Source organism: Camellia sinensis, chromosome 1, assembly GCF_055761805.1.
Source record: "Camellia sinensis isolate YWXY chromosome 1, ASM5576180v1, whole genome shotgun sequence".
NCBI lineage: Eukaryota > Viridiplantae > Streptophyta > Magnoliopsida > Ericales > Theaceae > Camellia > Camellia sinensis.
Genome location: NC_138961.1, coordinates 204,815,503 through 204,885,594, shown reverse-complemented (window position 1 = coordinate 204,885,594; position 70,092 = coordinate 204,815,503). Strand labels below are relative to the sequence as shown.

At 36.0% G+C, this 70,092-nt stretch overlaps 3 protein-coding genes and 2 long non-coding RNA genes across 6 annotated transcripts in view; all 5 read left to right on the top strand.

Annotated features, from left to right (window-relative positions):
* Positions 1–25,125: 25,125 nt before the first annotated feature.
* On the top strand, positions 25,126–33,931 carry LOC114315160 (uncharacterized). Of its 2 annotated transcripts, none has more exons than XR_003647685.2 (4): positions 25,126–25,407; positions 27,352–27,414; positions 30,688–30,759; positions 33,555–33,931. It is a non-coding gene; the product is annotated as an uncharacterized LOC114315160 (long non-coding RNA). The 2 variants fall into 2 exon arrangements; XR_003647686.2 differs by having other exon boundaries at positions 33,178–33,931.
* Positions 33,932–36,055: 2,124 nt separating this feature from the next.
* LOC145801849 (uncharacterized) lies at positions 36,056–40,425 on the top strand. Its single transcript, XR_014343513.1, has 2 exons — positions 36,056–36,320; positions 40,128–40,425. It is a non-coding gene; the product is annotated as an uncharacterized LOC145801849 (long non-coding RNA).
* Positions 40,426–45,139: 4,714 nt separating this feature from the next.
* LOC114315158 (loganic acid O-methyltransferase) lies at positions 45,140–49,427 on the top strand. The gene is made up of 3 exons (XM_028261729.2): positions 45,140–45,551; positions 46,358–47,056; positions 48,767–49,427. Exons 1-3 carry the CDS (start codon positions 45,444–45,446, stop codon positions 49,160–49,162), a joined length of 1,203 nt encoding a protein of 400 aa, XP_028117530.1. The 5' UTR covers positions 45,140–45,443; the 3' UTR covers positions 49,163–49,427.
* A 929-nt stretch (positions 49,428–50,356) lies between these two features.
* On the top strand, positions 50,357–54,331 carry LOC114315157 (Thiamine pyrophosphate dependent pyruvate decarboxylase family protein). Its single transcript, XM_028261727.2, has 2 exons — positions 50,357–52,001; positions 53,593–54,331. Exons 1-2 carry the CDS (start codon positions 50,577–50,579, stop codon positions 53,905–53,907), a joined length of 1,740 nt encoding a protein of 579 aa, XP_028117528.1. The 5' UTR covers positions 50,357–50,576; the 3' UTR covers positions 53,908–54,331.
* A 6,816-nt stretch (positions 54,332–61,147) lies between these two features.
* LOC114315156 (succinate dehydrogenase [ubiquinone] flavoprotein subunit 1, mitochondrial) overlaps positions 61,148–70,092 on the top strand; it is an 11,673-nt gene continuing 2,728 nt past the window's right edge. Inside the window, exons 1-11 of the mRNA XM_028261726.2 lie at positions 61,148–61,426; positions 61,623–61,790; positions 62,999–63,086; positions 63,384–63,530; positions 63,620–63,760; positions 64,426–64,511; positions 64,599–64,691; positions 64,771–64,834; positions 68,746–68,889; positions 69,216–69,403; positions 70,039–70,092. The exon at positions 70,039–70,092 is cut by the window's right edge and continues 121 nt beyond it. Coding sequence (XP_028117527.1) covers positions 61,334–61,426; positions 61,623–61,790; positions 62,999–63,086; positions 63,384–63,530; positions 63,620–63,760; positions 64,426–64,511; positions 64,599–64,691; positions 64,771–64,834; positions 68,746–68,889; positions 69,216–69,403; positions 70,039–70,092 — 1,266 coding nt within the window. The 5' untranslated portion in view covers positions 61,148–61,333. The remainder of the gene's footprint in view (positions 61,427–61,622; positions 61,791–62,998; positions 63,087–63,383; positions 63,531–63,619; positions 63,761–64,425; positions 64,512–64,598; positions 64,692–64,770; positions 64,835–68,745; positions 68,890–69,215; positions 69,404–70,038) is intronic.

Sequence of the window (70,092 nt, the reverse complement as noted above, 5' to 3'; positions counted from 1 at the left end):
TTTTTTAAATTATAATTCATATTTTTTAAAATCTTCAATAACTAGTAATCTCAAAAAATATATATTATTTATTTATAATAGAACATGACATTATACATGCATATTTTTAAGATATTGCTTTTCCTTTTCACATAAATATATGTTTTATTATTTATATTCTATATTGTTACCTGTCAACATTTTTTTTTTTTTTTGGAACTTTATCTACTGGCGGATCCAGGCCGGCCCTGACCTAAGGCCAGTAAGGCCTGTGTCTTAGGCTCCTAAATTTTGGCTCAAAAATAGGGCCCCCAAATTTAGTAAAATGTTATAGATCTAATGTTTTTTTGTTTTTATTAGGGGAACTTACTGATAAGTCCCATGTACTAAGTTCAAAACTCAGCTAATCCCAAAACAAAATACTTGCACCAATTAGTCCAATACATTTTTAATTGTTACCAAAAAATCCTTTTTTTTTTTTTAATTTACAGACACTGTTCACATCTTACTACCGTCGGACTTCCGTCAAACGGTCGCCGGAGACTCGTCGGAATGTTCAACATTGCCGGAGACTCGTCGGAATGTTTAAAACATGTTATGAAACTGTAAAATTTTACAGTTCTAAAAAATGTCATAAAACTGCAAATTTTTACAGTTTTAAACCATGATTCATTCCAGCACCAAAAAAAAAATTTGAAACTGCAAAATTATACAGTTTTCACCGCCTGTAACTAAAACTCGAAAATTACTTGTTCAGAATTCGAAAATTTTCTGATTACAAATTTGTGTGATATCTGTACAAATCTGAGTCATTACAGATCTGTTTCAATGATATTATAGATCTATTTCATCATCAACAACAACAACCATAGATCAACAACTATCCCAAAAAAAATCTGTAAATAGAGAGAGAAAGAGAGAGAAATTGACAAAGATATATACACAAATCTGTTCAATCTAAGTACAGATCTGAGGATGAGCGTCTTCTTGTTCTTGTTCTTCATCGTCTTCTTGTTCTTGTTCTTCATCGCCTTCTTGTTTGACTTTAGGACTGAGATTAGGGTTAGAGGAGGAGGCGTAAAGAGGGAAGCAAAAAGCAGAGAGAGAGGAAAGGACTTTTGGGTGTACTCAAAAAGTTATGGGATTAAATGGTGTCCACATGTTCCACATGGGACCTATGGGTAATTTCCCCTTTTTTTTTTAAGGATCTATTTAAAGGGCTCCAAAATATTTTGTTGGCTCCATATATGGTTTATCCTATATTTATTTATAAGTGTAGTTTGGCCCATATTTATTAAAATAAAAATATAATTTTAATGATTTTTTCTTAATTTTTTTGCCCTAATTTTGTTTCATTAAATTGTTTTGTTTATAATTTTAATAATTATTTGTGCAAGTAAATTTTTTTGTGACTACAGACAAATAAAAAAGTTGTAACTTATCGTTTTATCTGTGAACCCTTTTTTTTCAATGTAAGAGGGGCCCTAATTTTCAAAATTTGCCTTAGGCCCCCTAAATCTCAGGGCGGGCCCTGGGCGGATCGGATTCATGTAGATGCGAGATAGTAGATCCATCATCCAAATCGTATTTACGAATTTTAAAATATTTCATCCGCATTCATCTATCAAAAAATACGCATCCGCCCAAAATCAATTAGGTTGGGTCAGTTTAATCAGGTTGGACAGATTGGACGAATCTATGATCATCCTTACCAATTAGAATACCTTGCTACCTTGCTCTGGCATGAGCTAGCCACTAATGTGCCAAATTATTTTTTGGCCGTTTGTTTCCACTTATTTATCACACGAATACTACAAATTCACCCTTATCAATTTAGAAATTACTTATAAATTAATTTCCACCACATTTTACATGGACCTCACATAGATCCCATACTACAAAAATTATTTTCCATCATATAATCCCAAAATTTTCTCAATAGATAAGAGTGGTTCTCCAGATTTTTACTTATCGCGCAGCTATGGTGTTTGGGGGAGAAACATTTTTCTAATGGTGGCTGGGGGTGCTCACAGATCATTTTTCTGTTAGATAATGTCTCAATGGGACCACATAATTAAATGTGGTGTTATCATTTATAAGAAGCCTACAATTTAAGTGATTCAATTTAGTTAATAGGCTTAAGGGTATATGTGTTATGGACCTAATGTGCAGATACTAGTTGTATAATTTCTATTTCTATGAGGGGCAGAAATAGAAATTAAAACATATTGGTTAAAATTGGTTTTCATTACTTTTAGTTTTAAAACCAATAATGGTTAATTTATTGGTTTTCATTACCTTTCAGTTTTAAAACCAATAATGGTTAATTTATTGGTTTTCATTACCTTTCAGTTATGAAAACCAATTATAACCTTTAAAAGGTTATGGTCCCTATTCCTTCCCAAAGTGAAAAAAAATAAGAATACTGCTTTGTTTTTCTAAATCCTCTCAAGGAGAAACATAAGGCACCAAATGGAAAGGATTAGAAGGCTCTAACAAAGTCAATATTAAGGTTTTATTGACAATCAAACGCTTCCGTTTAACCGTTCATCAATGGATTCAGGTATGTCATTTTGTCTTGATTTCTTGATAATACACATGGTAAATGATCCAAAGTGTAAGGTTTATGTTCTGAAATTTTATGTTTACAAGTGGTATCAGAGCGGTTATATCATGTGTATTATCAGAATAGATATGCTTTTCTTCATCCTATTTAGTTTCCTGGAATCAGATTCTGTTTTTTGTATTTCTGTTTTTTCCTCTGCTGCAAATTCTGTTTTGTTTTCTAGAAATGGAACATAATTCGGATGGGCGGTTCATTTTTCAAATGGATGAACATCATGTATTTATATATATATAGATATATCTTGCGATTTGATCGGTTTCATTTTGAACATCATAAAAAAAAAAAAATTAAAAAAAAAAAAAAAAAAACTATTTGTTTTTGGAACCGTCAATTATATATATATATATATATAATTGGAATTGCTGCAGATTATATAACATATACGGGGTCACAAATTTAGAAATCTTTAAATTTAATGTAATTTCATACAACGTCTACAGAAATTTAATTTTCTAACACTCTCAATATAAGTCAATTCAAACAAGATGTCACAAAAGTGATCTCTCTTATCTAGATTGTTTTATATGGAATGTTTTGAAGTTCATGTCTGTGTATCTCATGCGGGTATTTATCGGTCCAAAGACATGATTAAGACTTGGCAGAATTACACACACATTTTGTGGTGATAAACATGTGCCAATTGTCAAGGAAACCTAATGTGAATAATAAATCCATCAAAAGATAGATTTGTTATTTGACATAACTTATTGTCAATGTTTGATCATTACAACAAGAATACCACTTACAGTTAATATCACTACTCAAAGGCTTGGTATTAATGTTGTGCTAGGTATCTTGAGATGTTGTCATTAAATTAATTTATTTAGAGATTATCTATTTGGTAACTTAATGTGAAGATGAGGTAATTGTTCCTGAGGAACAAACTCTACAACCTCAACCTCAAGAATCTGTGCCATTAAGGCGATCCACCAGAGAAAGGAGATTTGCATTTTCAGATGATTATATTGTATATCTCCAGGAACATGAGGTAGAAAATGGAATGTCGAAAGATGATCCAATCAACTTTCGTCAAGCCATGGAAAGTTCCAACTCTCATAAGTGGATAGATGCCATGAATGAAGAATATAAGTCTATGCAAGACAATAAAGTTTGGGAACTTGTTTCATTATCAGTTGGTGCGAAGCCCGTAGGTTGTAAATGGATATTTAAAACCAAAAGGGATTCAAATGGTAATGTGGAGAGGTAGTGCAGAGTGGACAGATTTCCATAGAGCACATTGGGACAAACTCCATGATAGCGGATCCACTTACGAAGGGACTACCACCCAAGGTCTTTCATGAGCACACTGCTCAGATGGGTGTTGTTCTATTTGAGAACATTCTGGTTTAGTGGGAGTTTGTATTTATATTACTGCTTTATGTCAGCCTTGAGTTTTATCTATGTAATTAGATTAATTTCTGCAGAAATGAAATATTCAGTTTATTACGCTCTGTTACGTATTGTGAAGTATTGATCTCAATAAAGTTAAGTAGGACCAGTTGGAAATAGGCATGTATGGATCACATCACATGTAATTTCCATGCTACGCATCCATGATTGATCTATGTCATTTAGCTATATTAGTATACGTGACCATTGGTGGGTCGAGTTACGATTGATGTAACGAAGACCGCTTTGATCCTATATTAATATAGTTAATGGACAAGATTGTTTGGATACCCTTCTGAGCTCACTAAAGTTAAGCACATTTTTCAGGATACATAGGTGGTCCAGTGGGAGATTGTTAGATAATGTCTCAATGGGACCACATAATTAAATGTGGTGTTATCATTTATAGGAAGCCTACAATTTAAGTGATTCAATTTAGTTAATAGGCTTAAGGATATATGTGTTATGGACCTAATGTGTAGATACTAGTTGTATAATTTCTATTTCTATGAGGGGCAGAAATAGAAATTAAAACATATTGGTTAAAGTTGGTTTTCATTACCTTTTAGTTTTAAAACCAATAATGGTTAATTAATTGGTTTTCATTACCTTTCAGTTTTAAAACCAATAATGGTTAATTTATTGGTTTTCATTACCTTTCAGTTTTAAAACCAATAATGGTTAATTTATTGGTTTTCATTACCTTTTAGTTATGAAAACCAATTACAACCTTTAAAATGTTATGGTCCCTATTCCTTCCCAAGGTGAAAAAAAATAAGAATACTGTTTTGTTTTTCTAAATCCTCTCAAGGAGAAACATAAGGCACCAAAGGGAAAGGATTAGAAGGCTCTAACAAAGTCAATATTAAGGTTTTATTGACAATCAGACGCTTCCGTTTAACCGTTCATCAATGGATTCAGGTATGTCATTTTGTCTTGATTTCTTGATAATACACATGGTAAATGATCCAAAGTGTAAGGTTTATGTTCTGAAATTTTATGTTTACATTTTCGACAGTTCGATTTACGATTTGGACCTGCCCCCATGTTTGCGATTTTGGGAAATTGAACCCGCAATCACCCGCAGTGCAGGTTGCGATTTGTACGGATAAGGTTCACAGATGTGCGAAAGGTTGTGGGCGGTTTGTGAATTGAGTTTTTCCTTTAAAAATTTATTTATTTTGCTTATTTTTTCCCATTTCTTAAATATTTTTTATTGCGGGAGATTCAACACTATCCTCTATTAAAACTGAATTACAAAAAATTAGAATGAAAATTAAATAAAAACTAACATAGAAAAAAAAAATCACATAAGTAGATTTGTAAAAAGTTGAAACAATTCCAATTGAATAATAAGTATTTCAAACAAGGCAATTTGTGATATTATTATAATGTTATAATGTTAGAGTCTACAGGTTTGATAATCAGATTAAAGTGATTGAGAGAAGAGAATATTAGGGTTATACAATTACAAAAATTATAAGAAAATCTGATAGTCCAAATTAAAAAAAAAATGTATACAAATGCGAACAGGTGACTGCAAGTGCAAGTAAAACTCATAATCCGCTCACAACCCTCAAAACAGGAAAATTTTAAACCGCATATGATTTTTTTTAATTTTTGTTTTCCATTATAAAGACCAGAAACAATTTAATTTACCTTCTAAGGATATTAAAATTTGGCCGAATAATTTTGAGATTTTTTTAACTAAAGGAATGACTTATCTTTATACTACTATACTTTATATTTCTTCATGTTACATTTTGTAAGTTACACTCTAAGCTTATAATGATGATTCGAATCATTCATTTAGTTTTATCGAATATTGATGAATAAATACGTAAATCACATTTTTTTCTCTATAAAATGGATGGTTTACTTTAAACTCATAGATATCGTTCATTTTAAAAAATAAAATATAATTTTTTCATATATCTGGTAATATCTGATGAAACTGATTTTTTGTACAACTCATTTTTATTGCTAGGTCTACAAGATGAATAACGTTGATCATCATTGTGTGTCTATGGTGGATCCCACAAAATGAAATATGAAAAAATTGATAAATCTATATAAAAAGTCAATTTTGTTTTTGAAAATATCTAAGAGATACAATTAGTTAGTGCGGTTAGGATTAACTCATTTATGTAATTGACGGTTAAATTTACTTAGATCAAAATAAATTTTCCGCTCAAAGCAACTTCCTACTTCTTAGCACCTTTCTCCCATCATTCACTCCTTATATCTCTTCCTCTCAGAACATGGCTTATTGGGCCGATTTTGAGATTCATTTTAATTATTCAAATTGTTCACTTTTTAGAGCATATTGAATAAAATATACCTACAAAAAATTAAGTTGATCAGATATCAGTAACCCTTTCATCAAAATACATTTGTATTTAGTTTTATATTTCAAATTACGCTTATCATTCATTTTGTTAGATACAAATATAATTTGATAAAAAAGTTACCAATATCATATCAACTTAATTTTTTGTAGTTATGATCTGCTTAATATACTCTAAAAAGTTAACAATTTGGATTATCAAAATGGGCCTTAGAATGTGCTCAATAAGTCGTGCAATAATGGTTTACTGTGCGCATAATGTCTCTCTCCCTCTCTCTCCTATTTTGCATTTATTAAATTCATGAATTATTTTTCATTGCAAGATGAAACATATTAATTAATTAATTATTTAATTGTTAAATTGATTTACGTTTATTTTTTTAAATCCTCGAATGTTAATTTTTTTTTTCTTTTTTCTATTTCTGGTGCGTTACTAACCAAGTGTGTAAATCATACATTTTCAAAAATCATTATGTTTTATTATAGAAAAATGTTTGAGGGCCACAAAATCAATGGCTCAAATGGCTCAAAACTGCCAAAATGACGTCGTTTTGCGTCGTTTTACGCCCAAAACGACGTCGTTTTGGCAGTTTTAAGCCATTTGAGCCACTGATTTTGTGGCCCTCTGCCATTGCTATTATTATATGTATAATAGTTTGAGTGTTATTACTTTGTGAGCCTGTCAATGTACTTTGGTATTATGTATAGCCTATGGACACAGTACGCATGGATGTGCTATAAATGGTAGGAGTATCAAATAAGTTGATGGCTTGGATCTTTGGCATCACTTAGCGGCTTTATTAGGTTCTCAACTTTGTTTTTATAGCTTTATCGAAGAAGTTGAATATGGTGCACGTTTGTACGAGCACGAAATAATTCTTCTCGTATGATTCTGTTGATCAAGTTTGCACTCCTCCAAACAACGTTGTTTTGCCACCTGAAAATACAAACGTGAGCTAACCAGCGGGTGTGTGCCAGAAACCCCTCCGATGCCTAAGTCAACAACTAGACAATAGACAATAAGCTCTGTGTATTCTAGAGTAAGAATTGGGATACTTGTCCATAGGTCTGGTCATGAGCTTTTATAGACTTTACTTTGGCACAATCCTTACCTCGGGTCTGTGCTCAACTAAGTAATGGAATAGAAGCATCGACCGAGCTATACCTAGCTCGGCCATCTGTCTTACCAAACACCTCAGCCAACCCTTGGGCCTAGTATTTAGGTAGCTCGGTCAACGCCCTTGCCCAGTTTGGTACTCAGATAAAAAGGGATCGAGCTACCCGTCGTCCATACTCCGGCCCTTATCTCGGCCCATTACGCGGCCCAGCTCCCAAAGAAGACTCTTCCTAGCTTGGTCCAATTTGTTTACAAATTACCCTCTCAATTGCCTCTTAATTCCATCTGCGTAGCATGATTGGGTTTATTTTTCCTCCAGCCGAGCTAAGAACGCCCCCACTCTGCCGAGCTAAAAAGTTTGTTCGGCCCCCAATAAGCCTTGTCAGTTGCTCAACATGTCCTTCCACTAATCTGGTACGATGTCATTCCCAGGATACATGGCGTGCCCCCAAAATCCTCGTTCTCCTGTTACCACCATCATGCCGAAAATTTGAATAGCCTTGCTTTTTTGCCTTCAATGTAGATATCCTTCGAGTTTGCAATCGTATGGCGAGTCGTTCTTTCTGTGTCTCGCCGAGTAGACTAACTCGGTTTATACTAACCCTGCCAACCTGTTTTGGCCGAGATAACCATCTCGGTCTAGAAAAAAAATTGTTGGTCAAGCCTGCCAACCTACTTTCGCCGAGGTAACCATCATCTCGGCCAAAGAGTTCAAAAATTTGTTGATCAAACCTGCCAACCTGTTTGGCCGAGGTAACCATCATCTCGATCAAAGAGTTCAAAAGTTTGTTGGTCAAACCTGTCAACCTACTTTGGCCGAGGTAACCATCATCCCGGCCAAAGAGTTCCAAAGATTTTGTTGGTCATACCTGCCAACCTGCTTTAGCCGAGGTAACCATCATCCCGGCCAAAGAGTTCAAAAAATTTTGTTGGTCATACCTGCCAACCTGCTTTGGCCGAGGTAACCATCATCCCGGCCAAAGAGTTCAAAAATTTGTTGGTCAAACCTGCCAATTCCTGCAGCCTAGATCCTCATCTCGGCTTAAGAGAGCTAAATGTTGGTTATTCTTGCCAACCTTCTTCAGCGCGGATCCTTATCTCGACTTGAAGAAGAGCTAAATGCTTAGGCATTCATGCCAAACCTTTTGATTGCCCCCCGTAGGGCAAAGACTTGTTGGTCAAACCTGCCAACTTCCTGCAGCCTAGATCCTTATCTCGGCTTAGGCGAAGTGTTGGTTTTTCCAACCAACCTCTTCAGCCTAGATCCTAATCCTAACTGAAGAGAGCTTAAAGTTGGTTATTTCAGCCAACTCTGAGCGAAGTGTTTGGTTTTTCCAGCCAAACGTCCTGTAGCCTGGATCCTTATCCTCAGCTTAGGAGAAGTGTTGATTTTTCCAGCCAATCTCTTCAGCCCAGATCCTAATCCTAGCTGAAGAGAGCTCAAAGTTAGTTATTCCAGCCAACTCTGAGCGAAGTGTTTGGTTTTTCCAGCCAAACGTCCTACAGCCTGGATCCTTATCCTCGGCTTAGGAGAAGTGTTGGTTTTTTCAGCCAACCTCTTCAGCCTAGATCCTAATCCTAGCTGAAGAGAGCTCAAAGTTGGTTATTCCGACCAACTCTGAGCGAAGTGTTTGGTTTTTCCAGCCAAATGTCTTGCAACCTAGATCCTTATCCTCGGCTTAGGAAAAGTGTTGATTTTTCTAGCCAACCTCTTCAACCCAGATCCTAATCCTAGCTGAAGAGAGCTCAAAGTTGGTTATTCCGGCTAACTCTGATTTTATTTAGAAAAAGTTGGTCAATCCTGCCAACCCACTTTGCTCCCAGTTGGCAAAGATTTTTTACTTGGTTAGTCCTTCTTGTCAACCGTGCTAACGTTTGTCGAAGGTGTTCTGTTCGACATCGTTGTTTCTGCCGAACTCCGCCTTGGTGTTCGTTCTGAATCTGGTCACAAATGCCTCCGCTAGTTGCGCCCACGAAGCTATGCTACCTTCTGGAAACCTCTTAAACCACGTTAAACCCAGGTCACCAAGGCTGAGGGTAATGGTGCGTTCTCTATTGTCGAAACGAACGGTGAGCTCTGCAACCTTGCTAACGCTTTGTCTGCTGGTTCATAGGCAAGGCGTGGCTCTAGAATTCCAATCTCGACACTCCCATGTGTTCTAGGAACCAATCGTTGTAGTGCGGAGACTCTGCGGGGGTCGCGAGCCTGAGTGTCTTTTCTCCTTCGAGCCATTTCAGTCTTCATTCTCTTAGGCCTGGAGTAGCGTGTCATGGAAGTCTTTGATTGTGTATTGCTCGACTTGAGGCTTCTACTTTCAGTTTGTGATAGTGTGACTTGTCTGTCACGATTTTCTGAGTGGCAAGAGTGTGTATTGCCTTTTATCTGGTGCTTCATCGTCTCTATGTCAGCCGCCATTTTTCTTATTACTTCGTCTTGCTCCCTTACGCGGTCTTCGAGAACCTGAGTATCCATCTTCCGCCTCTGTCTATCAGGGCTTTAAGAGCGATGTGGCTTGAGCCCTGTCTTTCTCTTGCTTCTCTCCGCGGATTCCTTCGCTGGGGATCTAATTCCGCCATAGGTGGGATAGAAGGTAAACCTTCGCGCCTCTCACTATCTTCCGGTGTTTGCCTATTAATAGCAGATTGCGGTAAGTCTTCATTGTGCGTCATTGCTTCCAACTAGAGAGGAGAACTTGATCAAGAGGTTTTGTTCTTTGTGGACTTCCCACAGATGGCGCCAATTGTACGAGCACGAAATAATTCTTCTCGTATGATCCTGTTGATCAAGTTTGCATTCCTCCAAACAACGTTGCTTTGCCACCTAAAAACACAAACTTGAGCTAACCGGCAGGTGTGTGTCGGAAACCCCTCCGATGCCTAAGTCAGCAACTAGACAATAGAAAATAAGCTCTGTGTATTCTAGAGTAAGAATTGGGATACCTGTCCATAGGTCTGGTCATGAGCTTTTATAGACTTTACTTTGGCACAATCCTTACCTCGGCTCTGTGCTCAACTAAGTAATGGAATAGAAGTATCGACCGAGCTATACCTAGCTCAGTCATCTGTCTTACCAAACACCTCAGCCAACCCTTGGGCCTAGTATTTAGGTAGCTCGGTCAACGCCCTTGCCCAGTTTGGTACTCAAATAAAAAGGGACGGAGCTACCCGTCGTCCATACTCCGGCCCTTATCTCGGCCCATTACGCGGCCCAGCTCCCAAAGAAGACTCTTCCTAGCTTGGCCTAATTTGTTTACAAATTACCTTCTCAACGTTATTAGTTAGATGTACTATTAATTAAGTTGGCATAATAATATTTAATTTAAGAGTATTATTTTCTATTTGAATACTATTGCATAGTATCTTAAATTTTATATTTTGATATTATTATTTTTAATTTGTCAAATTGCTAAAAAGTTGAAAAGAGTTGTATTTTTTACATTTTATTGTTGTTAAAAGGTTAATATTATTAATTTGTATAAGTTGTAACTATAAATATTAAAGGGCTATTATATATCACCCAAACATTATACTGGAACTATTCACTCCCACCCAAACATTATACTGGAACTATTCACTCCCTGTGTAATTTTTTATGTAGCTTAGTTAGTTCCACTATTTATTAAATGGAAAGTGATTGAGACCCCCTTTAATCACCATCCCTACCACCCCTACACACACGTGACGGGTGGTGATTGGAGAAGAAGGAAAAAAAGTAAAAGAAAAAAGAAAAACTGACCAATCAAAGAGAGAGTGGGTCAAAGGAGGTGCCTCTTTGAGGGGGTCCAACTCATTTTTCTTATTAAATAATACAAATCCTCCACATACAAATGACTTTAATTGCATCAATATACTTACCAAGTAAAATAAAGTGATGAAAAAAACAGTGATAAATAATATTTTTATAAATTTTATATTAAAATAGTTCTTAAATTAAATTATTTAATTTGTATTGAGAGTACTTTTAAGAACGGGTGATTCGCTAGCAATAGCAATAATAGAAAGGGGAGCTATTTTTTATTTTTATTTTATTTTTGTTAATGCAGCGTTGGACGTTTTTCCTACTCCGAGGTTAATAATGTATTAGGTCTCGTTTGGAAATATATTTTTTTAATAGTTTTTTGATTTTTTGACTAAAATATGATGTAAAAAAAATCATATGTTTAGAATGATTTTTTGATTTTTTATAAAAAGATATACAAAAATTAAAGACAAAAAGAAAATTTTTAACTTTTTAATATAAATTATTAATTTTTAATTTTTTTAATAATTTTAAATTTTTAAATTAAAAAATAATGTTATTGAACGCCCTAAGTTAGCAAGGGCAGGTACAGGGAACAAGACAAAGATCCTCCCTAAATGTTCTTGAAAAAAGTTAGGGATCATGAAAAATTTTTCATAAAAATAATCATGAAAAATTTATGATTCTTAAATTACCTTGATTAGTGTATGATACTTTATTTTAAATATAATTTAAGGACCACAAAACTTTCATGATTATTTTTATAAAAAAATTTTCATGATACACAACATTACTATATGTTCTTTGTCCTCTGGGCCAGTTCGATTTTAAAATAATTAAAGCCAGCCCCACGACCATTTACTTTTGCTCGATGGGTCAGGCCTTTGGCACTGCCCAATGCCCATTCGCTTAATGTTGCCCATTTAGAATTTTCTTTAAAAATATTAATGTATAACGTAAATTATGAATTTTTTAATACACCAATATCACTTACCATTATAAATTTGCATCATTGACCCAATTAGTGAACTTATTTGTTATGACTATGGCCTGTTTGGTATATGTACGGGAAAGAAATAAACCTTCTCGTATAATCCTGTTGATTAAGTCTGCGCTCCTCTGTACGTCGTCGCTTTATCACCTGAAAACACAAACGTGAACTAGCCGGCGAGTGTGCGCCGGAAACCTCTCCGATGCCTAAGTCAGTAAGCTTGACAAGTAGACAAAAGCTCTGTGTATTCAGAAAGTAAAGTTGTGTGTTACCTCTCCAAAGATGATGTTTGTGAGCTTTTATAGGTTTCGTGTAGCACAATCCTAGTAGGACTTCTACTCCTTTATGCAGAGTCCCGCTAGGATTCATACTCCTGAAAGATAATGCTTATCCTTCAACACCCCCCTCACTGCTTAAACCAAGTGAGATGGTTTTATCACGGCCGAACTCCAATACGACCGAAGTAAACATGACTATGCACAATCGCAGAATAAGCCGAACTAGCTCTTCCTTTTACTGTTCTTACATCGGCTTCTCATGCACAAAACATGGCGTGGTTAGACCGAACTAACAAGCCATGACCGGTGTAACTCCAAGACCAGTCTAACTTCGCAGTAACGTTAGACCGATCTAACTCCGATCTTCTGTCGGACCGGACTAGATTCATGGCTTTAGGACCGGACTAACTTCCAAATATCCATACGACCGGAGTGACTTACATGGCCCTTTTACTCAGCCCTTCGTATTGCGGTCCAAAACGGCCCATTTACCCAGCCCTTCGTATTGCGGTCCAAAACGGCCCATTTACCCAGCTCAGCCCAATTTTCCATACAAATTACACTCACAATTGCCCCTTAATTCCACCTGCCTAGCATGATTGGGATTATCTGCCAACCAGCTGAGCTATAAACTCTCAGCCTTTACAATCGAGCTAAAGATTTTTAGCCTTTCCAACCGACTTAAAAAGCCTTCAGCCTTTCCAATCGAGCTACTTTCACACCGAGCTCTGACTGTCCGGTAGTAACGTCTCTTCAATCACAGACTGAAACGCTTCCCATTCTAATGGCACGTGGCATGCTCTGATTGGCTGAGGACGGCTGTCACGCCGTCTTCGTACTTCGTGAAATTTGAACAGTCCCGCCCTTTTTTCCCTTTACCTAAATCGAGCCCCTTCATTTTGACGTACTTTGCAATTTCTCTCTCTGTGCCTCCATTGTTCTCCATCTTCTGCAACTGTGAAGCTCCTGTTTGCTGCCATTTGTTACTTCCATTTCCTTCTTTTCACCTGGTGAGTTTTTCAAACCTGTTTTGCTTTTGTGGTCTTAATATTTGCTTTCTTTCATTCTTGGCATACTGTTTATGTTTTTGCAAAACGTATTTTCTTGCTCCGCCTTGCATTTTTTGGGAAAAACTTTAAAAGAACCCCATGAACTTCGTGAAGCTGTGTGTAGAACACTTAGTTTGATCCATAATCATGATGCAACCGAACTAGGACACTGTTTATGCTAGGTGAAAATCTAGTAAGTTCACAACCGGATTAACTCTTCATGTTTACACCAGTAGTTTTAATAAGAAACCACTTCTTGTATCACCTCAGCCGAGGTAACCAACCGAACTAAGTTTGCACTTAGCATAAGATACCTGAATTCCAACCGATCTAGGCCATTGGGGCTAAACCAGCTTTCTTAGTTTTTCTGACCGAACTCAAAAAGCTGCCCCTAGACGATCAACCGGTCTAACAGAACCATTTTCACAACCGAGATATCGAGACGCTTGCAAAGGATGAGTTAATAAAAACCCTGCTCAAACCGAGCTACCAACTACCCTGCAGAAACCGAGATAGAGCCTGTAGTATCCCACACAGTCGAAGTAGGACTTCTTTATCTTTACTTTGATTTTGTAGCACGGTCAGCGATCTGTGCTTAACACCTTTGTTTTCCACTTTGCAGACTTAGGTTGCCCAGGCACTCCTCTGCGCGCTCAACCGAGCTACTGAGCACCGTTTTCAGACCAAACTAATTTATAATTTAAAAATAAATGGGGAAGTATAGGTTTTTGGTAGAAACCCCTGGAGGCCTGGCCAAATTCCGTAAGGACTACAACATCCCTGACGACGTACAACTTGTCTTAGCCAAAAAAGATGTCACACCATGGGGGAACGAGGGCTTCGTACCTTTTACCCTCTTTTCAATAATAGAAACCGGACTAAGATTCCCAGTCCAGCCATTAATTTGTGAATTCCTTAGACAAACACGACTATGCCCAACCCAGCTTTCCACCAATTCATACCGTATAATAATGGGAATAGCCGAATTAAACCACCAAGCCGGTCTTAACCTCGGTCTAGCCGAAATATTCCATCAATATTCCTTGGGATCAAAAGAAGATAGGTGGGTCTACTATTTAAGAATACGCCGTCACCGAGAGAAGATAATAAAATATACACCGGACAAAGATTTAAACGATGACGATTTTTTCTGAGTGTCTGGGAACTTTGAGGATCACCAAGCCCAGATTCCTGGCCGACGTATAAACTGGAAAAAAGGAATCCCCGGTATAACTTACTTCGGCTATATGCATGCTTTTGTTTTACTTCAGTTTCTGGCTTCATAACCGATCTAACAGTTATATTCTTTTTGCAGACTCAGCTCATCTTGCATCCTTGTACAGTTACCCCAACCTGAACACACTCTGTGCCGCACTACGAGTTGAAGAAAGGAGTTGGGCTAAGCTGTTAAATTTTGAGCCGACCTACAGATACAGCGGTCGCCGAAAAGCTAGAGTGACCGATTTCCTTCTTGAAAACGCACCAGAACCGGATCCAACCTTGCCAGAAATTAAACTAATCCCACTAACCGCTGAAGAAGAGATGGCCAAAAAGAGTAGAGTCAGGGCCCTCTTAACCGAGACAAACAGGGCCGAGGTACCACCACCAAGCCAAATGCAACATACCGTTGTGGCTCTTCCCTCTCAACAGCCTTCAACATCTCGTGCGCATAAGCGTGCCCGGACTAGCCAAACCGAGCAACGCCTAGTCGACGAAGACGAGTCCATCCTTCCACCGAGCCCTCAACCCAGCCTTCAACCGGAGCAATCTAACCGAGCTGACTCCTCCAAATGGGCTCCAATTCTCACCTTTCAAAACCGAGATATCCAGGAAACTGACTCAGTTGTTGCTGAGAAGGATCACTTGATGGCTTTCAATCTAGCCAAGAGTGTTTGCCTTCCAAAAGATATGGAGCACCACAACAAGCAACTAAACACCGAGCTGAAGGCCATCCGGTCATCAACAAAATCAATGATCCTGGTAGGTGGCTCTCTATTTTCTTTGTCTAACTTTTTCCCAACTGTTAGTCCGGCTAAAGAGGGTTATTATTTTGCAGGCCATTCAGAAGAACAACATTGCACATAGGAAAGTGCTGGAGCTCCGGAAAACAACGAGACAGGCAATGGCTGAAGCCGAAGCCAAGACTGCCGAACTAACACGTTCTCAGCAAAGGATGGCCGAGCTGGAGGCCTAGGTAACTCGTCTAACCGGACTAGTTGCCTCGGCTGACAGTGATAAACGGCGAGCTGTTACCGAAGTGAAGGACAAATATTTGTGGGAGATGGCACAGCTTGAGGGCGCTAAAGACGCCAAAATAACAGTTCTGAAGAAGGAGGCTGAGGACGCCGAGGTGAAGGGTTTCAAGGATGGTGAGGCTGCGTACATCCAACAGTGTGAAGCTACGAAGGACTTGTTCTTCAAATGCGGCTGGAGGGGTGTTGTGGAGCAGCTCGGTTGTGGGCCTGACACCGATGTCTACAATGCTCCGCAGTATTTCATTCCAGCCTCACTAGCGGAGTATGCTGCCGACCTCTAGAAACAATTTCTTGAAGCGTCTGAGGATGAAGAAGAAGATGAGCAAACTGAGACTCCGGTTGTCAACGCGGTTGTCAACGATCAATTAGCTCGGTTGGAGCCAGTAGTTGAAGACTTGACGACCGAAAATGTGCTTCCAACAGAGACCATGCTTCCAACTGAGACTGTTCACCCCTCTGAAACCAGAGTCGGTGTTGATATTGAAGCCGATCTCGATCTTTTTGACTAATTTTGTATTTTTCTTTTTCTTGGACTTGTAACCGAGCTGCGGTCCCTCTTGTGCACGTCTTTAATGAAAATCCTCTTTTGTGCTCAACTCTTATTCCGGTTTTGATTTGTATGCTTGCACTTGTAATAACTTTGCTATAGCTTCTATTGCTCCAATCGTTACCTCGGTTTACTTTTCAGTTCGTGCTTGCTTTCTAACTTTAATTTAACCGAGTTGTCTGACCTTACTAGCCAACCACTCTTTTGCCGATATAATTACTTCGACTAAAGAGTACTAAGAGTTGGTTTAATCCAGCCAACCATTCTTTAGCCGATGTCCTTTCTTCGGCTAAAGAGTACTAGGAGTTGGTTTAATCCAGCCAACCATTCTTTAGCCGATGTCCTTTCTTCGGCTAAAGAGTACTAGGAGTTGGTTTAATCCAGCCAACTATTCTTTAGTCGATGTCCTTACTTCGGCTAAAGAGTACTAAGGGTTGGTTTAATCCAGCCAACCACTCTTTAGCTGATGTCCTTACTTTGGCTAAAGAGTACTAAGAGTTAGTCTAATCCAGCCAACCACTCTTTAGCCGATGTCCTTTCTTCGGCTAAAGAGTACTGAGAGTTGGTTTAATCCAGCCAATCTCTAAGTTAGTTTTTCCAGCCAACTTAGAATAAAATGTTTGGTTATTCCGACCAAAACATCCTGCAGCCTGGATCCTTATCCTGGGCTTAGGAGGGGTGTTGGTTTAATCCAGCCAACCTCTAAGTTAGTTTTTCCAGCCAACTTAGAATAGAGTGTTTGGTTATTCCGACCAAACGTCCTGCAGCCTGGATCCTTATCCTGGGCTTAGGAAGAGTGTTGGTTTAATCCAGCCAACCTCTAAGTTGGTTTTTCCAGTCAACTTAGAATAGAGTGTTTGGTTATTCCGACCAAATGTCCTGCAGCCTGGATCCTTATCCTGGGCTTAGGAAGGGTGTTGGTTTAATCCAGCCAACCTCTAAGTTGGTTTTTCTAGTCAACTTAGAATAGAGTGTTTGGTTATTTTGACCAAACGTCCTGCAGCCTGGATCCTTATCCTGGGCTTAGGAAGGGTGTTGGTTTAATCCAGCCAACCTCTAAGTTGGTTTTTCCAGTCAACTTAGAATAGAGTGTTTGGTTATTCCGACCAAACGTCCTGCAGCCTGGATCCTTATCCTGGGCTTAGGAGGGGCATTGGTTTAATGCAGCCAACCTCTAAGTTAGTTTTTCCAGCCAACTTAGAATAGAATGTTTGCAATGTACCTGACTTCACTAAAGCTAACTTTTACAGAGAACAACTTATGCTGAAAAGGATCGATTATTTTTATTGAGGATAGAAAAAATTACACATGTTTGAAAAGAAAAAAGCTAAAAGTAAAATAACTTGAGATTGGCAGTGTTCCATGGCCTAGGGATTGTTTTGCCGTCCTTGTCTTCTAGGTGGTATGCCCCTTTGCCTGCTAACCCAACCACTTTGTAAGGACCTTCCCAGTTTGGCCCTAATTTGCCATCTCCCGGTATCAAGGTGTTTCCCATCACTTTGCGCAGTACTCAATCTCCGATCTTGAATTGCCTTGGATGCACCGTTTTGTTGTATTTCCTGGATAACTCTTGTTGGTATGAGGCAATGTGAACCGGTGCTCTTTCTCTTCTTTCTTCTGCAAGGTCGAGTTCTAATGTTATAGCTTCGTCGTTTAAGTCTGGATCAAAATTTTCGCTTCGAATTGTGGGGAGGCCAACTTCTAGTGGGATTACTGCTTCCATGCCGTAGGCTAAGGAGAATGGTGTTTCTCCTGTTGACCGCCGAGGTGTGGTGCGGTAAGCCCATAAAACATGAGGAAGCTCTTCCGCCCATTTGCCTTTAGCTTTCTCCAACCTTTTCTTCAGCCCATCCAAGACTACCTTGTTTGAAGCTTCTGCCTGTCCATTTGCTTGGGGATATGCCGGTGTAGAATTATAGAACTCTATCTTGTATTCTTCACAAAAGCCTTTGAAGATTCTGCCGTCGAACTGAGTGCCATTGTCTGAGATTAGGGCTTTTGGTATGCCAAACCGAGTGATGATGTTTTGCCAGACGAACTTCTTCACATCTTTTTCCTTGATTGATGCCAATGTCTCTGCTTCCACCCACTTTGTGAAGTAGTCTGTTGCTGTGAGAAAGAACTTCTTGTTTCCGGGTGCTGTTGGAAGTGGTCCTACGATGTCCAAGCCCCACATTGCAAAGGGCCATGGGCTAGTCAATGGTAGGAGTTCTCTAGCTGGTTGATGTATTTGGTGTGCGAATTTTTGGCATTTCTCGCACTTCTTTACATATTTCTTTGAGTCTGCCTGCATATATGGCCACCAGTATCCTTGTAAAATGGCCTTGTAAGCCAGCGATCTTCCACCTTGATGGCTTCCGCACACCCCTTCGTGTATTTCGAACAAGAATGCTTCCACTTTGCTGGGATGAACACACTTTAGGTAAGGTCCTGAGAATGACTTTTTGTATAATGCCAAAGATAGGGAAAGCCAGAATCGCTACGACTTCGCTCTTATTCTGTTGGCTTCTTTTTTCTCTTCTGGTAAGATGCCGTCTTTTAAGAACAGGATGATGAGATCCATCCAAGAGGGGCCTAGTTCTGCGCAACATACCTCTTCTGCTTCGGGGTCTTCAATGCTTGGTCTAGGTAGGTAGTCGATTAGTAGTGGATGGGGGATGGAGGTATCTGCCATTGAGGCGAAGCCTGCTAGTTCGCCTGCTCTGCTGTTTTCCTCCCTGCCAATCTGTTCTATCCTTACTACTTCAAATTTCTTGATCTTTGTTCTGACCAATTCTTGGTACTTGGCCATCCTATTATCCTTTGCTTCATAGTCGCCAGAAATTTGGTTTACCACCAGTTGTGAGTCGCTGTAGACCATTAGTTCGGTGGCCTTTATGTAGGATGCTGTTTTGAGTCCTGCAAGGAGTGCTTCGTATTCCGCTTCGTTGTTTGATGCTGGGAAGCCAAGGTTGATTGCTTGCTCCACAACCAGGCCGTCTGGTGAGATGAGGACTATGCCAAGTCCTGCACCATGCCGGTTGGATGCTCCATCCACAAAGAGCTTCCACATCTCTCCAACGAACAACTTCCAGCAAGTGGATGGGTCAGATGATGTCGTGGGGTCAAGAACGTTGCTGGTGTTTTCTTCAAGGTCCATGCTTGCTGTTTGCCCCTCGCTGTCTGATTGTACCAAGTCTTTATTTGTTGGTGAGTCTTGGTTTGGTGTAGTTTGGTTTGCTTCTTCCTTGCAGTCTTTAGTCTGGTCTGCCTTGGAGTCTGACTGAGTACCTTCTGCTAGGGGTTGCGCTATTCCGGCGTCAACTTTCATCCCTAGTTCGGTTGTGTTAGTTAGGTCGACTGGGCAGATATGATGACTTCCAGGAGTAAACTCTGCGACGAAGTCTGCCAAAGATTGGGCCTTTACTGCGGTCCTGGGTTGGAACTTGATGTCGAATTGTCCCAACTCTACTGCCCACTTCAAAATTCGCCTAGAAAAGTTCGCCCTCTCAAACAAAGCTTTTAGTGGGAAAGCTGTGAGGACGACTATGGTGTGGGCGTGAAAGTACTGTGCCAATTTCCTGGAGGCCATCATCAAGGCCAATGCTAACTTTTCCAGTGGCAAATACCTTGTTTCGGCTCCTAGCAATGTTTTGCTGACATAATAGATGGGCATATGTTGAATTCCTTCCGCACGGACCAACACTGCGCTAATTGCGTGCTAAGAGACTGCCAGGTACAGGAAGAGTTCTTCTCTAGGTACTGGGGTGACCAGCAATGGTGGAGAAGACATGTATTCTTTCAGGCTTTCCAGAGCGTGGTCGCATTCTTCGTCCCATTCGAACTTGGCTTTTAGTGCATGGAAGAATGGTCGTAGTCTGTCTGATGACCGGCTTATGAACCGATTGAGCGCAGCTGCCATGCCAGTGAGATGCTACACTTCTTTCACGGAGTTTGGTCTCTCTAAATCCTGGATTGCTTTGATCTGGGAGGGGTCTGCTTCTATTCCCCGGTTGGTCACAAGGAAGCCCAGGAATTTACCAGATCCTACTCCGAATACACACATGGATGCGTTAAGGCGCAACTTGTGCTTCTTCAGGATTTCAAACATTTCTCCTAAGTCTTTGAGATGGTCATTCTCATCCTTGCTCTTGACCACCATATCGTCGATGTAAGCCTCCATTGTTCTGCCTAACAATGGTTCAAACATCTTGGTGACCATCCGTTGGAATGTTGCCCCTGCGTTCTTTAGGCCAAAGGACATGACCTTGTAACAGTATAGTCCTCTTGGAGTTGTAAAGGATGTGACCTCCTGGTCTGGTTCATGCATGGCGATTTAGTGGTAACCTTTGTATGCATCCAGAAAGCTAAGTCGGTTGTGTCCCGCCATTAGGTCTACCAGTTGATCTATTCGTGGTAGAGGAAAGCTGTCTTTTGGGCACGCTTTGTTGACTGTTTTATAGTTGACGCAGACACGCCATTTGCCATTCTTTTTTGGCACTACAACTGTGTTGGAGATCCATCTTGGGTAGTGTACTTCTCTAATTGCTCCTGCCTCCAGCAGGTTACCTACTTCTTCCGCCACTATCTCGGCATGGTGGAGTGCCGATCTGCGTGTGCGTTGGATGATTGGTTTGGCAGATGGATGGACATTAAGTTGGTGACTTATGAAGTTTGGATCAATGCTTGGCATGTCGTAGGGCATCCAGGCGAACACTTCGATGTTAGAGGCCAAGAATTCTAAGACCTCTAATCTCTCAGTGCTGGACAACGACGAACCAAGCAAAAAAAACTTATCCGAGTTCTTTTCATCTATTCTTACCTCTACCAAGTCCTCAATTGCTTTCTGATCAGCCGCTTTGCCGACATCTGCGAATAGCTCATTGCTCTCAGGCTTTTCCACCGAATGAACGTATCCTTTGGCAGCGCGGCTGCCGTTCACCGTGACGAAGCATTGCTTGGACATGATCTGATCTCCATAGACTTCTTCAATTACCCCGGTATCGTTGGGGAACCGCATTACTTGGTGGTAGGATGACGCCACTGATCACATGGCATGCAGCCATGTTCTGCCCAAGATGATGTTGTAAGTGGAGAGGACCTTCAATACCCAAAACTCCACTTGTTTCGTCACGCTTCCTGCTCTGACTGGAAGAATTATTTTACCGACGGACCATTCTGGCATGGAGTTGAATCCAATTATGGGAGATACGGCATGCGCCAAGTCTTTGTCTTGCAGCTTCAATTGTTTAAATGTTTCGTAGTACATGATTTCACATGAACTGCCCTGGTCAATCAGAATCCGCTTGACGTCAAAATCCTTGACTCGGAGAGTGACGACCAGGGCATCATTGTGAGGGTAGTATATTCGTTCCAAGTCTTTATCCGAAAAAGACATGACGTTTGTTGCCTCTGTTTTTCCCTTCTTGATGGCAGGTTGGGCACTTAGCACCTCTCTAAAGTGCTTAGCCTTTTTGATTGATCCCCTGAGCTCGCATACACGCTCAGGTTCAAAAACTCCATGTATCACATTGATAATGCCTTGAGGCAGGGCGTCGATTGGCATCCCATTGGGGTTATTATAGTCCTGGGGAGCTGGCTGCGTCCCTCCTTCAATGTATTTATCCAAGTGACCTGCTGCCACCAACTCCTCCAGGTGTTGTCTCAATGGTGTGCAATTCTCAGTGCGGTGCCCCTTTTCTTTATGGAAGGTGCACTGCGATCTTTCGTCGTAGTCTTTCTGTGCTTCTCCCAGCTTGGCTGGCCACTTGACGAAAGGTTCATCTCTTATTTCACTTAGAATCCGATATATCGGTTTCTTGAACACCGTGGTTATGGCAGTGTGGATTCTCAACCATCTTTTATCCGGGTCTTCTCCGTTATCTCGTCTGCCACGTCCATTTCTGTTCGGTCGATCTACCGTATTAACCTTCGCTGAGGTCTTCTTTTCTGGTACTGCGGTCGCCCCAGATTTTGCTTTGGCACGTGCGCCATCCTCTTCTACCCTGATGTGCTGATGCACTCTTTCCATCAAGGCTTCCATGGTGAGGGGTGGCGTCATGGTAATCGAGTCCCTTAGTCTGTTCCCGACTGGAAGGCCTCTTTTATACTGTGCAATGGCGAGATTAGTGGGGCAGTCCCCAATCTGATTGAATGTCTCCCAGTAGCGACTATTGTAGGATCTTAGGGTCTCTTTATCGCCCATGTCGATGGAGAGTAGCTGGTCGATCTCCACCGGGGTTTTAGTGTTTGTTTGGAACCTTGTTACGAATGCTTCTGCCAATTGCGCCCAAGAGGCTATGCTGCCCTCTGGAAGTTTCTCGAACCAAGTCAAGCCTAGGTCGCCAAGGCTAGATGGGAAGAGTATGCATATTAAGGCCTCGTTTCGCCTGTATACAGCCATGACCTGGCGAAAGTGGCTCAAGTGTGAGTAGGGGTCCGTCTTTCCTTCATATGTAGTGAATTTGGGCTGAAGGAAGCCTGATGGTAGGGGCGCGTTTTCAATCGCCGGAACAAACGACGAAGTCTGCAGCCTTGCTAATGCTCTGTCTGTTGGTTCGTAGGCAAGGCGCGGTATTGGCATTCCAACCTCGACGCTTCCATGCGTCCGAGGAGCCAACCGCTGTAAGGCAAAAATTCTGTGTGGATCCCGTGCCTTGGCATCCTCCTTGCATCGTGCCTTTTCTTCGAGCACGGTTTGTAAGTCGGATGATCTGGGTAACTCCGTCTGTCTAGATCTGGTTTGATGCGAATGTGAGGGCCAATACGTGCTTCCTTCAGTGTATGATCTTTCAGATCTTGTCCTCTTAGACCTGGAGTGACGAGTTCTGGAAGACCTGGATTGAGTATCGCCTGTCCTGAGGTTTCTGCTCTCTCCTTGCGAGGGTGTGGTATTCCTACTACGATTTTCTGAGTGGCGAGAGGGCGTCCTGTTTTTGCGCCCTTCTCCTGTCGCCACTTCTTTTCTCTTTATCTGGTGCTTCAAGGCCTCCATGTCCGCCGCCATCTTCCTTATTAATTCATCTTGCTCCTTTACGCGGTCTTCCAGTGCTGTTAGTCCGCCTCCTCCCCCTTGTATCCCTCCTGGGATTATGTCGTTGGGGCTCCAAATCTGCCATGGGAGGGATAGAAGGTAGTCCTTCACGCCTTGCACCCCCATCTGGTGTTTGCCCGTCGATGGTGGACTGCGGTAAATCTTCATTGTGCGCCATTGTTTCTAAAAAGGAGAAGCTTAGTCAAGAGGTTTTGTTCTTGTCTCAATTCCCACAGACGGCGCCAATTGTACAGGAAAGAAATAAACCTTCTCGTATAATCCTGTTGATTAAGTCTGCGCTCCTCTGTACATCGTCTCTTTATCACCTGAAAACACAAACGTGAGCTAGCCGGCGGGTGTGCGCCGGAAACCTCTCCGATGCCTAAGTCAGTAAGCTTGACAAGTAGACAAAAGCTCTGTGTATTCAGAAAGTAAAGTTGTGTGTTACCTCTCCAAAGGTGATGTTTGTGAGCTTTTATAGGTTTCGTGTAGCACAATCCTAGTAGGACTTCTACTCCTCTATGCAGAGTCCCGCTAGGATTCATACTCCTGAAAGATAATGCTTATCCTTCAACACCCCCCTCACTGCTTAAACCAAGTGAGATGGTTTTATCACGGCCGAACTCCAATACGACCGAAGTAAACATGACTATGCACAACCGCAGAATAAGCCGAACTAGCTCTTCCTTTTACTGCTCTTACGTCGGCTTCTCATGCACAACACATGGCGTGGTTAGACCGAACTAACAAGCCATGACCGGTGTAACTCCAAGACCGGTCTAACTTCGCAGTAACGTTAGACCGATCTAACTCCGATCTTCTGTCGGACCGGACTAGATTCACGGCTTTAGGACCAGACTAACTTCCAAATATCCATACGACCGGAGTGACTTACATGGCCCTTTTACTCAGCCCTTCGTATTGCGGTCCAAAACGGCCCATTTACCCAGCCCTTCGTATTGCGGTCCAAAATGGCCCATTTACCCAGCTCGGCCCAATTTTCCATACAAATTACCCTCACAGTATAGTTTTTAATAAATTAAAAGTTAGAAAATAAAAATGGATATTAAAACTTTGATGTAATTTTTTGTAAATTAAAAATTAATAATCAAAAAAGTCAAAAGCCAAATACACGCCTCCCTTAACTTTAAGATAATTATTATTTTTTAACTTATTTATGTTATTTTTATCTATTTTATAATAATGGACTTTTTTGAATTTATATAAAGTATTTTTAGCTTACCCTGATTAATCCCAGAACTAGCTATGAAGTTTAGCGACTGGACAAATTTTTCCAATAATCTTTTGAGGTGACTCAAACTTAACACCTTACATTTTATAGAAAAGGCTTTACCGCAAAAGAATTATGATATCTGTTTTTTTATTTTATTTTATTTTATTTTAATTATGATATCTATTGTAAGAGCACAAAGTTGATCTATCCATTAAAGCGCGAAGGCTTGATCAATGATGCAATTTGTGAGAAGTGGACTTGATCCAATGATGCTTGTTGGTCTTATGTTTTTAATTTTTTTTTCCCCAATATATTGGAAATTAATTAAAAGTACGAGAAATTACATCAAATTAGAAATTTATATCTATATAATATATATAAAGCACGGATGCAACGTGAACAGTAATTTCAGCCATATATGAACAGTGTTTTGTAATAGTTGAAAAGTCGATTTTGCCCTTGTGCTTTATAGCTTTGCTTCTTTGGATGCCAGGGTATTGATGGAAAAATATCTTCAAATTACTTACAGCTGTTTATCAAATCAAAGAATCCATGTAGCCACTCTCTCTCTATAATATGTCCAGATAACCCTCCCTTCTCTTCTCAAAGCTGATCTCCCTCTACAGACCCCGATATTCCAGCACCTCCTCCTTACTCTGACCGATCTCCTCCCTCCTCTCTCCTCTCACCGATCTCCTCCCTCCTTTCTCCTCTGGCGACCACGGATGACGTCTCCTTTGTGGTGCCGATTTGTTTGATTTTGTGGGTATTCATAGTGTTCACCAGCGAATCAAACGAAAATTGAGCCCAAGGATGGAAGAATACGACACAAGCTTCTATTAAGGTAAAGACATAGATGAAGAATGTTAGGTATTTCGATTTTAGGTTCATTTTGATCCAGTTAGGGTTTGTAAAGTGTTTTAATTTTCTTTGGTTCTGTTAATTAGTTGGGGTTTGCATGATGTTTACTGTGTGTATATTTTGTGGCTTCTTGTTTTTCATTAGGGTTTCAATTTTATTATTGTTTTAATTTTCTTTGGTTCTGTGTTCTTTTTCTTTCTCATTAGTTAATTTAATTTAATTTTTTTCATTTTTATTCTGCAATTTGGCTTACAATTTGAGCTAAAAAATTAATTTTGTTGATCATATTCTGTGCTGAGGCCTTTGGGATTCTATGCTTAATATTAGGATTTTTTTTGTCTGGTTCATTTTGAGATAGTGCACTATTTTTTGCCTCATTTTGTTTTTTTCCCTTGAAAATGTAGACATTGATCGAGTTACGAAATTTAAGCTATTTGGTCTCAAAACTAATTAGATTTTATTGATTGGTAGATCATATGACATGTAAACAAACGATGGTGGTTCACTCTATCACTGGCTCTGTTTCTTTTCATCCACTTATGTTAACTGAACAATTTATTTGATTTGATGACTTTATGGGTTTCTATTTAGAGAGAGAGACGAGTATTACTTAAGAATTTACAAATAAAAAATGAAAAAATGTATATATATAGTGTAGATAATGTGTTATTATGTAATCATTGTAATAAATTATATGAATATATATATATATATATATATATATTTATTCATTTGAGATTCACTTGTGTATATTGCAGGAAATAATTTTGTGTGAGCTAATTTCTTTCTTGCTTTTGCATTTTGATTTGATGCAATTCAATTATTTTGGAAAATTTGTGAATTGGCCTAATTACTTAAAAGCATTTTGGTTGGATTTTTTTTTTTTGTTTTTTTTATTATCAAAATTTAATTTTTCTTATCTCTGGGTTAGCTTTTTATTTTTGTGTTTGATCATGACTTATGGGTGTTTGTAATCTGGAAGATTAGGTGTTATGTAATATTAGTTAAGAACTTATTTTATTGATTTTAGTTACTCATGAATATCAATTTTTCAATGGGTGTTTGTGTGTCTTTCTTTTCTACTTTTTAAATCTTACCGCCTAAATCAAACTTCATAAAGTTTCATTTATACCTAAACTATAGTATGTTGGTTGATGCTTAGTCAGAGTATAATGTTCCATTCTCCTCCCGTTTTCTTTTGATTAACAACATTAGCCAAGAATGTATTTAAAGTAGCATCATCTACCCAAGATACTTTAGTTTGCTTACCAATCTAACACATGATCAAATAAACTGTGTAAATCATTAGCGCCAATTGCTTTTTGGTTGCAAAGCTTACAACGCCCTTTTGACATTACATTCTTTTCATTTTATTTTTTATTTTTTTATTATGGTCTACCTTTGTATTGCTTTTTTATTCCTTTGATTAAATTGAAAAATATATCATCTGTGTCAAAAGTTCAATAAACCTCAACTATTTCTTAAGATCACTTTTAAACGTTGATTTGAATGGTTAAAGGTCCAATCTTTTTTCTTCATTGCTTTTTTTTTTTTTTTTTTTGGGGGGGGGGGTTGGGTCAATGCCTTAGGCCACTATGGAGGGTTAAATAGAAATGTGAGGAAAACTACACAGCCATTGGAGTCTTCGCCAATGGTTTGTTTCATATTTAGTGGTTTCATATTTCTTTGTGATGTGAGTTTGCAATAAATTTTGTAATTTCCTCTCTTACCTTAGTAGATTTTGTTACTTGCTTCATAATTTTTTTTTTCCATTTGTGTAGCATTTAATAAACAAATTGTAGGTGTATAACAACAATCATCTAGACATGGATATGCATTTCTTCTTTCTCTGGTTATGTGTGCACAAATATGGGATTTAAGAGAGTTGTTGTAGGCTAAGATTACACTTTCTTCGTCTCTATTGCAGGGAAATAATGGATTTTGTTACAACAATATAGTCTGTCAAATACATAGGATTAACAAGATCAAGGTAAGTACCTTCCAACATTTAGCTATCATAATTTCTGAAACCACAAATTAAAGGTAATTGTTACTTGATAATTTGCGCACATAATGTTTTAGATAATTGTTATAATGATCTCAAGCATTATATGTTCATTATTTCAACTTAGACAAAACAAAAACTACATTGAATAAATTATACAACAAAAAGTGTTCCCTTTATGAAGTAGGCTACTTTTTAGTTAGAAAACAATTTGTTAATTTCAACAAACAAATGTTTGCATTTCGCATGATCAACACTAAAACATTTGATATAATTTCACAATTGCACTTTTGTTTTCATTTTTCTTATCTATCCAGTGTACAACCAAACTTTGAGTTAAGAGAACTATGTGGGTTGTCTAGAGTTCCCCCTTTCTTCCCTACATCTACGCCGCTGCTTCCTCTCATCTTTTCCCCCTTTTTTCTTTTCTTTTCCCCTTTTTTGTGTTGCCCATTAATCAATATTTTTTAATATTTGTGTTTGCTACAATACATTTTTAATGAAGAAATTGTCCTTGAATGAATAAAGGAGAATTTTTCTGAATGCTTGTCCAGGTCATGCATTGTTAACACCACAACAAATTCCTTGCATTTTGAATTTTCTAATGCCATAAAAGTTTTTTATTATACTTCAAAATTGAGCAAAACCCACATAAAGACAAAAGCATGTTAATCATAAAGACAAAAGCATGATTGAACCCATTAATCTCCAATCATAGAATGTTACAGAAGGCTTTATTATACTTGACAATTCTTAAAAATGATAAGAGTATTGCAAAATTCATTACGAAACCAAATAGGAATCCACAATCACAATACCCAAACGAGCTGAATACCACATGTCAAATTTTTAATTTAACCGCAAAAATAGCTTAGCAAAAACCCATTAATCACCAACTATGTAATGCCATAAAAGTTTTTTATTGTACTTCAAAATTGGGCAAAACCCACACAGCAATGCAAAATTCATTAGAAAGCCAATCGTGCAATTCAGGTGAAGGTTCAATGTAGATCGAACTTTTGATTCACTTGTGAGATCCAGGTAGTTCAGGGGGAAGAGGTGTGGGGCATAAAAGTGCAGAAAAGCTGCAGAAATTCCTAAATCACAAAATTTAGCTATTGATTATTTCTCCACACAAAGGAGGAAGACCCATTGGTGACTACCGCCACCGTTGACATCTGCCCAAGGCAGCTAAGCAGGAAACGAGCTCTTGCACTTCTCCCTTCTGCTAGAGTTCTCACACTCCCCTCTCCCATCGTTCAGGTTCGCTTTTCAGAAGTTGGGGTTTTCATACATACAATATTTGATATTTGTTTTTAATTTTTTTTCTTCCCTGTTCATCGATTTTCTCTTCTTGTGAAAATAGTTTTTTTCGAATAGTTTTTGTGAGTTGCAAAAAAAAATTGCAATGACCAAACCCTAATTTTACCCCTTTTTTTGGGCCGCAAATCATAATCCCAACAGAATAATATGATGTTTTATACCTAAATCGACTAAAGATGATGCAAGGGAAATAGAAAAAAATAAAAATACGTGTACTGTTTTTTTGGGATCCTACCTAATAAATTAGGATTTCTTCATCTTTATATCTTTAGGTAAAGTATATCATTTTGTTCTATTATTATTATTATTATTATTATTATTATTATTATTTGTTTATAGGGGAAAATGGTGTTTAATTTTCTTCATTTTTGTTGGTTTTTTTTTCATTTATTTTTTATGTTTTGATTTTTTTTCTTGTTTTTTCTTTTGATTTTTTTCGTTTTTTTTGTTCTTTATTTTTTTTTCGTTTTTGTTTCTTGCTTTTGTTTATGTTTGGTTTTTATTTTTTCTCCCAAGCAGTAAATTTACAAAGGTTAAGTCCAAGTTTGATTTGACATTGGTGTTCGGCTTTCTTTAGGGTTAATATTGTATTTATTCTGAAATTCAATCTTATATGGGTAAAGGGTAAGGGCTGGAGATGCTCTTTGTTGTTTTTTTTTAGTGTAAGGTTGTTGTGAGCAAAAATCTATATTCATGTTATGTTATTATGTTAATTGTTGTTTCTCTGGTTCGACCTTTTTATATGTTGTTAAATTTATTCATATTAGTTTGTAGATATTTATAATACGCATGATGTGAAGGTAATGTTTAGAGTTGTATAGTGATATGTATAAATCTTCATACGTATCTATGATTTTAATTTTTGTGTTATTATCGTGCTTGATATATTTCTTTCATTGGTTGTTGATTCCCCCCTCTCCCGGCTCAAATTTGTTATTATCTTATTCGTTCAAATATTTTTTTTTTGGTTCTATTTTTTGTGTGTTATGTAACATCCGGCAGATCTTGAGGGATCTTACACAAGGGTGATTTGAGGTTTGTTATGTATTTTCGGTAGATTATATTTGTTTCTTGGTATTTCTTTCTCATTAGTTTTTTTTTTTTTTTTTCATTTTTATTCTACAATTTGGCTTACAATTTGTGCTAAAAAAAATTAATTTTGTTGATCATATTCTGTGCTGAGGTCTTTAGGATTCTATGCTTAATATTAGGAGTTTTTTTGTCTTGTTTATTTTGAGGTAGTGCACTATTTTTTGCCTTGTTTTTTTTTTTCCTTCAAAATGTGGACATTGATCGAGCTACAAAATTTAAGTTATTCTATATAAAATTAATTAGATTTTATTGATTGGTAGATCATATGACATGTAAAGGAACGGTGGTTGTTCACTCTGTCTTTGGCTCTGTTTCTTTTCATCCACTTATGTTAACTGAACAATTTATTTGATTTGATGACTTTATGGGTTTCTATTTAGAACTCAAATTTTAGTTTCTCAATATTTGATGTTGATTTTGCATAATTTTTCCATCACGGTCCCAAATGATTCACATCCCAACACATCAACAACCTCCTCCACTTCTCCCTCTATCAAGTCTTTTATCGCTCATTTTTTTACTACATCACTGAGGGAAAACTCCTCACCATTGCCATCGTTTAGCTCAAATTGTTTTCTAACACCTTAATGTCTTTCACTATATATGTGTTTTATCTATTTATGTAGTGTTTCAACCCATTAGTGACTGTGTTTGTGTCAATAGAGAGAGAGAAAGAGAGAGAGACAATGATTACTTAAGAATTTACAAATAAAAAATGAAAAAATGTATATATTTATAGTGTAGATAATGCGTTATTATGTAATCATTGTAATAAATTATGAGAATATATATATATATATATATATATATATTCATTTTGAAATTCACTTGCATATATTGCAGGAAAAAATTTTCTGTCTAGAAGATGCACCATCAAAATCACCTCAGAGGAAGCTGCTTGCATCAATATTTTGTGTGAGCTAATTTCTTTCTTCCTTTTGCATTTTGATTTGATGCAATTCAATTATTTTGGAAAATTTGTGAATTCGCCTAATTACTTAAAAGCATTTTGGTTGGATTTTTTATTTTTATTTTTATTTTTAATCAAAATATAATTTTGCTTATCTCTGGCTTAGCTTTTTATTTCCGTGTTTAATCATGACTTATGGGTGTTTGTAATCTGGAAGATTAGGTGTTATGTAATATTAGTTAAGAACTTATTTTATTGATTTTAGTTACTCATGAATATCAATTTTTCAATGGGTGTTTGTGTTTCTTTCTTTTCTATTTTTTAAATCTTACCTCCTAAATCAAACTTTATAATGTTTCATTTATACCTAAACTACAGTACGTTGGTTGGTGCTTAGTCAGAGTATAATGTTCCATTCTCCTTCCCTTTTCTTTTGATTAACAACATTCGCGAAGAATGTATTTAAAGTAGCATCGTCTACCCAGGATACTTTAGTTTGCTTACCAATCTAACACACGATCAAATTAACTGTGTAAATCATTAGTGCAAATTGCTTTTTGGGTGCAAAGCTTACAACACCCTTTTGACATTACATTCTTTTTATTTTATTTTTTAGTTTTTGATTACCGAAGAAGAAATAATATTTTATTAGAGATGATAAACAGGAATCCAATAAACAGTAGACATTAGGATAGACAATTCTAAAACTACAATCTTTCCCATAAAATCCTAACTCACCCAATTGGACAATACATTAGTACAAGAGCCAAAAATGGGCAGGAACCTTCTCTGTGATAAATGATCCAACATTTGATACTCAATTCATTTGACATTGAATACTTTGCATGGTTGTTTATTTAATGAGAGGCCTCTTGTTAGAATGCACATTCTTTGTATTATATGGTGGCTTTTGTTGCTTTTGTTAGTTTGAATGGGAGTGTTGTTCTTGCTAACAACCATTTTTACTTTTATTGTTTCATTTCATTTTTATTTCATGATTCTTTTTCTTTGTTTTTAATAAAAGTAAATTAGTAATGTGAGATTTATTTCTTGCCCTTCCTCCTGATACTAGAAGTGCAAAAGAAGCTTATGCAGTTTCTAGATTTTTTTTTTGATCGGCAAAAATAAAATATATTGATGTCGAAGAAAGGTACAAGGTGTACAAATGAATAGATCAGTGGAGACAAAAGGCCAAGGCTAAAGCAACAAAAAAGGGAACAAATTCCAATCAAAATTGGGAGTAGCACCAAACAAGAACCAAAACAAAGCCAAATAAAGCAAGTAGCAAATGCTGCAAACAAAACACTAGCAGCAATTGATGCCGAGAAAATTCCCATCTCCTTGCTGCACTTAGCCAAAAAAACTCCAATGTTTGAAAGATTCCTACAGTGCTGAGCACATCCATAATTTTGTTTCAAGACCAAACACCTATTACTTAGGTTGTGTTTGGATCATGAATTTAGATAGAGATTTGGAAAAGAAAAGCGAAAAATGTAGGTAAAATGTGAATGAAATATAATAACATTTCACCCACCTTTTCCTTTTCCTTTCCCTTGCCCTTTTCAAATCCTTACCCAAATCCATGCTCCAAACACAACCTTAAGGTAACAGGTTTGAAAAGTCGTCTTCTTCCTATACAAAAAAAGCTCTTCTACAATTAAGTTGCAAAGAACCATCATGATCACCTATGCGGAGAAGATTAGCCACATTTCCATCCTTAATATCTAAAAGTTGGAAAAATCTGCAACTAGACTCTCATCAAGCCATTTGTCCTGCCAGAAATTAATATTTTTGCCATCCCCTAACTTTGGACTCAAATTTTCCCTGAAGATTTGGAACTTGTCAAAAAATTTCCATTGGATAGAAAAAAACTCCATTCTCACGTTGTAAGATCTATTTTCAGACGAAGGTTCCAACTAATTAATTAGATCATTGGAATTATTGTACCAGTACTTTGTAGTCCAGTGTGGCCATTAAACCTAACCCAAAACATCACTTGCATTCATGCACTCAAAATCTATTTCAAATATTAAAGAAAACACTATTATGCTCCAATGATGATTTTTTTTTTTTTTTAAAAGATAGAATCCAATTTTGTTTCCGCTTCTTGTTAATCTAGAATTGATGTTGTGGAATGACCATCTGTGATCCAATTTAGTGAATGTAAGTTGCTAGAAACATCTAATAGCAAACTGGACCTTATTACCAAAAGCTAATTATCAAATATTTTAGGCTCAAAAAACTAAGCTTGTGGGTTTGGTTTAGCTTTTAGATGTGAAATTCCCTCGCTATTCAATTTGCACCATCTTGTTGATTAATTTTCTCTTTGAATTTTGAATGAGTTAATTTGCATGCATGCTCTATGTTTGAACTGCATAAAACACAATGATTTGAGTCTAACCCTTGTAAGAATTTGCTTGTAGGTATGTTCTCTGTTTCCTTCTTTTCAAGCAGATGATTAGCTACATATCTTATCTCCAATCCATGCAAATAAGGATGTCTAATAATATTTATTATGGTCTACCTTTGTATTGCTTTTTTTATTTTATTTTTCCCCATTAAACTATTAAATAAGAAGGGTTGATAACCTTTCTTTTTATTGTTTTTAAATTATTTTTTTCATGCTTTAAGCAAGTAGAATAAAAGTTTTGCAAACAAATCATGTTGGATTATTCACATGATCCTGATCTATTTGGTATACATTTAGAATGAAGGAGTTGATGGCATCTAAAAGGTTGTATTTGATTTGAAATGCTAAATAATGAAAACTTGATATTTCTTTCTAACAAATATAATGCAGAGCAACTCTGGCTAAGGATTTAATAGAAAATTCAGTTCATGGAGGAAATGGTGGTGGTAGGTCTCACTGCATTACATACAAGCATGGTTTGGCTCATCTTACTCATAATATACCAAGTAAAAGTGGGTTCACAATTGATGAGGGATTTCAAGTCCTGCCATTAAGGATGATTGAGTACTTGTTCATTTGTCAAATAGAGAAAACAATTGCTTTATTTTTATTACATCATATTTTTAGGAATGACAATTTTGTTGGGAAAATAGATCTTGTAATAGGTTTTATTTTTTATTTTTTTTGGTATAAGTAATAGTATTTGTTAAAAACTTTGTATTGTTGAGTCGATCTTGTTGTATTCATGATCAAGTTGCTAATTTTGTGTGTTTTATGCAATAGCTCAAAACTCATTTAAATACACAAATGTAATGGGCACTATCTGGGCATTAGTTAGCGTGCCTTACACCCGGCCCTTTCACTAGTATTTACAAATTCAACAACCAACTCAAAGAAATTACACCTAACACAACCGAGCAATAATCACAAAGAAACCACTAAGTCTAACTCAACAATTACATAATACAATTCTTATAACAATAAAAATAAATAAATAAAGGATATCAAACTTATCTCCATATAATTTAAACTCATACTCTTACACTATAAAGTAGTACTGCACAACTACCAAGTCCAAGACTCATATTCTTGTTAATCTTATGTTTAAAGCCTAGAAAATCAAAACATATAGGCCATTACAAAAGCCTAGAATTCACGAATTAATCAAATTGAATAAGTCTATTAATACATAAATTAATGGCGAAATTATACTAAGAGACCCTATAGTTTGGAATTTGTATTACTTTAATTCTTAACTTTTCAATTGTCATGTATTTGACTATAAATTTTGAATCACGTCTCAAATAAAAACAATTGAAGACATTGTTACTCCATTTCAAGGTCATAGTTGTCAATTTGACAAAATATAAACTAGTTTAACAAAAATAAATGCCAAAAGATTATTTTTAAATTTTAAAAAATTATTTCTTCCCACAAAAAATAAAGTTATATAAAATGATAAATTTTTTTATTTTTACCAAATTATTTTTTAGTGTGTATTTGGATGATGATCATATAATGAGTATTGTTTTTGTTGATATTTTTAGATGATTATCATGTACTAGATGGTTGTATTTGTTGTTAACAGATATTTTTTTGATGGTTATCGTGTAATGAATGAATATTAAGCATTTAATGTATAATCGATATGTTTAATATCTGAAATATTTTTAATTTTGAATTTTTTGATTTAATGAATTGGTTTAATAATGATATCAATGTTGTTGTCATGTTTGACATTTGAAAAAATAAAAGCTAATTTAACAATAATAAATATCAAAAAAATTATTTAAAAAAATTATTTCTACTCTCCCAAAAGATAAAATTATATAAAATGATGTATTTTTAAATTTTTTTCACCAATTTAATTTTCAGTTTCTTAGACAAATTTTCTAAAAATAGATTATGAAAACCAAACTAGAACTTTGTAACCAAAAAAATTCCAACATTATTCATTAAAAAAAAAATGTAATATGTTTGGTTTCAGTTTTCTGAATTCAATTTTTTGGAAATTGAGTTTTATGTTTTTTTTTGTTTTTTTTATTTTTAGTGAATATTTTTAAAATTTTAAGCAAATTTTTACTTTTTTAGATGCAGCTTACTTAGATGTATCTAAATAGTAAAATATTTGTAAAAAGATATTTTAAAAAATTAATAAATACAAAAAAATACAAAAGATGTATTGAATTTTCTTTTTTTTTTTTTTTTGGCTTTGTATTTTTGATATTTTGTTTATTTTTATTTTTATTTTTATTTTTTTTAACAAATATTATACTTTTTAAGTGTATTTATGTTAGATGTGTCTAAAAATAAAAAAAAATGCTTAAAATGTTAAAAAAAATCATTGAAAACAAAAAAAAAATATGAAAAATAAAGAAGTAGAATTTTCTGAAAAGTATTTTCTGGAAACCAAAACCAAACAAATTGGTTATATTTCAAACAACATATAAGTTAATCAATACAAAAATAAGTTGTATGACGACTTTGCCCTTCAAATGGAGCAACAATGTCTTCAATTGTCCTTATTTATAATAAGATTCAAAATTCAAGATCAAACGTATCACATTTAAAAAGTTCGGAATTAAAGTAACACAAATCTCAAATTATACAAACTGTTAATATAATTTGCACTAAATTAATTACAAACTCATATACATAATATAGATAAGATTTTTAAAAATGAATTTCACTCACAAAGTATATTTATTCATATAATTTTACAATAATGATTCATCCCCTTTTTTCTTCACCCCTTGACCCCCTCTCTCTCTCTCATTGGTTACCTTTTCTTTTTCTTTTTCTTTTTTTTTCTGCTCCTCCAATCACCACCCGCCACATGACAAAGGGGTTGAGGGATGACCCCAAAAGGGTCCCAAGCATTGTTCATAATTTTATGGGTTTGATTAACAAGTGACGTTTATTCTGAAAGAATTCAGTTGTAAGTTCTCGATCTCATTCTCGTTCTGTTTTTGGTCTTTCTCTTTCCCTCAATTTCTAAACCCTATTATTTTTATTTTTTTTAATTAGTTTAGGAGGTATCGTGAAGTATCTAAAAGCGAGGACCTTGTTCAGACGGTAACGACGTTGATCTAGGTCAAATAAGATGTATGAACTGTTCAGTGAACTTGGTATTCATCTCTGAGTCAACTTGATCGAGTGAGTGACTCACTGTAGAATACACAATCTCTATACCCTTTAAAGTTTTAGGTAAAAAGCTTGAGTCTTTGTACATTGGATCAGAATTGGGATTTATCTCAGATTTAATTTGATCAGTTCAGATTTCAGATTTATAATATTTTTAAAAATAATAAATTTAGTCAAAGTTAATTTAGAGCGTGATTTATGAAATTAAGTTCTAGACCCTATAAGCTCTTCGCTATTTTAATATGTTGGCTAGTGGTTACTAGAAATAAATTTTGAACTTGGTTTTTATTTTGAGAAGAAACACAATCTGATTTTTATTTTTTTTAAAATTAGGTTTCTTTTGGTTGTGTTTATATACATATGCATATATATATATATATATATATATATATTAAAATCTATGATACACAACCCTAAAATAGGAAAAATCCTAAGAAATTGATAAATATTTGTGATGAAAGTTAAGAATAGTTGTGGTGTGTTATGTCAATTTGTAATAGAAGTTACGAATGATGAATTTATGGTGTGTAGTAAAGTTAAAGTTACACTTTTTATGGTGCTAAAAATAATGATTTTTATGATTTATTTTACAAAAAGTTATGGTGGTGTTATGGAGGGCACACACCATATGCACCATTTTAGGAATGCAAATAGTAGCTTCTCTAAATGTGTCTCTATATGTATATCCAAGAATTGATTCTTTCTTCTTCTTCTTCTTTTTGTTAATTTTTTTTGGTGGTATTTTCCAGTCTATGTAATTGGTTACTAGTTTTGACATATCAATTGTCATATGAAAAACCACTTTGTCTGTCATCTTAAGGAGATTGTTAACCTATCTATGTTGCTGTAGAATTCTTGGATATCATCTGTTTTTAGGAGCCTTATTTACTGGGATTTGCTTTTCTTTCTTTTTAACTCTGTGTTGGTGGAACATTCACAATTTGTTTGTGCATGTTTTCTACACTTTTTCATCCCATCCTTCCCATTGATGGACAGGGTGGTGTTATCTACATTAATAAATATTTCTTTGATGATAAAAATTAAAAAAAAAAAAAAATCGCTTTGACATTGTTACTTCACTAGTTTTCATTTGTGGCCTTGCTATGAGCCTATAAGACTATACATGAGTGACGTAAAGATTTTTTTGTAGGAGCTATTTCATTTAATTTATGTTCTTGAATGGTAATCCTTAATTATCGTAACTTAGTTTTTTGGTTGCATTAACATTGCATCTTGTCATGTTGGGTTTTCATTTGTACCTAGTTATTTTGGACATATTGGTTTTATGAATGATTTGATTCATGAAGATTGGGAATGGTAACACTACCTACCTTTGGCATGATAACTGGCATCCTTTAGGTCCCCTCATTCTCAAATATGGGGACAGGATTGTGTTTGACTCTGGTTTAGAATCACAGGCTACTATTTCTAGTATCATTAGGGATCAGAATTGGTAGTGGCCCAGTGCTCAAAATTGTGAGCTTATTGAGATTAGGAATTCTATTATTGGTGACATGGTTCCCTCTAACTGTAAGGATCAATTTGTTTGGACCTCTTGACCTAATGGTATTTTCTTTGTTTAGTCTGCTTAGGATTTGTTTAGAGTTCATAGACCTAGAATGACCTGGCATAAGCTCATTTAGTTTAAGTTTCATATTCTTAGAGTGTGTACTATGGTTTGGTTGGCTATTCTGGGTAGGTTGAATATCCTTGATAGGTTGGTTGTTTATGGGATTAGAAGTTCTACTAAATGTGTTTTGTGTAATCATCAGGATAAGGATCATGATCACCTCTTTTTCAGTTGCAACTATTCATTGAATGTGTTGGGCCCTCTGTTAGCTATGTGTAACATGTCTTGGCCTATCTTGAACTTGAGTAATCTCGCGGACTAGTTGTCTAAACAGTTTTTTGGTCATTCTTTGGCTACCATTGTTAAGAGATTGGTGTTTACCTAAACTGTTTACTGTATTTGGCAAGAGAGAAATGCTAAGATTTTCTCATCTGGCTGTTCTCCTACTACTGTTATTGTGAAAAAAGTTGAATCTCTTGTGAGATTTAGGTTGTTATCTGTGAACAAGTTTAAGAAGCGTGATGCCAATGATTGGTTTTTGGATTCATGGCAACTCCCTCCTTCTGTGTTAAGGAATTCATGCTCCCTGATTTGTTTGTCATTCCTCTCAGATTTCTAATGCTTCATACTATTTTTCACTTCCCTCTTGTAGGTCTCCTGGATTATCTTTGGAGTAGCACCATATTTCCTCTCTATTTTACTTTGCAGGTTGAGTTGTTACTAACTTAAGGGTGTTATAGGTTGAGTGTTGTAAGCTAAAACAGTTAGGGTAGCGTGAGAGTGTCTTTGAGAGTGGAGTGTGGTGAGCATTGAGGGTTGAGTGCATGTGAGCTTATATATGAGGGTTAAGTGATATAAGCTTATAAATCTTTTACATATCTATGTGCTAATTTTTGTGCAGGTTGTCAAGCTGATTTAATAATATGGAGGAGGGTTGAGCATGGTTGTCACGACCCGCTCCCCGTACCCAACGGTTAAGTATCATGATGACCAGTAACTGAAATTATCTCCGGCCAATTCTTAAACAAATTACTAAACGCGAGCGAAAAAATATTGAAGGGATGATACCAAAATAATCATTGGAACTTACATTTTTATAACAAAATTTATTGACCAAAAAGTCTAATATTTACATATGAAAAATAGAATTATAAATACTATAAAAATGTTGTGTGTGTCTATTCCGCAGCCTCACGTCTAAGACTCTCCAAAACCTATTTTTGAACTGTATTGTTTCCTGAAAATTGGTAAACAGTTATAAGCACATGGCAAAGTGAGAAATATTATACTAAGAGTATAAGGGTATAAAATTACCATGTATAATTATTGACTAAACAAAACTTGATATTAAAATACAGAGAATATAATACGGAGATCATTTGACATATAATACAGAAATCATATAAACAAAATAATCATAGTCATGGTACAAAACGGAACATAACAGATGTATGGACTCAAGAGGTGACTCGTACGAACTCTATCCAATGCTCTCTCTCCTTTAATGGCCACAATATTAGATACAACCACCTTTTCTTTTCTTTTTTTTTCTTTTTTTTTTTTTTTTTTTTTGGGGGTAATGACTAGGCTAAGCTGCTTTTAATGACAAATTGCTTACCCATTTCAGAATTTGTCCCAGCACCAACTTTTAATTTAAATCTCTATTTTATCATATTACTAAATATTGTCTCACCCCCTACCAATGATATAATATCATACCAATCCTTGATACCTTCTTTGAATTAAATGTCTTAGGCAGCCATGAATTTTGCTCCACATTGTATCTTTCACACAGAACTTTTCTTTATATTGCAGGAGTAATTTATGATTTTTAAGTGATCCAATACCCATCTCACCAAATTCTCTTGATCTAGTCCCATTGTCCCATTTAATCACCCTAAGCTTTCTTTAATCCTCCTTGTCTACATTGAAATTTCTCCAATTTATTAGCCACACGTAAGGAATCTTAGGGTTGGTTTGGGGTGTACTAAAAAAGTGCACTTTTTGTCTTTTTACGAAAAGATGTGCAGAAAAGTAGAGAGGTGATGTGATAGAAAAAAGATAAAAAGATGGATTATATAGTAGATGACAAACAAGGCTTTAAATACATTCATAAAGTAAACTGGTAAATTACCAAGTGTGGACATGATTAATATCATCCTAATCAAACTCATAATGTAAGTTTAAATTTTCATTACTGATAATATTTATAATAAGAACTTGCTTTTCTTTTGCCTTCTTAAATGTAGGTTGCTAAAGATGGATACTATGATCTTGCTCGAGTGTTGAGTGGATATGAATGGAAGGCTTATTCACTTGCATATTCAATTGCATTAATTTTAGAATTGCAGATTGTCATTGGTTATGCAACAATCGTAGCAGCATCTCTAGGATATTGTTCAAATTGGGATTGACTTAATTTTGCTTTTTTTTTTAAAAAAAAAAAACCTTAGTTTCACTTTTAAGTATTGGTTTTGATCAACTTACATTTTGAATTGTAAGAACATGTGTAGGTATAAATAAAAATATATATATTTGGATGTTAAAGAATTGATGTGTGTGAACTGTCAAATTGATGTATGTGAATATTATTTATTGCTTAAGCAATAAATAATTTATTATTGAAAAGTAATTTGTTATTTGCGATGGTAGTTTTTGCCATCCCAAATACCAATTATTATTATTTTTTAAACAATTAGATGTTTTACCAACACAACTATTTATCACTGAAAGTCTACTTTCGGCGACGGATATTGCATCGTCAAAGGTCTCATTTTTTGCCGATGCAATTTGGGTTGGCAAAAGTTTCACATAATCATCTTATTTGAGTCATTTTTGCCAACGCAAGTTAAAATGGCAACGATTGATGAAGGCTTTTGCCGACTAAGATATTTGTCGCTAAAGATATCACTAAGGCCAAAGTGCCACAAAAATTTTTCTCGACACACCTTTGCCGACGCATTGTCGACGCAGCTTTATGGGTCGACACTAGGGGTGCGCGGTGCGGGTCGGTGCGGTTTGAGAGAAAAATAGAAACCGTATGGCGGGTGGCAGATTAATAAAAGTGTCACTAGAATTTGCCATTTTCCTTATCAAAAATCGGCGGTTCGGTTGGCAAATAATGGCGGATTTGTCTTGGCGGTTCGAGTGGATTGGTGGTTTATAAAAAATATAATTCAAATTACAAAACTTAAATCAAAGAGTAAAAAAAAAGATGAGAGATACCGTGATGTTAAGTATCTTGCGAAGCTTTTTTCTGATGCAGCAAGTGTAGCAACAACATGATAATATCAACGGCTATGCCATCAGTTCTTTACAAGCATCTATAGAAGCTACAATGATCAAATACAATACATAAAATTAATATCATTCAGGGTTTCCAATATATTGAAAATGTTTACTGTTGAAAAGTATTTAGATTGAAAAGTGAGCTAATGCAAGTTTGCAACATGGCCAAAAAAAAAAAAAAAAAAAAAAGATCGAAAAGTGAATCGGAATCCAACTTTATTTTGGACTACTGACATCTTGAATACTCCTCGAACAGTAATGTAATACTATATTCTAAGGTATAGAACAACAAGCAAACTTAAGTAAAAAAGAATTTTTAAAATCTTATAAAACATGATTTAATAGCGGCGCGGGTCGGTGCGGTTTAGAAAAAAAATAGAAATCGGCGGATTGGTAAAAATGTCACTAGAATTTGTCACTTTTCTAACCAAAAATCGACGGTTCGATTGGCAAATAATAACGAATTTGCCTTGGCAGTGCAGTTCGGTGCGATTTTAACAATTTCGACGGTATTATGTACACTCTTAATCGGCACAATTCTTTACTGACAATATTTGCCTTTTACCAACACATTTTATTGTGTGGACAAAACTGCTTTTTGTTGTAGTGAGCCTCTCAATTATATCAGGATTTCGGTGTCTATGCATCTCTCACACTAAACATCTTGGGAACAAAGCGGCTCACCAGTTAGCTAGGATGTCTATTTCCTTTCCTGGTCTGTCTGTTTGGATGGAGTGTTCCTCCTACTTTGAATGTTGTTGTACTTTTAGACTCCATGCCTTGATGGCTTATAATATATCCCTTCTAAATTTTTTTTTTTAAAAAAATGACTTGCATTAGCTAACAATATTTAAATTGATTACATAATATTATACGATGTATGTATTTTTATACATGATATATCAATATTTTAAATTTTTTATAAAATTATTTAAAGACACTCATTAACAAAATTTATATTTTATATCAAATTTTAGAATCTGTTTCCATATTCATAACACAAATACGTCAAAACTTCTACGATTGAGTGCAAATGGTAATTGGGCATTTTGATCATAAACTAAGCTAGCCAATCTTGTTCCAAAGCTAGGGTGCTTTCCTAAAAATTAATGTGCTAAGTCCTCGAATTCTATGACCACTTGTGTGACGCCGTACAACAATTTAATAGTAAATTAGGTGAGAAAGTGGGAATAAGTACTTATTGGGCGCACAACGGACCCACTAAACTCTATGCTTTAAGCATCTAATTCCCAATTTTCCAAATTTCTAAATCCAATGGCTCTATGCAAAAGTTAATCCAAGCCCTAGCCTCTAATAGGAGGACCAAAGCTCCACTAATGTCTTAGATCCTATTCCCTGCCTCCCGTGATACTATTTTACTATATCTTCTGAGCCAAAAGCAAAATTCGAAATGGAAAGCATAATTTTTACATTTAAAAATTCAAAATTTTTTTGAAACTTTGGAAAAAATTAAGAATAAAAAGTTTAGACAATAATATTAAAGATTAAAAATTCAGATGCAAAAAACTATCAAATAAAGCTTTGCGTGGTCCAAATTCAGGGTTGGTTTGGCAAAAGTTTTTTTAACAACTTTTTGTTGTTGTTGGCTCCGTTTGTTTTCAGAGATAGAATTGAAGGGATTTATAGTGAGGGGATTAATAGTGAAGAATTGTTAAATGATTTTTATATAAAATAATAAAACAAATAAAAAAATATAAAAAATTAAATATTATATTTAAAAAAAATTTCAATATATAAAAAATAAAAAAATTATAATCCCCTCACTATTTTTCTAATACCATCTCTATCTCCTCCTTACCAATCCCTCTTCCAAGGGGACTACTAATACTAAAGGACTAATAATCCCCTCCCCATCTCTCAAAACAAATACCCCATTAATAATACCAAGGGATTAGTAATTCCAATACCCTCCCTATAACCCCAAAGGGGCTTGTTGTTGTGTTTTTATAATTTTCAAACAAATTTTTCACTTTTATGTTACTATTAGATTAGAAGACCTTAATTTTTTTTTAAATTTAGTTTCTTTTATTTATTTATTTATTTTGAATCTTGCAAAAATGAATCTAAACAAAATTTTGACCAAAAAAATTTATTTTTTTAAACCCTTTGTTGTCTTTAATCAGATAAAAGTGTTTAAAAAAAATGTGAATTTTTTATTCTTTGTCAAATAGAGATTGAGAATGAATCTAGAGTAAATACTATTTTTTTTGAAATAAATCTAAATGTACAAAAACAATTGACAAATTAAGGGGTTGTTTGAGATGTTCTAAATAAGTGTACTTTTTGACTTTTTATGAAATATGGGTTGGATATGGGTTGGGTTGGAAGTGATGTGACTTAAACAAGATGATGTGACTTAAATAAGATAGTGACTTTTTGACTTTTTAACTTTTTTGGAGGATGTCAAACTTAGCCTAAGACAAATATTAGTGGGTTTACAAACTAAAAAAAAGGGTAAATTACACTTTGTCCTCCTAAAGTTTCACAAATTTTTCACTTTGGCCCTTTATGTTTGTAATCCTTCCCATTTTAACCTTTCATGTTTGCAATTCTTCCCACTTTGGCCCTTTAAATTTGATTTTTTTCACTTTGACCCTTCATATTTACAATCTTTCCCACTTTGACCCTTTATCGTTGCAATTATTCACACTTTACTCCTAGACTAATTTCTATCCAAAAAATTAACAGAATCTACCATATCACCAACACGTCAGCTCCACTTGTGATGTAAAAAATTCACTAAAAATGCAAAAAATGAAAAATAGAAACGAAAAAATTGATTTTTTTTTTTAGTCTTTAGTCAAATTTTTTTCGAATTTCATAAATATTATTACATTAGAGATGCATCTAGCTTAGATGCACCTAAAAAAAATAACAAATATAACTAAAAAAAATAAAAAAGTTCACTAAAAATGACAAAAAATAATAATAGTACACTTTTCATTTCAGAATTGACAATACTGATGTTTGAGTCAGTATTTTTTTATTTCTTTCGTCTTTAATAAACTCTATTTTTTTTAGTTAAATTTATTTTTATTTTTTTAGGTGCATCTAATCTAGATGCATCTATAATGCAATAATGTTTATGAATAAAATTGGAAAAAAAAAAGTTCACTAAAGACTAAACAATTCCAATTTTTTGCTTTCTATTTTTCATTTTTTGCATCTTTAGTGAATTTTTTATATCACACATGGAACTGATGTGTTAGTGATGTGAAAGATTCTGTTAATTTTTTAGATGGAAGTTAGTCTAGGAGTAAAGTGGGAAGGATTACAAATATGAAGGGTTAAAGTGAGAAGAATTGTAAACATGAACGGTTGAAGTGGGAAAAATCTAACTTAAAAGGCCAAAGTAGAAAGAATTGCAAATATGAAAGGTCAAAGTGAAAAAATTAAACTTGAAGAGCGTAGAAAATGGATGAAATCTTAGGGAGGCAAAGTGTAATTTATCCTTAAAAAAAATCAAAAATTTATCTAAATATAAAATTTAAGTTTAAGATTTGTGTCCACTTAGTCAATATTCCGGCACTCTTATATATTAACACTTGTCTCATAAAATTTTAATACAAAAATGATAGATCCTATAGTTTAGATCAAAATAACTGAGCATTTGAAACGTCAGTTAAACATATTTGAGGAGCATTGAATTATTTTACAAGATGTATTCACGAGTCCTTAAAAAGAAAATTAAATTTACACCATTAATCTAAAATTTTTCTTTACTCTGTTTTTTTGTTTTGTTTTGTTTTTTAGGAATACATAGATTTTTGAAAAAAATTAAGGATCATGAAAAATTTTTTATGAAAATGATCATGAAAAATTTATGATTCTTAGATTATCTTGATTAATGTGTAATACTTTATTCTAAGTATAATTAAAAAATTATAAAATTTTTATAATTGTTTTTATGAAATATTTTTTATAATACCTACTATTGCTGTAGATTTTTCCACACCTCACATACCTAGCGCAAGAATTCTTGGAGGAAAAAAACAAAGAAAGAAGAAAAGCAGGAAGCACCATGGTGAGGTTTGAGCCGTGCTTGATGCGATGGAGTCTTTGTGGGACATTAGGAGACAAATGGGTAGGCCTAGGGATAGTGTGATGAAGGGGGGTCCTATACCTACACATGGTAGGCACCATAGAGGCCTATAAACCCTATGCTATAATCATCTCGTATATGGAGCTGGTGCCTATAAAGCAAGGCATGCCTGCACCGAGCTTCCCACACACAGACAGACAAAACACACACACAGATGTCTAACTCTAATGGGAAGAAGACAATGGCAGTGGGTGAATCATATTCATATCCCATGAATGGCGGTGACGGCCCCTATAGCTACTCTCGAAACTCCATCTATCAGGTCTCCCTCTTTTCACTCTCTCTCTCTCTCTGTCTCTCTCAAACACACATACACATAACATCTATGTCAGTTTGGAGATGTTTGTTGTTTGGCTAGGAAGAAATTTTATTCTCTCACTCTCTTTCTCTACTAAGCTTTCTGAAGTTAAACATGCACACATCCAAGATCTAATAGTAAGTCAGTTTGAAGATGTTACCTGTTTGACTAGCAAGAAAAATTGTTCCCTTTCTTTCTCAAGTTGAACATACAAGCACGTTATCTATGTCAGTTTGGAGATTTTAATTGTTCACTTGTTTGGCTGGGAAGAAAAGTTGTTACTCTCCCTGTCTCTCTCTCTAATAAGCTTTCTGAAACACACACACACACACACACACACACACACACACACGACATCTATGCCAGTTTGAACATCTCTCTCTCTCTCTCTCTCTCTCTCTACCTTCTGAGCTTTCTGAAGTTCAACATACACGCACATAACATCTATGTCAGTTTGGAGGTGTTACATGTTTTTCTAGCAAGAAAAAAAAAGCTTTATGAAGTCAAACACACATAAATCTGTCTTCTTGGAGATCTTAGTGTTTGGCGAGCAAGAAAAATTACTCACTACTGAGTGCGATGCAACACAAATAGATGGTGTTAGATCCATTTGCAGTGATACACGATGGTGAATAACTGCACTGAGTATTTCTTACTAGATTCGAATATATGCAAAAAAACACACACAAATGCTTTTACAAATTATTTATTTATTTATTTTTTATAATGGGATGACGATGATATTGATGATGAACTTTACACTCTTGCAGAGAGAAGTAGTGGATGCTTCAAAAAGTATGATAACTGAAGCCATTTTTGACAACTTTGACTTCGAAAACTCGCCTTCTAATCGACTCAACACTATCAGGATCGCCGATTTGGGCTGTTCTGTTGGACCAAACACTTTCATGTCCGTTCAAAACATCCTCCAAGCCATAGAACTCAAACACAAAACAATTCAACAAAACCCTACAAGCCCTGAATCCCAAATCCACCACCCTCAAGCCCAAACCCTAGAATTCCAAGTCTTTTTCAACGACCTCACCGCCAACGATTTCAACACACTCTTCATAACCCTTCCACCCTCTTCTCCACCGTACTTCGTTGCCGGCGTCCCTGGCTCGTTCCACCATCGGGTGTTCCCGGAGGCCTCACTCCACGTTGCATACTCCTCCTATGCACTCAACTGGATGTCTAGGGTTCCTGAGGAAGTGGTGGAAAGAGACTCCCCCACGTGGAACAAAGGGAGAGTTCACTACACCCACAATGCGAAGATTTTCGAAGCCTACTCGGCTCAGTTCAAGAGGGACATGGAGGATTTTTTTAGGGCTAGGGCACAGGAGGTTGTGGAGGGAGGGCTCTTGCTGCTTCTTTTGCCTGGTTGTCAAGATGGAGTCCTTCCTTGTGAGACATCTGCTAGTTTGCAGCATGAACTTTTTGGATCATGCCTCATGGACATGGCCAAGATGGTAAGGTCTAAGGGTTGAAACCAAATATCTTAATACAAACCATGATTTTAAATTATAATATCTTATTAGTTATCAACAATGCTAGGTATCATCAAAGTCTTTTATGAAAATGATCATGAAATATTTTTGACCTTTGGATTACACTTAGAATAAAGCATCACACACTAATTAAGGTAATTTAAGAATCACAAATCTTTCATGATCATTTTCATGAAAAAAATTTCATGATCCTTAATATTTCTTGTTAGTTATTGATATGAGTGATATAATCATATACAAGTCTTCAACATTGAAAACCATTGATCAATGTATCAGTTTTAAAAAGTTTAAAATCCCGATACGGTGACAAAACAGTAATGTTAACTACATTCATACTAAGTGTGTGACAAAACAGTAAGATCACACATTATTTTTCGAATCTTAGAGCCTAGCTATTTGCAGCTTCATATGGAACCTGTTACAAGCATTTTAAAGAAATGGAGTAGCTACACTTTCATTTACATCATTTGCTCATGCATCAAGATGCATTCAAAATGCTCCAGAAGACATAATTTGTTATGAACTTTAGATTCCTATTTAGATTCATATCATGACAATAGCTCAACGGTGATAAACGAGCTGAACGAGTCAAATAATTAACCTTTCAAATTTAGTTTAATAATTTTAACGAGTTTCAAGATTTATTCAAGTTTGGTCCTTAAACTTTCAAACCAATTTTAAATAACTTTTTATCGAGTCAAGCTCAAGCAGTTTAGTGTTTTTTTTTATAGTTTTAAACTTATCAAGCTAAGCATAACGAATAATTAACTGTTCAAACTTAGGGGTTGTTTGGGATAATCTAAATAAATACAATTTTTTTACTTTTTATGAAATATGAGTTAGGTTTGAAGTGATGTAGGAAAGAGGTGATGTAATTTAAATAAGATAGAAATTTTTTGATTTTTTTAAGTTATGACAAATAAAGTCTTAATTTGAAAACTTTAACAAACTCTAAAATATGTTCAAATTTGATTTGTTTACTTACTTGAACGATTCAGCTCGTATATTATCTCTAAACCTATGCATGACAGTTCAATGGACAGTACCTCAAGTTTGACCATTGACTTTAGTTGACTGATAGTTAACTTCAAATTTCCCTACCACAACATTGAGAATTTGAGATGCAATACAAAACATACTTGATTTTTTTTTTTTTTTTCTCTTCCTAAATTAGAGTGTATATAGATATTTGATTTCCCACGGAATTAGGCCTGCACAGTTTACTTCGAAAATTAGAGGGTTTGAGATTGGTTTTTTTAATCTAAAAAAGCTAATAATATGTTTGGCAAATACTAAAAAGTGTCTTTTTTTTTCTTTTTTTTTTTCTGTTTGTGAGAAAGTCAACTTCTTTTCTTAATTTTTTTTTTAGCTCTTTTCAAATAAGCTTCTTTTTTTTTTTTCCTTTGTTTTTGTTCAAGTCTTAGTCATATATCTAATTTGGCAACTATGGACTAGCTAATTTGTGTTATGCAAGTTTGGCACTAGTGTTATGATCATTCTTCAAACAATTCCATTACGAAATTTATATCATTAATACCATATTCCTTTAGGACGGATATTTTACTCAATGTCATACCCCTTTTGTTATGGCAAATATACACACAAAATAGATGATCATTGACACTTTTACAACTCGGATTTATTAATCTCAAATGATCACTTTTATTTCAGGGAATGATTAGTGAAGAAAAAGTGGATTCCTTCAACTTGCATCTCTACCATACATCGCCCATGGAGTTTAGGGAATTAATAGAGGCGAATGGGTACTTTCACATTGAGAAAATGGAAAGTTTTAATCCCTTTCCTATTCTCAAAGAGTTGCCTAATTTTCACGAGTTGGCAACACATTTTAGAGCTGCCATAGAAGGACTCATTACTGAACACTTTGGAAGTGAGATCGTTGAGGAGTTATTTGAACGCTACGCTGAGAAAATTGCTCAAAACACCTATGTGTTTGATGCTCAAAACACCAAAGAGTTCATGATTTTCGCTTGTCTCAAGCGCAAAGTGGGTGATGAAGGGAACGGAGATCTCCATTTTAATTCCAAAGAAAATCAAAATTGTTGAAAATCATTTGAGTGCTTTCCCTTTCTGTTTGCTTCATTAATGCTGGTTTTTGAGTCCATCCCTTACTGGATTTTTGTTTGAAGAGTTTTTAATAACTTTAATTGCCATGAGTTGTTAGCATGGAGTTTTTTTTTTTTTTGTGCGCTTGCTTGCTCGCTTGTGTGTGTTCTGTTTTGTTTTTGCTTTGTTGTTGTAGTTATAACTAATGTAAGTCGTGTATTGTATTATTTGTGTAATCTGAATAAATGCATTTTATGATTTTCCATTGCGTGATAAAATAAATGGTTGATTTCATTTTTTTATTTTTTCTGTTTTATATTTATTTATTTAACACATATAACCTGCAAGTTTGAAATGCAACATAACCATATAAATTTACAACTATTAATAAAAAAAATAAATAATAGGAAAATGTTGCATTATAAATATAACACAAAATTATTAACTTTTGAAAGAAAATATGTGCATTAACTCTTTTTATAGTAATATAAAATTAACTGCATTATTGGATCTTGTTTTAAAAAATATACATAACCCACCAAGATAACCATTTTATTAAAGTTGTGAAAATATTTTTTAATAAAAAATAAAAATTACAACTCAGATTGGGCATTAACTCTTTCTATTTATTATGTAAATATAATTCAAAAATCTTATCCAAACATGATATTAAAATGTATAAAAAGAATTATAATTTGAAAATCTTTCTAAACACAACCCATATTTTTTCTCAATATTATCTTTGTCATTTGATCTAATAACGTTCTGTCAGATAGGAAGAGATGCAATTTACCCCAAAAATAATGATCGGCTGTTCGAGACTCGAGAGGGTAGTTAAGAGCAACTTTGTTTGTCCCTCCAATTCCAAAGGTAGGTAAGAGTATTTTCTGGACCAGTCCATCCTCGGCGGCTCGAACCGCACTCACGTCTCTCCCAAAACAACGCGGCCTCGTTGGGAAATGATTATTTTAAAAACTTTTTAATTTTTTGATTATTTTAATAAGTTATTTTAATTTTTATGTTTAGAAAGATGTGATAAATTTTTATTTGAATTACTGTATTATAAAATGTGTTAAAATGATATTTAAAATTAAAATAATAAATTTATTCTTAAAATTATAATTTTTTAAATTAATATAAAAAGACAAAATCATAATTTACTAGTTAATGTAGCAATTTGTTAATTCACAGTGTAAGCTGTGCCTGCCGGCAGCTGCAGTCTTTTTTTTTTTTCTTTTTTTTTAAAAAAAAAACTTTAAACAGTAAAACTTTTTTGCCTTATTTGTATTGTGAGGCTATAATAGCCTCAACCTGTCTTCCCAAACAGCGCTTATAAATCGACTCCACATCTACGAGTCTATCCACTTCACTTTCTCTTCTTCGATCACACTGTTTCAAAACCTTCACAACAACAATGGCGGATACCAATACCGAAGCTCCATATTCCCACAATTCACACCCTCCAACAATCGACGGCAACGTCCTGGTGGCCAAGGCCCTCTCACGTGCCGGCGTGGACCGCATGTTCGGCGTTGTCGGCATCCCCGTCACCTCCCTCGCCAACCGCGCCGTCGCTCTCGGCGTCCGATTCATCGCCTTCCACAACGAGCAGTCAGCCGGCTACGCCGCCTCCGCCTACGGCTTCCTCACCGGCCGCCCCGGCATCCTCCTCACCGTCTCCGGCCCCGGCTGCGTCCACGGCCTAGCCGGCCTCTCCAACGCCGCCGTCAACGGCTGGCCTATGGTCATGATCTCCGGCTCCTGCGATCAGAGCGATTTTGGCCGCGGCGATTTCCAGGAGCTCGATCAGATCGCCGCCGTGAAACCCTTCTCGAAGTTTTCTGCCAAAGCCACCGATATTAAGGAAATCCCTAATTGTGTTTTCCAGGTTCTCGATCACGCTTCTTCGGGTCGGCCTGGCGGGTGTTATTTGGATTTTCCGACTGATGTTCTGCACCAAACTGTTACTGAATCTGAGGCTGAGAAGTTGATTCTTGATGCTGAGAATCAGAGACAACAAGAGGTGATTGAGAAATTTGATAATTCTGAAATTGAGAAAGCGGTTTCGTTGCTGCGACACGCGGAGAGGCCATTGATTGTGTTTGGTAAAGGTGCTGCTATTGCTAGAGCTGAGAACCCTTTGAAGAAATTGGTAGATTGTACTGGGATTCCATTCTTGCCCACCCCAATGGGGAAGGGTTTGTTGCCGGACACTCACGAGCTCGCTGCAACTGCGGCGAGATCGCTTGCAATTGGTAAATGCGATGTTGCACTTGTAGTTGGTGCAAGGCTTAATTGGTTGTTGCATTTTGGGGAACCCCCAAAGTGGTCGAAAGATGTGAAGTTCATCTTGGTTGATATAAGCAAGGATGAAATTGAGCTTAGAAAGCCCTATGTGGGATTGGTTGGGCATGCCACAAAGATTGTGGAGATGATTACTAAAGGGATTAAGGATGACCCTTTTTGTTTGGGGAAGACTCATCCTTGGGTTGAAGCTATATGCAAGAAATCAAAAGAAAATGTGTCCAAAATGGAGGCTCAATTGGCAAAGGATGTTGTGCCTTTTAATTTTCTCACACCGATGAGAATTATCAGAGATGCGATTCTTGGAATGGGTAGTCCTGCTCCGATTTTGGTTTCTGAAGGAGCAAATACAATGGACATTGGTCGGGCGGTGTTGGTTCAGATGGAGCCGAGGACTAGGTTGGATGCAGGGACATGGGGGACAATGGGGGTTGGTCTTGGTTATTGCATTGCTGCTGCGGTGGCTTCACCTGACAGGCTTGTGGTTGCAGTCGAAGGGGACTCTGGGTTCGGGTTTAGTGCTATGGAAGTTGAGGTTTGTCTCCTTACTTGTTTATGCTTCTATGCATTATTCTTCATTGATAATAGAAATTCATGTAAAATGCATCATTGCCATCAATCTTGAATTAGCATAATGCTAATTGTCTTGTTGATTTGTGTTTTTGTGCAGTATTCTCATTCTACTGTTTTTTTTTCTCCTACTAGTTTGAATCTTGTGTATTATATATATCATCATAGGTGTCAAAGAAATGTAAGCATTAGGTTGTGTTTAGGATGAATTAAATCCATGCCTACTAGGAGATAGTGACTGTGATCACAGACTTATTGCTACATAGATGGTAGTAAATTTGTCTTCACTGCTAAAAGTTTGAATCAGTTAAATAATTTCATTGGGTGCATTTCTTGGTGGATTGTAACAAGCATTATGAAGAATATACACAAGATATTTTGAATATAAATGGGGCATATTTTAGTGAATCTTGCCTGTGGAATTTGCCGTTTTAGCAGTCAGGGGAAGAAAGAAGTTTTGGAGAACGATGCGCGACCTGGTTGAGAATCTTGCCAATCAAATTCTAATAGGGTGCTAACATGCATTTGACATGTAGCTTGGGGTCATCTGAATTTGATAATCTATTTGCTTTGATTGTCAGCCAAAAAGAATCAGTTTGTATTTTATTTATTTATTTTTTGCTTGCATTTGTTTTTGTTAGCATGTTATTTCTGTGCTCATAGTAGCAACAGCTATAATTTCACTTTTTCTTTGTTTTTTTTTTTTTTTTTTTTCTTCTTCTTTTCTTTGTTTGCTTTTGTAGTTTTTTTTCCCTTTTGAAGACAGTTTTGTTGCCTTGATGCAGTTATTTGATTTCTCTTTAATTTAAACCTTGCTGAATAAAATTGGTTCAGTTGGAGGAAAAATTCTGGAAACAAGACATTATTCTTCTGCTTTTGACAAAAATATGAATTTTTTTGAGCATTCCCTACTTAAAAAAGATATTATAGAATATGCAACTTAATCTTGATACTATTGTTGATAATCCAATCTTTATTACTGTTGCATATAACCCGAAACTACTGCAGCTCAATGGTGCAGAGACATTCATCTAAGAGAAGGGTAAAATTAGGAATTCAGTTTTACTGATTGCTAAGAGCAGGAAATGAAATGGGATGCAAATTACATCGAATTGAAACGTTGAGATATCCAGATGTACAAAACTGCCATACTTTTTAATATTTTAAAAGTTCAGCTTGGAGCATCTTTTGATCTTTTAATTAAATTCTCTAGCAGCTTTAAAAAATAACTAGTTAGTGTTACTAGAGGAACATACAAAACAGTCAGAATTAACAAGATAAATTTCAGGGTATGTATTTGCTCTCTTGACTGATCTTATGGAAAGCATTTCATATTATTTTCTCTGTTTGTAGATTAGAAGTAGTTCTGGGGAAATTGTCTCTCATTGTTTTGTTTATTTATTTATTTATCTTGAATCATACAACTGCAATAGCTTTGGCAACCACTCAAGAACTTTGGGTTCTTGTAGTTGGCTTTGGTCTGCACAACTCTCTTCTGGATTTTTTTTTGCCTAATGGAAATAATGTATCTATTGTGTGCCTTGTGAACTCTGTAGACATTGGTTCGATACCAGTTGCCCGTGGTGGTGATAGTTTTCAACAACGGTGGTGTATATGGTGGTGATCGGAGAAGCTCCGAAGAAATTACAGGGCCTTACAAGGATGACCCGGCACCCACTTCTTTTGTCCCCGGTGCATCATATCACCTTCTAATTGAAGCTTTTGGGGGCAAAGGTTATCTTGTTGGGACCCCCGATGAACTCAAGTCTGCTCTTGCTGAATCCTTCACTGCCCGGAAACCAGCTGTGATTAACGTTACGATTGATCCATATGCCGGTTCAGAAAGTGGGAGGATGCAGCACAAGAACTAAGGGTGGGCTCAAATCGTTTGAATTTTTATGGATTGTTTGCTGGTGGGAAAGGTGGCTTGCCTGCGACACTGTTTAATAATGTAAAATTCCTGAATCTAGATGCAGAATTATTACTAGGAATAATGTTTTAGAGCACTAAATTGGGAGCTCTAGAGCATCACTAATGATGTGGCACAGTGGCTCCCACCAAAGTGATGTGATGTTTTGGCTTGAGTTTGTTTTGTTTTTTTTTTTTTTAAGCTCATTAGAGCTATTAGTAGTCTAAAAATTAGTGAGATGAATCACCACTCTTATTACTAGCCTGCACACAATTATACATCGAGTTTCTTTGTCATACTAGTCTTCTTTTTCACATAAATGCAGAACAAGTGTTGTGATATTTGTAGCAAGATGATGTACAATGTTAATGGACTCCATTTTCAAATTTCATGTTTGATCTATAGATTCTGTGATGCATTCAATTTTAATGACCTTTTTGGGATCATGGAAATATTGGCCTCTTTGGTGCAACTTATAGAAAATAATGATAGAGCATTAAATATAATGTTCCAAATAATGATAGAGCATTAAATATAATGTTCCAATCTTGTTGCTCTACACTACATGTATTTTTGTAGTTGATTTTATGATTAATTTTGTGTTTGCAAAATTATTAGAGGCAGATTTAAGGGACAATATCATCAATTTCACCAATTTTAGGTACATCAACATGTGTACTCTTTAGAGTCCGTGGGCCATTTTGGGTACATCAACATGAATCCGGATCACCCGTCGCCTTCCCCTGTCGCCCTTTCCTGTCGCCCCCAAAACGACGTCGTTTTGGGGGCAATTTTCAGAAAAAAAAAAAACGCAGAGAAGAGGAAGGAGAGGAAGAGGGAGAGGGAGAGGGAGAGGGAGGGTAGGGAGGAGGAGCCGCCGTCGTCGTCCTCCAGCTCGCCGTCCTCGTCCCTCGCCGCCGTCGCAGCCGCCGTCGCTGTCATCACAGCAGCTCCACCTCGTCGCAGCCGCCGTCGCTGCCATCGCTGCCGTCGCTGCCTCCACCTCCGACCCGCCTCCACCTCCTCCTCCTCCTCCTCCTCCTCTGTATTTATGGCCCCCTCCAGTCCGGCCATTCCCCTCCTCCTCCTCCTCCCTCCTCCCTCCCTCTTCCTCTCCTTCCTCCCTCTTCTGCGTTTTTTTTTTCTGAAAATTCGCCCCCAAAACGACGTCGTTTTGGGGGCGACAGGAAAGGGCGACAGGGTAGTGCTACCGACGATCCGTTCCCACATCAACATGTGTACTCTTTTAGAGTTCGACACTTATACCATTTCGCTTTCATGTTTATTTATTTATTTTGTTTTTGTTTTAAAATGTTCATGAGTTGAAGACTCTCCAAATTAGATTGTTTTAAATTCACTTACCAGAATCAAAATGCTATTTAGGTGGTGTTTGGCAAGTGGGTTGGGGCTAAAATAGCCACAAAAGACAAAACAGGCTATTTTAGCCACAACAAACAAAACATCACATCCAACCCATAATCATTACACTCTTCTCTCACAAAAAAAAGCTAAAAAGTCAAAAAGCCAAAAAGCCCTTCCCAAACCAAGCTTTTTAGCCAGGCTAAAATAGCCAAAAAAACTAAAAAGCCAAAAAGCCAACCCACTTTCCAAACGGAGGCTTAAAGAGGTTGTGGGACTTCTGTTGAAGGCTACGTGGTCAGAGTCTCCACCCAATCCCGTTGTAGTTAGAAGTGGCGAAGCGTGTTTCCTCCTCATGCTTGGTGAAAAGTCTTCTACACAACCTTGAAATAGTCTCTTCTATTTTTAGAAAATATCAATTAATGTAAAAATCGATCATATAATCATATTAAATAATTGTGTTTAATTTTGTGATTCGTAATAAAAACCTTGTGAATATCTTTTTTGGTATATTTGTAACAAAAACAAATATCATATGCGGGAGCTTATAAATACACTTCAAAAAATTTATTAAAAATTTTATTTTTAAATTTCATTCAATTTTTAAAATCCCAATTAATTTCATATCTTTACCCAGCTTAGCCATCCACCCAACCACCATGCGCAACCTCTGTAGCTGGTGCCACCACCTCCCCTTTTTTTCCTAATGTCCATTGCTGCTTCCCATTCAAAAACCCTAGGTTAGAGAGAGACATAGAAGTTCCTATTTGAAGGTGGTGGAGGTGGTAGATGGTGGCTGGTATCGTTTAAGAATAGGTTATTTTAGCTTTGTTTTAGGAATTTAGCTAAAAATTAATTTTTAGTTTTTAATTTATTTTAAGTCATATCATCTTTCACTTTTTTATACATTTTTTCAAAAAAAAGGTTAAGAAAACTAAAAAATCACATTTGAACCAATAAGTCTTTAACTTAAAAAATCACATTTTAACCAATAAGTCTTTAGTTTTTTAATTTTTTATAAAAAAATAGAGAGAATAATATGAAAAATAGAGAGAATAGTATGATAATTAATAGTATTTTTAACTTTTTGACTAAGGTGTTGTTTGTGATGTTCTAAATAAGTACATTTTTTTTCTTTTTGGACTAAAAAGTTGAGAAAAAAAAATGGATGTTTAGGTTAACTTTTTGACTTTTTACAAAAAAAATATGTATTAAAAAATTGTATAAATAAGTGTATATGAGAAGTTTTAGTGAAGTAGACAGTACGGCCCGTACAGTCTGGGCAGAGTAGTGGGCTAAGTAGGAGATAGGAAATGGTTGCTTCCTTTTCGTGCTTGAATTGGACGGTGTTGTTTGGCCCGTGGGGGTCCACCACGAGTTCCGTTTTGCTAATTGGAACTGTTCAATATGTAGAACGCGTTGAGTAATATATCTTTCTAAAAAATCGCGTTAATCGGATATCGATAACTATTTGATCATATTAATTTTTTGTCAACCGTTAACTATAACACCATCCATTTTTTATACACGTAACAACCCGACCCATGATTAACGTTAATCCATGCTTAAGTATGCCTAACAAGTAATTAGGGAGAAATCCTGAGTTAATTATATGTGCATTGCATTATTTTTGTATTTATATCTGTTTAACGTAAGAAGATCTGTTCATGTTTTTGTTTTGGTTTGCGAGTTGAAGGCCTTATCGACATCTGATTTTGAAATTGACTTGATATACGTGTTATTTGGAATCTTTAGGAATTTATGGTGAGTTCAATTTGAAATTGATTCGGAATCAAATAATTAGAATCAAATAATTCCAATTAATTAATCTAAGCTTGAATTAATTAAGCTCCACTAATTAGTCTATATAAGGCCACTACCAAGCCCAAGACTTATTTTCTCTTCATCCATTTTGAGCTCAAACGTATAGAAGAAGGAGAAGAGAGAGATTGAAACCAAACATTTAAGGAAAAAGAGAATTAAGAAAGAATTAGGAGAGATTGAAGGGAATTGAGGAAGTTTAGTTCCAACACTAGCTAACTCAAGATTTAAGGTAGGAAATTTAACTCTTTAATTATGAAATTGAATTACTTAGTGCAAGAATTCAAGGGAATTAGAGGTTTGAGCATGAGAATTAAATTAAGAATGTAGAATGAAAGAGTAATTCATGCATTTTGAGTTTAATTTCAAGAATTCCCTCATCCATGTCTTGAATTCACCCTAATTTTGGAAAATCATCAAGTTTCATGTTGTTTTGTAGCATTTGATCATGTTTTGAGAAAATTGAGTTCAAAGGAATTCATGCATGTCATGTTCATGGGACATTCATAAATTTTAAGTTGAATTTTTGCATAATTGGCAAGCTATTGGACCATGATTTCTTGAAATGATCCTTAATTCATGATATTTTATGAGTTTCTCAATGTTTCCTCAAGTTTGGCCCAGAAAAATTGAGCTTTAATGTCTTAAGAATGAGTTTTGAAACTTTGAAGCAATTTTAGATATTCCATAATTCTGCTTCCATGCTCGAGCGACAGATTCCATGCTCGAGCGACCACTCTGTGTCTTAAACTTTCACTCGAGCAACCAAAGGCTGGCTCGAGCGTGAAATGCATGCTCCCAAAAGTTCTTATGTTTTGCAACACGCTCGAGCAATAAAAGTTGCGCTCGAGCGAGGGCATGTCTCTCACGCTTGAGCGAGTGTTGAGCGAGCGTCGAGCGGGAAAAACAAGCAACCAGTACTTTTTCAAAGTTTGCAGACCGCTCGAGCGAAGGAAGTTGCGCTCAAGCGGACCCTCACATTTTACATGTATGCTCGAGCGAGGAAAGCCACGCTTGAGCGTGGACCTTGTTTTCAGCAAGTTCTGAAAAATGTTTTTAAGTACATTTTTGCATCATCATTCCATCCTAAGCATTCCTAGGCCAAGGTTAAAACACTATGATGAGGATAAAGACTAGAAACACATTAAAAACAAATGAAATAAGTCATGTATAATCCGAGCATGTGTTCCAATGTATGTATTTGTCATGTTATATGGGTCACGCACCTCAAGTTAAGTGAATTGTCTACTCTACTCGTCTATTTGGAGCCACTGGTTATCTGTGAGTAATGACTTAGTAAAGCTGTGTTCTAATTAAATTACTTTTGGTATATGGACTAAGATCTATGCCATGTATGCTATGTGTTTACACTATGAATGATTGTCCGCCTTTAGCAAATATTTATGACATTAATACTATAATTCAAGTATGCTATCCGTACCCGGACCGGAGGTTCCTTAATGGAACTAGCAAGTTATTTGTACCTGGCTGGAGGTTCCTTTATGGAACTTACAAGTTATTCGTACCCAGTCCGGAGATTCCTTAATGGAATTGGCAAATTATCTGTACCCGGCTGAAGGTTCCTTTATGGAACTGACAAGTTATCCGTACCCAGTCCAGTGGTTCCTTTATGGAACTGGCAAGTTATCCATACCCGGCCGGAGGTTCCTCTATGGAATTGACAAGTATGATCTATGATGTTCTGTATATGATCTATTAGCGCTAACAGATGAACTATGAATGATTAAGAATGATTCTTGAATTCTGTATACACATTGAATGAGAACACGAATATAAATTGGTTCTATGTATGGACTTAATTGTGGGGTATCATTCATTTAACCCTTTACTCTATTATTATTCACTAGGCTTCTACTTATTATTTATATTACGTATGTAGGTGATCAGGCACGTGACCAGGCTCAGGGTTGAGGACCTGGAGTTTCAGTTTTGACAGCCAGCCTTCGTGCCTCCCGAGAAGGTTTCGATTTAAGTCAAGCCTTGTGGCTGTGTTTTGGGGATGTATAAGTTTTTTTTCCTTTTGATTTACGAACAAGTTTTCTATTGTGTTTACATAAAGTGACTTAATTGCTGCATTTTGTTTTGATCACACGTATGGTTATGAAAGTTCGAAGTTATTAGTCTCATGTATGTCTTCACAGCTCGTTGGACTATGTATATTTCATATACTTGCTTCTGCAGCCCCTATTGATATGCTATTATGTTAAGAGGCCTTCGGTAATTCAAGGATTACTGGCCGGTTACGACATTAAACCTATAGGGGCGGGTTTGGGTCGTGATAATATAAAATTGATTTGATCATGTAGTTAGTGATATCCGATCAAAGTGATTTTTTACAGGCATATAGTACTCGACAAGTTCTGCACATTAAACGGTTTAGATTATCAAACCGGGACCCGTGATAGACCCCCAAGGGCTGAACAATACTGTGTTGTTTGTACATCCTGCTTGTGCAATTTTTCCAAAAAAGTCAGCAAAGTCAGGGGGCAGACAGGCACCAGTTGTAATAATTAAGTATAAAATTAATTTTTTTTTATATTTTTTTTTGATGAATAATAATAAATTTTTAATTTTTTAAACAACTTTTTAACTTTTTGTTCATGTATTCCAAACCAAGGCTAAAAGTAAAAGTTGACCAACAAGCGTCGATGAATAAATTTTAGAGTTTTGTCATTGTCATTGTTTCGTGCATCCTAATGGACACCCAAATCATGGACCAAATGTTTGCAATATTGATATTTTTTTTATAAATTAATAATTTAAATTTTATTTTTTTATTTACAAACTCAACATCTAAGAAAATAAATTTCACATAATATTTATTAATTTAGCATTAGCTTTTTCAGTTGGCTTTTTTGAATTGAGATTTTTTTAGTCTGACTTTTTGAATCTCGTTTGGTTTGTTTTGTTTTTTTTGACATTTATAAGAGAAAAAATATAATGATTATGATTTAAATGTAACATTTATCTTATTAACTTATGTAGTCAATTTTATATTTTTATACTTTTTTAGCTAAAAATCTAAAATCAAACAAAGCTTTAATGAATTTTAATGAGTAGACAATCTAGATTTCTAATCTAAACATATCGAACTCTTTGACACGTGAAATTTTAGTTGTATTTGGGTTAAAATTTACAAAAAATAAAAATAATTAATAAGACAAAATATTATATCAAATCTACGATTATTTTACTTTTTTCTCTCATAAAAATTATATCTAATTACAAAAAAATCTAACCATCTTTTCAGATACAAACATTTCAACCTACTAAAATAATCAAAAATTAAAATAATTTACTAAAATAGCTAACTTTTCAAACTAGGTCATAATTTAATTGTTTGGATAACAATCAAAAAGTCATTACAAAAAAATTAACTATTATTTTTATTTTTTTGTACATAATTTTATAAATTAAAAAAAAAAAAAAAACTAAAGTCAATTTTCAAACCATCTCTAAAGTCACTTCATCAAACTTTTTTACTCTTAAATTACATATATATTAAAATAGCATACACTAATCAAGAATTAAAAGATTTTCATAAAATATTACATAATATTTTTTTTAGAAAAATACATTGGAACTTTAATTATTACTTTAAAATCAGTTTTAATGAGATAATAATAAATTTTACTCAGTATAATGTGATATTTTAGTTTCATTTATTTAGTTTTCTCATCATATTAGTACAATATTAACCCTCTAAAGAACTATTTTGAAAAGATTATTATAATTAATATTTTGTAAAAAAATAAATAAATTATAATATGAGGAGTGAAGTATAACATACCTCCTCAAAAGGCCTAAATCATTGCTGATTTTTTTTTCAATGATTCATACGAGAGTCACATTTAAATATGAAAAATGCTTGCTCCCACTAATTAGGTGGCAGTGGGTTCCGTCATTAATAATGTGATGTTTTGATCTTGGAGTTGTGTTTTTTTTTTTTTTTTTTAATGCATTAATACTATTAGTGATGATGTTTTTAGTGGGATGAATAGTTGTTGTTTAAATATTTGTCTATCTACTCCCAACTCTCTTTCCCATCCTACTATTCCGTCACCTCCTCACTCCGATATTCCAGAGAACAAGTACTCACTGTCACATACACAGAGAACTATAGTTATACATATACGTATAGATATATATATATATATATATAGAGAGAGAGAGAGAGAGAGGCAGAGATGTGGAGGTGCGTCTACCGTGGCCTTCGTCTTCCTTCGAATCGATCGATCTCCCTCAAACCCCACATTCGAAGACCCTTCTCCACTGAATCAGTACGTATTCTCTCAATCCTCTGAATCTTAGGGTTGTTGAATCTCCTTGTACTCCTCACTCCTGCAATTTCGTCTATTAATTGATTGTCTTAGTTCAATCTAATTGATGGTTCATGTTTTGGATTCTGATTTCTCAGTACAATGTTTGATTGATTGTATTTGGTTTTAATTTTTCGCAAAAATTATTTCGAAGCAGACTGGGGGACGATCGTCGTATACTGTAGTTGATCATACGTACGATGCGGTTGTCGTAGGTGCTGGTGGTGCCGGGCTCAGAGCAGCCATAGGGCTTTCTGAGCATGGATTCAATACCGCTTGCATTACCAAGCTATTCCCTACTCGTTCACATACTGTTGCAGCTCAGGTATCGATCATGCTATCTGCTTTCTTTAGGTATATTTCAGCTGTGTTTTGGTGTATTTATGTGTTTGTGGCCTTGTCTTTCATTTGAAAATTTATTCATGTGATTTGTTGATATGGAGAGTTATAGATTTCATTTTTAAAAAGATGAAAAAAAAAGTGACTTGAAGAAGAACTGAGTACCAAACAAAAGTCTTAAATCCCCTATTAGGGAAAAGTAATTTTTTACGCAGAGTGTTTTTAAGATAAATTTTAATGAATTTGTTCACACACTTTTGGAGAGTGTGAACAACACATTGATTCTGATTGGTGCAAGATATCAAATTCTGTTGTAACGACCCCACCTAAATGTGTGGACCCAACTATTTTTTACCAATCACAAAGTGTGGCACACTGGTTTGAGTGTGTGAACAAAATCGGACTCCCAAAAGAAATTCTGAAAAATACAATTTCAATAATAGTTTTTGCACAATGACTGGTTATATACATGATTAGGAATTTTTTCCAAATTGGAAAAATTTCATATATGGTTTTTTCCAAATTGGAATTTTTCGAAAATGGAAAAATTTTATATATATAATCAGGCTTATTCCTCTCACTCTTTAGTGAAAGAGATTGTTAGCTGTCCTCCTTTGGCTGCGTTACCCCAAGCGAAGCAGAGAACTCAAAATGTTTCATTCTTCCTTCATTACAATTTTCAGAGTGAAAGTGGAGATTTAGCTATCGTTAGCTGCTGAGTTTTTTTATTTTTTTATGTACTTGGGTGGTGTCCCATTGCTAGGATTTCATTACCAAAGGGGCCAAAAGAAAAATAATTTTTTTCACCATATAACAAAACACACATGTATGTATATATGATATATAAATTATATATATATAAATAAATAAAAAAAAAATTAAATACCATAGAAGCAATTTCTAATAGGATGAATAACTTTTTTTTTGATGTAAAATAGAAAGAGAATTCAAGATGGAAGAAGAATAACATATATATTTTTTATATTGGGGGGCCATTTTATATATAAAATGATATATATATATATATATATATTTAAAATTCTATGGCAAACAATAATGTTCACAGAAGCTGGGGAGTCATGGCCCACTTGTAGTCTTCTCCTAGTTCCGTCCCTACACAAGTGTCACCATGTAAATTCTGTTTATGATGAGATGGATATATTTGTAATTACTGACAGGAAAAACTCTGTACAGGGTGGTATAAATGCTGCATTAGGGAATATGACCGAAGATGATTGGAGGTGGCACATGTATGACACAGTAAAGGGCAGTGATTGGCTAGGTAAAAATGATTGTCAAGTTGGACACGCTTTTGCTTTCTATTGTGTGTATATGGACAAATTGTTTTACATGCATGAAATATCGTCACAATCATAAACACCAATTCCTTTGTATCAGAATTAAAATTTGTTGGATATTTTTGTTTTGCTTTCCTCTAAAGGAAAAAAGCTTACTTTCTTACTTGTCATGACATGAGTATTACTACCTTTTTGTAAGTTTGTTCTCTCTCTCTCTCTCTCTCTCTCTCTCTCTTTCTATTTCCATGTATCTTCATGCAAGTTCTATGATGATTCTATAGGTGACCAAGATGCTATTCAATATATGTGTAGAGAGGCTCCGAAAGCAGTCATAGAGCTTGAGAACTATGGGTTACCATTTTCCCGGACTGAAGACGGTAAAATTTATCAAAGGGCATTTGGTGGTCAAAGTTTAAACTTTGGGAAAGGTGTGAAGATGCGAGTTTATAATTGCAATGTCATTACATGATTTCCATGAAGTGTTGTCTGATCTTGGCTTTCTCTTGGTATTCTATAGGTGGACAAGCATATCGTTGTGCCTGTGCTGCTGATCGAACTGGCCATGCTTTGTTGCATACTCTTTATGGCCAAGCTATGAAACACAATACCCAATTTTTTGTCGAATATTTTGCTCTGGATCTGTTAATGGGTAGTGATGGTATGTTAATGTCTAGGCACTTACCATGTCAAGATTCTCTACAAAATTTCATTTTTTATTTTATTATTGTTATTATATTTGCACTTGAAGAAAAATATCTGTGGGGGATTTGTTGCAATTTTGTGTTTAGCTAAGTTCATAGGAGAGTATACCACTGAAACCTTACTCTTCTCAAGCTGGAAATTAAAATTGTAGGACCCATTGAAGTTATGCTCGACACTGAAGCTAAGAGTGTTGATACCCAACTGTATTTACTGGAACTTCATTTATAATTTTTCTTCTTACTAAGCCTAAGTATCTGAATTATGAATTGTGTTCTTATAACCTATTAATCAGATAGATAAATTTTTTGAAAGAACTGTTCAAGGAAGATTAGTTAGTCCACAAACTTAGAATTGATTATTTTATAATATATACTACAAGCTTTTTTTGTGTCTAATATATTCCCTGGTTTATCATATTGTGTTACAAGTCCATTCTATGTCTGTTTGAGACTCATTATATGATTGGAGTACATCTGAAAACAGGCATACATATAAATACATAAATATATATATACCAACATATCCTTGATCAACTTAACCTGGTTTAGTAATTGCAATTCTCACATCTTCCAGTAATTTTTTTATTTGTTAAAGATAGTTTGTTATTGATTTACGTATCAGGTAGCTGCCAAGGAGTAATTGCATTAAATATGGAGGATGGGACATTGCATCGGTTCCGTGCTGCATCGACAATTCTGGCCACTGGGGTATTCATCTATGCCATTGATGAGTATTAATTTCAAATCAGCAATATCTGAATCTAATATATATTATTTTTTTTATGTTTCTCTCAGGGCTATGGTAGGGCATACTTCTCTGCAACCTCAGCTCATACGTGCACTGGTGATGGCAATGCCATGGTTGCTCGTGCTGGGCTACCTCTCGAGGTCTGTTTTCTTGCTTTTATTTTAAATGCTTTTTATTTATTTATTAGTATCAACTAATGTTTATATTTTATTCTTGTAGGATCTTGAGTTTGTGCAGTTCCACCCAACAGGCATATATGGTGCTGGGTGCCTCATCACGGAAGGTTGGTGCTTTTTATATTATAGATGGGACTTGCGACGTACTATATGATTGTTAAAACCTATCACCTACTTCACCCACTTAAACCTACTCCACTAAACCAAACCCACTACACCACTACCACCTCACCTACTCCACTAAACCTAACCCACTACACCACTACCACCTCCACTTCACCTACTCCTTACCTACTACACACTCACCCTCTTCTATATATAGGAATCATGAATCATTGTAATAAATATAATATTAAATCAATACACATCAATCATAATACATACAATTTATTCTCTTTCTATCAAAGTATCTTACATGGTATCAGAGCGAGGTTAACAACCTAATCATTCTGCTTCACTGGCGGGCGGCAGTCTCGCCTTGGCCGCCCGCCGGACCCCTACACACCGTCACGTCCGCACCGTCACGTCCGCCGTTAGACCGGAAGGAAACCCCAACCCGGACAATTGACCCGACCCGACAGGAGACGGGTCAGCCTGCTCCCCGAACCCATCCCTCTCAGTCACGGGCGGTTTCCAGGACCCGGTTTCATTTCCAAACAAATCATAGGACACAATCATGCTTACGGCATTGCTAGTCAACCCAATCAACGAATCTAGAAACGCCATCGTCTTGTTGATCTGTTGAGTATCATTCCCGTACTTCAACGCAGACCAGCAATCGTACTGGTACAGAAGAGCGGCAGCAACGATTTGTATCAAAGGACGATATTCCCACCTCCTGGACTCGTCCTCCGCCCACCGACGCCGCCGTGGTGGAAGACTTGAGGCTCCGCTTGGCCGACACGGAGGCGCGTCTGGAGCGAGCCAGGGCCCGAGAGGCCGATCTCAGCCGCCGTCTCGCCAAGATGAAGCGCTTCGTCTCTGTCATGGAGATCCTCGAGACCTACCTCAAGCGACGCTTTCTCCGCCAACAACACGACGTCGCTCGTCTCTTTTCTCCGTTGAAGATGACCGACGAGTATGAGTTGAATTCAGATTACTCTTGTTATCCTCCGACCCCAACCCAAATCAGCGAATCAGCCATGTGGGTTTCTTCCCAGAACCTCGAAGGCTACTGAGTTAAGACTTGGTCTACCAGGATCCCAATCCCCCGAATGAGATTCAGATCTTAGCCAGCTGAGCTCGGGAAATTTGAGGAGAAGCCATTGTTTCCTTTGGTCCCTTCAAAAGATGGAATCTATTCATCATCACAAAAGACTGTTGTTTCAGGCAGTCTCTCTCCATGGACCCAACTTCTTAATATAATATCACCCCACTCAACTTTCTTTTTCTTTTTTATTCCATCTTTTGAACAGCACCCGAAACACAAATTGATTTGGCCATGTCTCTCTTTTCTCTCTCTCTCCCTTTACACCCTCTCTTTCCTTTCTTTTTCTTTTACTATTTACCTCCACTACCTTTTGTCTTTCCAATACAGCCACCACCTTAATCTATTCTTATTAAAAAAAAAAAAAAAAAATATATATATATATATATATATATATATATACAAAACCAAATACCAAACCCATTGCAGGTTTTCACAAAACCGTGGGCCACGAAACTTTTTATTATTATTATTATTTCTTTGCAAAAAAAAAAAAAAAAAAAAAAAAACAGAACTGCACACCAAATTCATTTTATTCATGTCAGGGATCAACCCCGATCACAATTTTACACAAAAAAAAAAAAAAAAAAAAAAAAACAAACAAACAAACCACCACAACCCACAGGCGGGACTTTTTTTCTTATCCCTTCTTTACTCTGCCGCCGGTCTCTTCTTCTTGCCTCCGTCCTGGACGGCCCTTGACGGTATTGCCTCCGTGCTTCCTAGACCACCAAGCAAGTTGCCTCCTCCCTGCTCCTCCACTACAGCATATGGTGGACCTCCAAATCGGAACATCACGGTGGCCTTCCGCTTCAGCTCCTTGTTTTCTGTCTTTAGCATACTTATCTCTGCTTGCGCATCCTTATACATGCGTTGGAGCAGAGCCAGCTGGGAGTTTAACTGTTGCACCTCATTTGTCCTGCTCTGCAGCCGGTGCGACAAGTTTGTGACCGCAGTCATGGTTTCCACACATGACTTCAGAGTATACTGATTGACCTCAATATCAGTTTGCACCGCCATTTTTTGCTCCACCGACCGCATCGGAAAGTTCAACGGAGCAAAACCAGAGGTGTTTGGTTGAGGTTCACTGGCCACCGCACCAGTTATTTCTCTTGTGGACTCGTTCAGTTCTGGAAAGAGCGTGAGCAGACCACGGGACGAGGAGGCCATGTTCTGGGTAGCTGGATGGGAAGAAGAGGCCATGTTATGGTTGCTGAGTGTTTCAGAGATGGGTTGGTTACAGAGTGTTTACAGAGTGTTACCAGTGTATCTCTCTCAGCCCACGAAGAGTTTTTTCAGAGGTTTCAGACTGGTTTGATTTCACATGTTCTCTCAGCCTCCGCCTTCATTTATATAGCACATGACGAAGAGGCCGACACGCGCACTGTCGATCACGTGCATCGCCGCGTGTCTGGCGCGCCTTTTGATGGCACGTCTTTTTATGGATTGGGCACGCCTTTTGATGGCACGCCTTTTGAGGGTGCGGGTACACTTTTTGAGGGCACGACTTTTGAGGACTCACTATATATATCCATATATATATATTTGGGCAGCCTATATACACCATCATACAGTGTATTTTTTAAGGGTCCGACAAGACTCTGTAAACTGTCCCGACATTGATTCCGGTTAGCTCCTTTATGGGTCCGACAAGACTCTGTAAACTGTCCCGACATTGATTCCGGTTAGCTCCTTTATGGATCCGACAAGACTCTGTAAACTGTCCCGACATTGATTCCGGTTAGTTTCTACAAGGGTCCAGCAAGACTCCGTACACTGTCACAACAACTGTCACAACATTGTCTGCTACAACGGTCCGACATGACCCCATAAACTGTCTTTTACATCAGTCTGACACCGCCATCCAGTGTCCTCTACACCGTTATGACACCACCATACAGTGTCTTCACCAACGGTCTGACACGACCATACAGTGTCTCCTATCCTATTTTCTTTTTATGTCTTTTTCTTGTTTTGTTACTCTCTCCAAACTCAAGTTGGCTAGTTCCTATCCCCCTTGAGTTTGCGGGGGGGCTGTTAAAACCTATCACCTACTTCACCCACTTAAACCTACTCCACTAAACCAAACCCACTACACCACTACCACCTCACCTACTCCACTAAACCTAACCCACTACACCACTACCACCTCCACTTCACCTACTCCTTACCTACTACACACTCACCCTCTTCTATATATAGGAATCATGAATCATTGTAATAAATATAATATTAAATCAATACACATCAATCATAATACATACAATTTATTCTCTTTCTATCAAAGTATCTTACAGGATTCAATCTATTTGATGATTTATCTCGTATGCTAAATGGATTCGGGTACGGATGTTGGCTGATAGTATGTGTCTAAGTGTTAGATTCATCTAATTCTCTTGCCCAAGGACACTTTGACTTGGCTAAGCCTCATATTTCTTTGATTTATGTACGATAAAATGGTACTTACAAACTAATATGGGAGTTTTTATGAATAGAATGCAAGTCCTGTGCATATAGTAAACTTTACTTAAAACATATTTATTGGTGCATGTCCTACTAGACATATTGGACACATATCTCATACCCTACCCACATTAATTGGGTGTACGACACTAGTACTTGACAATTTAAAATAGTCCATGTATCATGTTGGTCTCCTGGTCTGCCCAGTTTACTATTCTATGGTGTTTGTCTATTTTGAATTGCAATACTTGCGAGAAGAAAAGAAAAAAAAAATCAATACACTTTTTCAGTCTCATACAATGATTTGTTGTCTATAGATGGTTCCTGATTTCTTTCTGCCACTTGTAGGATCTCGTGGTGAAGGTGGTATTCTGAGGAACAGTGAAGGTGAGCGATTTATGGAACGGTATGCCCCTACTGCCAAGGATCTTGCATCAAGAGATGTTGTTTCAAGATCTATGACTATGGAAATCCGAGAAGGACGTGGTGTAGGTATGATCTTATTACTACGGTCAGATTGTACTAGAATTATAGAAATATAGTAAAAGTATTGGCTTGAACGAGGAGCTGATCTATAGGAAATTTGCCTCATTATCTATGTTATGTTAGAAGTGTGCGTAATCTGGTGATGTTAGTTCAATTGCTAACCATTCGTAAGTAATAGAAATATGCTATTTTGTTTCTCCATTATTTATTTCTTTGTGTTTGTAATTTGTATGCAATTTAATGTTTAGTTCAGTGCTGAAACCTCCTTGACTGATTTTGCTTAATCTGATTCTTGTTATATGCTCTAATAAACATATGCTGATTTTGAATAGGAGTACACAAGGACCACATTTATCTTCACTTAAACCACTTGCCCCCGGAAGTTCTCAAGGAGAGACTTCCTGGTATCTCTGAAACTGCTGCCATCTTTGCTGGTGTTGATGTTACAAAAGAGCCGATCCCTGTTTTACCTACTGTTCATTATAATATGGGCGGAATTCCCACAAATTACCATGGAGAGGTAAAAGCTAAGTTTAATGTGTAAAGTTGATAGAGTAGTGCTACGATGACCATCTATTTCTACCATCTTATTTTGCATTCAAAATATTCATGAGTGGTGGGACCCGTTACACTGATATTGTGTTGACAAGTAAGATGGTTAGCATGATATGATATAGAAATGTGGTAAGTGTAGCATTTTTAAAGTTGAAAAATGATAATACATACATAATTTTTATACAAAATTTAAAACAAGAATGATGTGGCAATTGTATTCTTGTAATTAGTAACCAAAGCGATGGGCATTTTGACTTCCAATGAATGGCTATAAATGAGACACAACATTTTGTATGAGTTTTTTGTATACAAATTCTATTTGTATAGCATTACTCATTGAAGTTGATATCATGGTATTCTGCTTCCAAACAAGAATGATGTGGCAATTGTATTCTTGTAATTAGGAACCAAAGCGATGGGCATTTTGACTTCCAATGAATGGCTATAAATGAGACACCTCATTTTGTATGAGTTTTTTGTATACAAATTCTATTTGTATAGCGTTACTCATTGAAGTTGATATCATGGCATTCTGCTTCCAAATAAAAAGTAATTGTGAAGGTATTATCTTTCCAACTAGTGTGATGTTTTTGTCCCCAGGTAGTGACCATTAAAGGTAACGATCCAGATGCAGTGATTCCTGGATTAATGGCT

Excerpts from the sequence above, each read along its gene's own strand:
- LOC114315158 (XM_028261729.2), top strand. The coding sequence starts at position 45,444 with ATGTCTAACTCTAATGGGAAGAAGACAATGGCAGTGGGTGAATCATAT. Across the intron at positions 45,552-46,357 it reads CTCGAAACTCCATCTATCAG|AGAGAAGTAGTGGATGCTTC; the intron begins GTCTCCCTCTTT and ends ACACTCTTGCAG. Across the intron at positions 47,057-48,766 it reads TCATGGACATGGCCAAGATG|GGAATGATTAGTGAAGAAAA; the intron begins GTAAGGTCTAAG and ends CTTTTATTTCAG.
- LOC114315157 (XM_028261727.2), top strand. The coding sequence starts at position 50,577 with ATGGCGGATACCAATACCGAAGCTCCATATTCCCACAATTCACACCCT. Across the intron at positions 52,002-53,592 it reads TTAGTGCTATGGAAGTTGAG|ACATTGGTTCGATACCAGTT; the intron begins GTTTGTCTCCTT and ends TGAACTCTGTAG.